This window comes from Ictalurus punctatus, chromosome 14, assembly GCF_001660625.3.
Source record: "Ictalurus punctatus breed USDA103 chromosome 14, Coco_2.0, whole genome shotgun sequence".
In the NCBI taxonomy this organism is placed as follows: domain Eukaryota; kingdom Metazoa; phylum Chordata; class Actinopteri; order Siluriformes; family Ictaluridae; genus Ictalurus; species Ictalurus punctatus.
In genome coordinates this window covers 23024844-23084922 of record NC_030429.2, presented here as the reverse complement: position 1 = coordinate 23084922, position 60079 = coordinate 23024844, and the positions used below count along the sequence as shown (strand labels likewise).

Sequence of the window (60079 nt, the reverse complement as noted above, 5' to 3'; positions counted from 1 at the left end):
AATTTTCAGTTATCACTGAAAGAAATGGAAAAGAATTGAACTTTGCAAGTTGTAAACACCTCTGGGTTGAGGCGACACACCTGCTCCGTTCTCCAGGGTGTATCAGGGTGTATCAGGGTGCCTGTCGATGTTGAAATAACGGACTATCCCCGCACCTGACTCTCCGACAACACAGATCCAGACAGTGTGCTTGAATGGTGGGAGTTCAACAGAGAGTGTTTTCCTGCACTCTCAAAACTTGTGCGTTTCATTTTGAGTACCCCTTCACCTCGTCCGCAGTTAGAGAGGGCATTTAGTGTGTGCGAGCGGATGTTGGGAGAGAGACGCACAAGCCTGAGACCGCAGTCGAACAGTAACATTCTCCTCCTCCATAGCAATCTGGAGTATTTTAGGCCAAGTTATTCATAATTTCATTCATTCATTAAGTGACTACGTTTAATGTCTTATAGTATTAGTTATATTATTTTTGCTAGATGTTAATTAGCTACATAAACATTTCCTATTTATTTTACTTTTTATTTTATTTGTTTTAGAGGCTATTAAATTAGTTTAATATTTATTTAGGCTATTTTTTTATAAGTAAATCAGTTAAATATTGTGCCTTGTTTGGTTACCAGAGTTTAACTATTAGGCTATTGTTAGGTGTGTGTGTGTGTGTGTTCTTACACATACTTTGAAATAGGCCTGTGTTTTTAGGCTTCGCTAGTTGTGATGTTTTAAAAGTTGATGGAGTTTTATAAAAGGCTAATAAAAATGGGTCCAATGTGTTCGTCATGTGTGGTGCTTTACTTGTGCTTTTTTACTTATGGTCAGTTTAATTAAACGCAATGTTTTATGTCTGTTATTCTGAGCGTTTAGCACGGGCCTAACGTTTGTGTAAATTTTTCACAATATCTAGGCTACAAGCTTTGACAGAATGTTTGCGGGTGCGGGCGGGAGTGGAACACCCCACATTGCGGGAACGGGCAGTAATGGTCAGAAATTCAGCAGGAGCGGGATTAAGAAGTTAGTCCCACGCAGGGCTCTATGAAACAGCAATATAAAATCAAACGTCAGGTTTTTATAAGTTAACTATACGTCATATGTAGGTAATAAAACATTTGGGCAGTGTTGTTACATCAAAATAATTAACGACAAAGATCTAGTGACGAAACACCCAAAAGTTGATTATTTTCCAATAACAGCATACCCTGAAGTGTTTTATTCCGCTTAAGCCACATCAATTTGTCTGTGATTAATATATTTTTTTATTTCTTAAGCAATGATGATTAATTTCATCCACTTATAGTTACATTCGATGTTGTGGAAGGTCTTTGAGACAAGTTAGTCCTGTTAACATTTCCTCGAGCTACAGCGGTGCTTGAAAGTTTGTTTATACGTTTACATATTTCTGCATAAATATGACCTAAAAGATCATCAGATTTTCACACAAGTCCTAAGAAACCAATTAAACAAGTGAGAAAAATATTATACTCGGTCATTTATTTTTTAAGGAAAATGATCCAAGATTATAGATCAGCTACACGTTTGCGGTAACTGTTGATCAGTCCTGCGATGTTGCTGGGTTTCCTTACATAAACTGCTTGCTTCAGGTCCGTCCACTGATGGTGGACTCATGAACATTAGCCAACTTGAGCAAGACCTATAGTTGCTTAGATGTTGCCCTGGGTTCCTCTGTGACCTCGTGGACTATTACACGTCTTGCTCTTGGAGTGATCTTTCTTCCTGACCTTGCGGAGGGTCACAATGGTCTTGAATTTCCTCAATTTCTACACAATCTGTCTGACTGTGGATTGGTGGAGTCCAAAATCTTTAGAGATGGTTTTGTAACCTTTTCCAACCTGATAAACAACAACTCCTGAGGTCCTCAGAAACCGCCTTTGTTCATGCCAATACACTTCAACAAACATGCTGTGGGAAGCTCAGACTTTGACAGATCCCTGTTCTTTAAATAAAACAGGGTGCACACTTACACCTGACGGTCATCCCATTGATTGAATCACTTGACTCTAATTTCACCTTCAAATTAACTGCTAATCCTAGAGGTTCACATACTTTTGCCACTCACAGATGTGGAATATTGGATCATTTTCCTCAATAAAAAATGACCAAGTATAAAATTTTTGTCTCATTTGTTAAATTGGGTTCTTGTGATCTACTTTTAGGACTTGTGTGAAATTCTAAATGATTAAAAGGTTATATTTATGCAGATATATGGAAAATTCTACAAAGTTTCAACCACCACCGTATAAACAGTCATACCTTCACCAGCCTCTTGAAATTTGTCGTTCTCTTAAAGTTGAAGTTAAAATGAGAAACCAGTAAAGTACAGTCCTCTGTCCTGAAGACTCCTGTTGTGTAACTGTCACAAAGTGCTGGAACTGGAGACTCCTTCTATAAATGTTCAATAAACATTTTACAGAAAGATTCACAATATCAGCTATTATACATTTTTATTTACAATGAATACATTGCATCATCGTTCTTAGAATACATGGCACGTCTGACATACATGTCCCTGTGAACGAGCCGTTTCTACAGAAACCATGAGGTATTAGAACAAGTGCATTAAATATAAACTTGTGATCTGGAATAAGCCAGGACTACTATGAGAGCAGCAACAGAAAATGAATCCACACCTGCTGAAAAATCAGCAGTAATTTAACAGCACTGTTGTATGTCAGAAACTAGCCACTAGGGGTAGCTCGAAATGCAGGTCCCAAACCTAGACAAAATGGGAGGGTTGCATCAGGAAGGGCATCCAGCATAAAACCTGTTCCAAATCAAATATGTGGACCAATGAGCACCACTAACAAGAGAAGCCGAAAGAACAACATTATGTCAGAAAACACCATCTCAAACCTTGAAGGCCAGGCATGGAAATAATTGAGACCACAGAGACAACTCTGGAAAAAAAGTTACTTTTATGTTTAAACTGAATAACTTCACCCTGACAACATTGCATTTATTTTGTCATATGGAAGATTTACATATTTATGACATTTATCAGACACCCTAATCCAGAGCAACTTACCTTTAGACAACTGAGAAGTTGAGGGTTAATGGCCTTGCTCGACAGCCCAGCAGCGGCAGCTTGGTGTGCTGGGATTTGAACTCGCGTCCTTCCAAACTGAAACGTCCAGTCTTAACCACTGAGCTACGACTGCCCTGCATATGTTCCAAGAGGACAGTGGGATAGTGTCCCTGGAGCTCAACACTAGCCTACAGATTTACTAATTAATTAATTTATTGGCCATATATGCCTAAGCCAAATAAAGCTAATTATTAAAAAAGTGCTAACAGGAACTTGGGTATGACTGTCAGACTGATGTTGTTAACAGTTCAGGGATAGAGACTTTGAAAACACTATGATAGAAATATGGAGGTGAAAGCAGATGAAGCAGCCTACTGGAGGTAAGAGTGAACGAAAAGTACTCAAAGGCAGAAGGTGTCACTTCCCCCTATTATTAACATGTAATTTTACATGTTAACTGTTATTAAGGTAATTTACAGTGATGTTATGAACATGGCAAGATTGTTTGACGGTAGATTGTGCTTTAAAAATGATCCTGAAAACAATCAAGGGTTTATTGTTTTGTATGTCCTCATCAAAGCAAAAGTAATTCCTAACGTCACATTTTGCTGAATCGTTTTTAGACACCACATTCCAGATTTATATCTGAGGAGACCTGGGGTGCAGTTCATCCCAAAGATGTTCAGGAGGGTTGAGGTCAGGGCTCTGTGCAGAAGTTCTTCCACTTCAACCTTAACACACAGTGTCTTCATGGAGCTCGTTTTGTGTACAGGGGCGTCGTCATGCTGGAACAGGTTTGAGTTCCAGTTAAGGGAAATTGTAAAGCTACAGCATACAGAGACATTCTATACAATTGTGTGCTTCAGACTTTGTGGCAATAGTTTGGGGAAGAACCACATATAGGTGTGATGGTCAGGTCTCCACATATTTTTGGCCATAGTGTGTACATTGATAAAGTGACAAAAATTATCGAAATTTTTTTTTTTTTTTTTTGACTGCATCGGAGATGTGTTGTGCAAATATATTAACGTCATGGTTTCTTTAAAGTGTTATATTGACCCGAAACAAGGCGGATACTTTGCACCCACACTCTGGACTTTGTATCTGCGCTGCAGGGTGAACCCGATGAGCGGAAAAATCAGGTGCGCACACATGCGAGACACAAGGAGAGAAGTTTGGAGCACCCTGAGGTCTCTGAAAATCCAGGGGCTTCTGAGGTATGATGTTGGGACCCACAAGGAAATGCTTTGCTCTGGAAAGAAAGGATGGAGAAGACAACAAAGGGTTATAAAAATAGCAAACTCTTTGGCATATTCATTACAAAGCACATACAGTAATCAAAGATAATTTAACACCACTACTGTACATGCACTACATGCACAATTATAAGAAGTATTCTTACCCTGATATAAAGTGGTATATAGATAGCACTCTGTGTCCCACTGATAGAGGACACTGTAGTTTTCTGGACGACCACATACGTAAACACAGTGGTCTACTTACCTCCATAACAGTAATTACCAACGACATTCGATACTATATTTCGTTTATTATGTATAAATGTTTTTATCTAAGCAATTTACTATGCACTGAGACTCACTATCAGAACAAAGAAAAAACAGTTTATGCATGTTAAGTAACAGGCACGCACACACACTAATATTGGCACCCTTGGGAAATATGAGCAAAGGCGGCTGTGAAAATTTTTTGTTTAATCTTTTGTTAAAAATAACTCACAAAATACTCTGCTCTCATGGATATCAAACAATTGTGCACAAAACACATATACATACACACACACACACATATATACATATATAATGTTAAATATGTGTTTGCAACAATTATTGGTACCCTTTTAGTCAATACTTTGTGCTACCTCCCTTTGCCAAGAAAACAGCGCTGAGTCTTCTCCTATAATGCCTGATGAGGTTGGAGAATACATGGCAAGGGATCTGAGACCGTTCCTCCATACAGAATCTCTCCAGATCCTTCACATTTTGAGGGCCATGCTGGTGGACTCTCCTCTTCAGTTCACCCCACAGGTTTTCTCTGGGTTTCAGGTCAGGGGACTGGGATGGCCATGGCAGGACCTTGATTTTGTGGTCAGTAAACCATTTCTGTGTTGATTTTGATGATGTTTTGGATCATTGTCCTGCTGGAAGATCCAACCACGGCCCATTTGAAGCTTTCTGGCAGAGGCAGTCATGTTTTCATTTAATATCTGTTGATATTTGATAGAGTCCATGATGCCATGTATCTTAACAAAATGTCCAGGTCCTCTGGTAGAAAAACAGCCCCAGAGCATTAAAGATCCACCTGAATATTTAACCGTGGGCATGAGGTACTTTTCCATATGGCTACCTCTCTGTGTGCACCAAAACCACCATATTTTCTTATAGCCACTTCCCATTTACCGAATGTTATGAATGACTAAGGGAATTTGGCCCATGTGTTACCTCATATTTATACCCAGGTGAAACAGGAAGCCATGGTTGAATAATATCCTGTTCCTATTCACTCAGGTGCATTAAAAAAAAAAAGGTAAAATATCAGTGGGAATATTCTTCAAATATTTTTCTCATTTGACTTCGTAGGGGTGGCAATAATTGTTGCACACCTATATTTAACAAAGATGTTCATTTTTGATAAACCTGTGTTGTGTTTGCAATTGTTTGATATCCATGAGAGCAGAGTATTTGAGAATCTTTTGAATAAAATATCATAAGGTTAAACAAAAACAATTTTTCACAGCCTTCTTTGCTCATATGTACCAAGCATGCCAATATTAGTGGAGGGGATTTTACACTTACACTTACACACACACACACACACACATTTTCTTTTGTCTATGTATTTATTATAAATCCCTCCACTGCTGTATGGAAATACAAGTCTGGAATTATTTTCTTCAAACCTCTGACCGTACACTAATAGCAAGGTTAAAAACCAGCAATGCCCAGCTTCTATAATGTACTGGTTCCCTGCTAAATTATCCAAATTGGTTAGATTTCACTATTATACATCCATTAGCACACCATTCCCATAATCAATCCGCAGAGATTTTAAGACAGAGCAAAAACATAAAACTGTCATTGCTCCCAGCACACCTAAACAAGCGTGATGGCTGAAGCGCTGTGTCTGCATACGAAGGAAAAATAAAAATAAAATAAAATTTTAAAACCCCCACAAAAGTAATTAAAAAATGTGAGTAATTTTGTGAAAATGCGATGAAATTTTGAAGACTTTTACAAATGCTGCAACACTGAAGCATTTCCAATTGTACTGCAAAATATTGCAAATAAGCACCATCTTATGTCCATCAATCTCCATTTTTCTTTGCCCTTCGATCTTCACCCATAGCCACAAAAGCTTTTCACTGGATGGTACAGATGTGAGAGAGCAAAAGAGAGAGAGATGTCTGTGGTACTGAAGGACCTCTTACTGAAAACATTGTACAGGTTCTCAAACTTTTTTGGTTAGACTCAGGGATCCCCATTACCCCCTTAGTAAATATATATTTTACAAACAAACTTTAAAAACTAGGTACATGATGAGATGATTTTTTCTACATAATCCCCATTGGGTTCAATGCATGTGTTATGCAAGCGCTTAACAAGTGTTCAAATTCCTCTCTAAAAATCAATCAATCAATCACACTTACCTTAGTGCCTTAGACTTTCTTTAGTAAATGTGGACAATAATATTTTGGATATTCATGAGAACCAGACCATTTCTGATCTTTGCACACAGAGAGCCCATTTTTATTAAAATTTATTAAATTCCAGTTGTCATTATTTGCAGGCCTAAAAACTTAAGATAATGGTGATTAAGAAAAAATCTCTCTCTCAAAGACCCCACTTTGGGAACCATGTCTCTAAAGAAGTTGCTTTGATTAAGTAATTAAAGGAACCAAATGTGTAAATGTAAATTTCATGTACATACAAATACAGTACTGTGCAAAAGTCTTAAGCACCCTGTTCTTTTTAGTACAAACTTTGTTATAGACTTTTATTTAAAAAATAAAAATCTATACTGATGAATACAGCTGTATTGTAATAAGAAGAGTACGGAAGGGTGTAGTAAATATTTAAGCCTGAAATTGTGTAAATAATCTTTATGACTTTAAGGCTTTGGAAAACCGTTTTTTGTTTCATGACAAAAGTGCAGGGGGATGTTTTTTTTAAATGCCATGTCAGCTTCTATGGCTATTTTCATGGCGAGAAATGTCTACGGTACTCTATATAAGGTGTTTAAAATCTATTTTTCTTAAAAACTCAAATTGCATTAGGTTCGACTTTATAAAAAATTTCTTCCAGAGTAAATTAAAAAAAAAAAAAAAATGGTTCTCATGGGGTTTCAAGGATAATGGACTTTGGCGGAAGGTACATGTTAGCGAGTCTTCTCCTAATATTTAAAAACTTGTGTGTCATCCTGGAGTGAGCTATTTGACAGCGGGTGGAAATGATCTGGTCCCAGCGATTTGAAAACAGAGAAACGTTACTTTTGCAAACAATATGGCTGATTTCATGGAATTTGTTCATGGTGCATTGGTCCCATTCAGCCATTTATTGTTAATATGAGTTTATTATGGGTTTCAGGTCAGTGGGAGATATTAGATAGACACTTTTTGAAATCTGCTGATAATGCTTCTTTTGCAGCAGTGTCTGCTTCTTCTTTTGCCAGGATTCCACAGTGTCCTGGTACCCAGCAGAAGTAAATATTAAAATTATGGGCCTCAAGAATCTTTACAAGTGTTGGGTGATCATGTTTTAGGGATGATATTGCTTGAAGACATGATTTTGAATCTGTAAACAGTTTTTATGTTGCCTAGTCTTTATGAAGGCCAGTGCTAAGATGATAGCGGTTGCCTCTGCTGTAAAAATTTAGTTGTTCTTAGGGATGGATATTGCTTTTTCTGGTGATTGAATGCAGATGATACACGGATCCATCTGTATATATAGGGGTATCTGGTGGATGTATTTCTCTAATGTATAGGAGTTGATGTTGAAAGTCATTTGGGTGGGTTTCAGATTTTTATTCTCTTGTTAGGTCTGAAATTATTATTATTATTATTATTTTTTGAAGTGGTGGTGGGGGGGGGGGGGGGGGGGGGGTGTTTGTAAATGTGGTTTGATCCGTTGTCCAAAAGGTCGAATATGTCTTGGTTTTTGCTCACATAGGCTTTAAGAAGGGGTTGAGAAAACAGCATGGAAAGTGCAGGGGGGGGGATTTAATGAATAAATAAATATCGCACAAAACTACTAATCCGATTTATGTGTCTCTCTCTACAGAGCAGTCATAAGCGTCAGAGGATGATAGCCAATGGATCTAAATAAATGTAGCAGTAATGTAAGGTAAGGAATGTGAGTATTTGGGATGGCCAATTATCACTTCACAGAGAGAGAGAGAATAAGGTGGGATAAAGATAAAGAAACAGAGAGAGAAAGAAAGCAAGTGAGATAGAAAGACAGAAAGAAAATAAGGTGGGATGAAAAGAGAGAGAGAGAGAGAGAGAGAGAGAGAGAGAGAGAGAGAGAGAGAGAGAGAGAGAGAGAGAGAGAGAGAGAGAGGAGTGTGAAAGACCAGCTCACCCCCTGCTGGAGAAGAACACAGTTCTGGTGTGTTCCTCAAGCTAGCAACGGCTCTCTCTCTCGCTCGGATACCTGGATAAGTCAGATACAAAGGGACAAACACTTACCAAACACATACACACTGTGGAGATGACAGCAGCACACACACTTCACACTTACCACCACATAGTGCAGGGGTGTAGACCACATCGATAAGACAGAAACGCAAGGCGAGACTGATTCAAGCCGAGGTGAAAATAATCCAATACTTTTACGGATTGGATTATTTACAAGAGGTTTCTGTTCAGCAGATATAAGAAGGAACACTAGAGCGCAAATCTGCACGTCTGTAGCAGGCATATCAGCTGTAATCAAATTCATATTTCAGTCCACATCGCATCCTTACTAGCATCAGATGCTTCAGAGAGATCTCGCTATGTAAGATTATTCATGATGGCTCTAGATTGGCCGGTTCAGACTGGATATTACCAAAATAAATAAATAAAAATCCCTAACCGACAGGATCCTCCTCTTGCCCCGAACAGTCGATCAGCCAAGACAGGCTTGGTGTCAGACCTTTGCTTCTTTACTCTTGCACTTGAACTATAAGATTTAACAACTGTTAACAAATACAACTACACCAACAGAAATCTGAGCAGAGTGTCACTGAACGCTGTTGTGACAGCTATCTTGGATAATCAGAATAACTTTTTCTACTAGGCTTGGCCGATATGACAACATTGATATTGTGATAAACACACTTTTCTGTGATGCATCTTTTTATTACATTAAAAAAAAATGAGTTTTTTTCCCCCTCAATAATCACAAACTGAAAATTTTTTAAACCTCCTTTCAGTGTTAAATATTCTTTATTTTATTTTAAATAAAATGTTATTGTTAAAAACTTTAAGTGAATTTATTTTTCTAGACAACCCCCCCCAACACAGATCAACCAGATAAAATAAATTAATAAATAAATTACCATATTGCTACAACAAATAGCAAACCTATAAATCAATCATGATACATAATTGGGCATCGTAGAAATGTAATTCGACAATCATGTATGATACTTTCGTCATATCGCCCATCCCTAGGTACTACACACTAGTTTAGACTAATATTTCACAACACTCCTCCCGAAGTCTGACCGCTGAAATGAAGCGGAGAGCTGAAAGTTAAAGAGCTCAAGATGATTTGTTTAAAAATATAATTATGCAGCTTAGTGAAGATTTGGGAATATATTGATGGAAAAGACAACCTTTAAGCTCCAGTGCAATGCTATAGAAGCAAAGGACTATATTTGGGGTAAGGGGATGATGGCGTACATTTAGTACAAATCGTCAATTCAGTTCTGAATACACGAATATATCTATTCATGGGCTCTTGATATCAAAGCACTAACTCAGCTCTAATTCAAACTAAAGCTTCAAAAATGTCATAGTTATGATGTACAAACAGGCCGTCGGCCATTTACTCACCATGACAGAATTTTAGTTCATGGCATTCTGTGCCAAAAATAAACTGAACCAGATTCACTCAACTATGCATTTAGGCTACAGTGGATATAAAAGGTCTACAGACCCCTGTTAAAATAGCAGGGTTTTTGTGATTTAAACAATTTACCCAAGTTAAATATGATAACAACCAATGAAACTCAAGTGGAAAAACAAATGGATTTATTTTATTTATTTTTTTTAAATGTATGAATGTAAAATGTATTTACATTTTAAATGTAACCTGGCTGTATAAGTGCGTGCACTCTTATAATGGTGCATGTGACTATGCTCATAATTAACCAATCACATTCAAACTCATGTTCAAAAGTAATCATACTACAGCTATCATCAATGAAGTGATTCTGATTAACGGCAAATAAAAACCAGCAGTTTCTGTAGAACAGTACCAACATCTTCACAACAAAGCATGTACAGGGTCTCACTGTCGAAAGGTATCGATCAGGAGAAGGTAAAAAAAAAAAAAGGAATTGCCAAAACAGTAAACATACCATAGGACACCGTGAAGGCGGTGATTAACAAGTGGTGAAAATGGGGCACCGTGGCGAGATCATCAAAAACAGAACGTTCCTCCACAAGGACAAGAAGAAAACTTACCAGGGAGGCTGCCATGAGACCTACAGCAACATTAAAGGAGCTGCAGGAATATCTGGTAAGTACTGGTGGCTTGTAAGTGACACCAATCTCTTAAATTCTTCACATGTCTGGGCTATGAGGTAGGGTCGCGAGACAGAAGCTCTTTCTCAAGGAAAGACATCCAAGTCGTCTAAATCACCCCAAACCATATGGCAAAATGTGTCATGGTCTGATGAGATCAATATAGAACTTTTGGGCATAATTATAAAAAGATATGTTTGGCACAAAAACAAGACAGCTCATCACCTAAATACCACCAGACGCATGGAGAAGCATGGTGGTGGCAGAATCATGCTGTGAGGCTGCTTCTCTTCAGTAAGGACTGGGTGTCTAACATGGAGATAAGCATGAAGAGCTCTAAATTCCAATCAGTTTTGGCACAAATCACAAATCCAAGTCAACAAAGGAAAGGCTTCAGAAGGTGATCAACATTATGGATCGTCCCAGTCAGAGCCCAGATCTAAATAGTATTAAAAACCTGTTGAATGACCTGAAGAGCATTGTGCACAGGAGATTTCTTCACAGTTTGACAGATCGGGAGCATTGCAAGGAAGACTGGAATAAAATTCGCAAATCCAAAAAGACTGAGTGCTGTGTTATAAGTAAAAGGTGCTTTAACAAAGTAATAGTTAAAGGGTGTGCACTTATTCAACCAGGTCATTCAACCTAGGTTTTTTCTTTTTCCTAAAATGTTTGTTTACCTGAATTTTGCTGGTTTCATTAAAAGGTGGATAAAGATCCGACATGATTTATCTTGCTTTCATTTTTTACACCATAAAAACCGGCAACTTTAACAGGGGTGTGTAGACTTTTTATATCCACTGTGTGTGTAAATTGTTCCGACAGCATGATGCAAGTAATAGTTTACACAGGGTTCTTGCCATATCTACTTATTTATTTCGTTTTCCAATTTATTGATTCTATTAAAAGGTCTGTAGCCTTGCTATGAAAGGAGTCAAATGCATAAAATATGCATTAGGAGAGTTAAAGTTAACACTTCATGACCCTGTCGCTTATTCATCAAAAGTTGCATAGCAATGAGTAAACATTTTAGTGCAGATATCAACATATAAAATAATTCATGAACGTTTGACCTTTAAACAAGCGGTGATCTGAAGTGCAATTAAAGAATCAGCTTCGGCTGCATAGACACGTGTTACCACTCACTAGTTTTTTTTTTTATGTACCCATCAGATGCTTACGTCTTTTTAAACAGCCTACAGTATGCAAATGAGCGAAAAACTAATGAGTTGATAAGAATTCACATTTGAGTCTCTGATTCACGTTTAATCTACTCAAATCATTACTTCCTACACTTACTTATAATGGTGAGATTTATTTGCAACCATTGTTCAGGTTGTTAAAAAGTTGTGCTTAAACGTACACACACACACTACAGCTAGATGTGAGGAGTCTGTACAGATAGAGAAATAAAATTGTTTTGTGATCAGATTTGAACGCATGCACCTTTGATAAATAAGGATCATTGGCATCTTGCGCCCATATTACAACTAAATAGATGTACTTTTTCTAAAACGATTTAATTACCGCAATTTGTAGATGATCAGGTCTGTAAATTCTATACCAGACGTGTGCAAGAACCCTGTCGTAACACTGTCTGTGTTGCTGCGTGACAAAATTTTCACCTGCTCCTGAAAGAAGTTTTATTTACATTAAAAAAATGAGACATTAAGCTATGTAGCTCCTTAATCTTTATACAGCATCAGTGAGGAAAGAAAAGGCAATTCCTCCAATGATGTAAATGTTTAAAAGAAAAAAAAAAAAGCCAAAATATATGCATTTAAATTGTGATTTGAACTAAGAATGTGTTTTTGTTTGTCCATGTTCCTAAGCATTGATGAATGGTACAAATCCAAATAAAAATTTACAAAATCACAAACATTGAGTTTCAAGTTACTTGACCAATTGTTGCTCGGATGAGTTTTTATTGAAACGGAACAAACAAAAAATAAAAGTTATAAATACAAACATCAGAGAACAAACTGTCAGGGCTCTTAAGGTGAGCCAAACCAAAGTCCTAACGAGCAAATTTCAAAAAAGAAAAAAAAAGTCTGAAGTTATGTCAGGTTTAAAAAAAAAAAAAAAAAAAAAAAAAAAAAAAAAAAAAAAAAGGCAAAACACAATTTAACTACTTTCTAGAAATGCTAAACATACACTTTTAACGGTACTTCCAGCTACAAAATTTTGTTGTTCCTTCCCGTGGATTCTTTTCTCCACTTCCAAAAACAGAAAAGAAAATGAAGCTCTAGTCATAGCCATTATGTACAAGCAAGACCCTATGCCACTATCATAAACCACAGAACGAGAGAGAGTAAAAGAGAACGGGGGTAATAAGAGAGTGTACAGTATAGATGTCTTTCGAATGGGGGGGGGGGGTTTGGGGTGAATGAATGTTTGGACAGGAGCTTTCTGTAAGACCATTTCATGATTTTAAACGTACAGACTTTTTTGTCTTTTTTTTTTATTTATGAATTTTTTTTATTTTTATTTTTTTAAAGAAGTCAAAGTTCTCGTTTCTTTTAAAATGTTCATTGCTGGCTTTTAAAACAAAGAACAAATGGAAGGGATAAAAGTTGAGCATGATTTAAGACAAAAATGTCCCAGTCATTCGTGTGTGAGAGTGTGAGAAAGAGAGAGCAAACCAATCAGGGGAAGGAGGAGGAACGGATACATTCTTGTCTTCAGCCAAAACGTACTTTCAGCCAATCAGGATTTGTGAAGCCAATTCTGGGGCGTATCCTTATTGTGTCACTGACATACTCTACGGAGGGAGAAGGAGAATAGAAGTCAAACACTGCCAGCCAATCAACGTCTGAGTGTTTTTTTTTTTTTTCCACAGGAGGACGGTGGGAACGTGTTCGAGTTGCGTTTAATTTACTTTTGGTGATTTTTTTTTCCTTTCTCTTATTGTTGCCAAATACCTTTTTATGGGGGATGATGTGTGTGTCGTCTACTTCCACTGCTGCCCGTAGGAATCTTGGGAGAACTCCAGGGTGTCGTTGCTGTAGTAGTTACTGGAGTAGTCGCCCCCTTGCTGTAACGGCTGCTGAGCGATTGGCTGCGACCCCCAGTTCTGCTGATTGGTCGTCTGGCGTCGTTTTGAATCCGGTTGGTTAAACACGTCTGCCTTTCTCTTTCCACCCACGTTGCCACCACGATTCCCACGGGCACCCCTGGTGCCACGTCCACCCCTGGGTGATTGGAAAGGGCCGCCTCGTCCTCCTCCACGTCCTCCTCGTCCTGCCCCCATGGGGGCGCCTCCCCTCGGCACATAGCCGCCTCTGCCACGAGCCGGGGGAACCCCGCGTGCTCTGGGAGGAGGCGGAGCGCCACGGCTCCCTCGGTTGCCACGTCCCCTTATCGGGTACACTTCTTCATACCCATAGTACGGATCATCATAACCACCACGGTAGTCATGGTAATCGTAACCGTAGTAGTCATCGTAGTATTCTTCATAGCCGTAGTAATCGGGTGGGTAAGAATAGCCACCGCGACCACCTCGTCCACGGACGCGGCCCGGGGGTGGCATGCGAGGTGGGGGGTAGTAGTAATAATCATCATACCTGCACAGATGACAAGGATTCTGAAAAGTGTACCTTGGTGCATTTTGAGCATCTTTCGACCTGATCTATGCGGATTAACAGTGAAGAGGAACGTCAATGCAAACTTCATAACCAACTGAAAACCTGTTTAACTCCAATGCAAACTCTTATGCAGAGTGGATAAAACTCATAACAGCTGTTTTGATCAGACTTTCTCTCATATCATACCACAGCTATTAGACTTAAGGTCATTACATGCGAGTTTTGAGTAAACATGTTTTCTGGTCTTTTCTCTCTTCTGAGTGTGTGCAAAGTCTCACCCTGTGTTTCTGCTGGTCTGTCGGGCAGCTTGCCGCTCTTTCCTCTTCTTATCTGGAGGCTTAGCCAGGACAATCTCAATCTCCTCTCCCCCAAGCTCCTTCCCATTCATCTCTTCCATGGCCTGACACACACACAAACGCACAGAATTCAACATCGCATTTATTCAGCACATCAAGTGCTCTTGCCCTTAAAATTAATTTCCTGTTACGTCATTTGTCATGTAGAAAAACATGTGCAGGTACAATAAAGCAGACAATCCCCCCTGCCCCTCAAGTGAATGATCACACATTCTGCCTAATTTTATTATTACCTTAACAGCAGCGTCCCTCTCCTCAAAGTGAACGAAAGCATAGTCTTTCAGTTTCTTAACACGTTCCAGTTTCCCAAACTGTGAGAAGGTCTTCTCTAACAGCTCCTCTGTGACAGAAGTGGCTAGCTTACGGACAAACAGCACCTTCACCTGAAAGAGTTATTGAGAAAACATTTTGAGAGAACCGCCTTTAAATAAATCCTGATGTGAATTCATTCACAGAGTCTTTCATCTACACAACGTTAAAAACAACCCCACCTTGGCCATGACCTCAGGGTCAGGCTCAGCGACCGGATCGGCCCACTCCACAGTCACGGGATTGCCCCACACCTTAATTTTACCGCTCATGAGGCGGCGGCGGGCCTGCGCTGCTGACTTGTGGTCCTCATACTCTAGAAAGCAGAAACCTCGGTTCTTCTTCTTGTCGTCGGCTTGCGTGTACAGAATCACTTCCTGTAGACCCTCTGGAACACGCACGCCAGCACACACACACACGACATTCAAACCAAATATAAGCCTTTGCACTCAATACAGAGACAAACAAGAACTTTACAGGACTCCACCATATAAACAGCTGAGAATTACAAATGCTATCATACCCTTCTACTAGTTACTTGGGTTTTAAAATATACCCAATGTAGATTAATTGTTTTACAAATAATTGCATGTTTGGAGGGTTCTGACCTGTCACTTTGCCAAAGTCCTCCAAAATACTCTCCCTGGTCTTGTTCTTTGGAATGGAGCCCACAAACAGTCGGTTGTTGGCGACCGATATGCAGACACCCAAATACTTCCCTGGCCTGATCTCATAATTATCACACTGTGTGAGAGAGAGAGAACACAAGTACGTGTTGATTGTATACAATCAGGCAAATTCAATTCAGGTTACTACAGTCAGGTTATCCCATTTCTGGGTGCAGTGTGGAAATGCATCAGTGTGGTGTTCCGCACACTCACCAGTTTGACAGCCTCCTGTGCTGCGTCTTTGCTGCAGAAGGTGATGAACGCATAGCCGCGGTTCTGTCCGGACAGAGGGTCCATCATTAACCTCAGGTCCCATATGGGCCCTGCCTTCTCAAACAGCGGAACCAGCTCGTCTTCATACAAGTCCCGAGGAATTTTCCCCACAAACACCTACACGTGCAGTAAAATGAAAGAATCAGTACCTTCACAGCATTCAAAGAACAAAAGACTTTCAAGCCCATTTGATTCGAACACTGAAGGAGTGTCTGAGTGAGGTGCTCTCCGACCCACCTCTGGGAGAACTGAAAAAATTTATCAACTCTGACGCAGTAAAAATTTTTCATATGGATATAAGACTTTTTCAAGTCTTATATGTGACACTCAACAAACCTCTAACCAGCTCAAGCACACCTGGTGCAACTAATGAAGCCCTTGATTAGTTATATCAGGTGTGCTTGAAACAACACCTGTTTTGCATATTTGTGCTGTTGTGAGGGATTCTAATCAGGAAGTTGAATAATTTTGAAACTGGAGAAATTAGAAGTTGCATTTTCAGTTGAATTTGGGGAAACCACTTGAAGCATTCGTTGTGGTGTACTAATATTAATACAAAATGCTCCCCTGCCTTAGAGGTCACACGTTTCAACGCTCTTGATTACACCTCTGTCTGATGAAGACTGAGGTTATGTTGGACATGAAAGGTAACATTGACTGGGTATTCTGCTAAAGATAGCGGTGTCGCGTAATGTGCATCCGATGTCAAGTGCTGTCGTCTGAGAAACGGCTTACAATTCCGGGTTCGTTAATAAAAACAAAATAATAAACGATCCATGTTCCATTTAAGACGATACTACCGTTCTAAAATCCATACATTAGATGGCAGAGCACATAGTGTAAGTGTGTAGTACATCATTTGGGACAACTTTGGTTATCTAGTGGTATCTACACACATTGGACAAAAGGTGTGTTTTCGGGATGCTGTATTTCTAATCAATGAATGAAAAAGTTTTACAAGCGCATTACACACTATGATGGCTGGAGTTACACCATCACTTTCTGCATTGCCTTCTTGTTAATGCTACTTTGCTGATTATGGATTAAAACCTGTTTATTACTCGGAACAACCCTGAATCCTCTTGCCTTACTGGCTTGGTCTCTTTACACACACCCTCACCCAACTTTTATTTATTTATTACATTTTGGGTCATATAATCACATTCAGTGTGAAACAATACCAAACGTATCCGTTTTGCCCTGATTCAGACCACTCTCACAAAAAGACTAACCGACACGAAACTATCCTTATGCATTGTTAAACCAGTTTTTTTCTGTTTGCCATGCGAAAAAAACTTGCTGAAAAATATTACCTCGGTGCCAATACCAGGCTGCGTGCCGGAGAAAACTGCCTCTGGGGGCGGGCCGCCATATTTCCTCTGGCCTGTAGTGACATCCAGGGTATATCCGGTCCTCTCCAGCAAAGTCTGTGGGCAGGGCAGTGATGTCATCAGCGTGAGACAAAATAAAATCCAGTTCCTGAACACGCAAGTCTCCATTGCTCACTCTCCAAAAGAAGAAGAAAAAAAAAAAAAAAAAACAGTTCACCTTTATCTTGGACTCGTCAGGGCCTTTTGTGGATTCCTGTATTTTGCTGCCTTGCTTTTCCCTCTGTCTGTAGGTCTTCATGACACCACACAGGAAAGCGCTCTTATTCTGCAAGGCATCACAGAAAGAGTTAAGACACTCAGTATGTTTACATGGACAGCGGTAATCTAATTATTGACCTTATACTGAGCAAGACAATATTCTGATTAAGGTGTTTACATGAGTCGCTTTTAGAATACTCCTTTCATGTTCCTGTTTTACATGTTATAGAACGTAGATCGATTAACATCACACATCATTACGTCTCCACGCCACGCCGTCCCCTCCAGAATTTCACGTATCGACATACAGTTGGTCTTCGTTATGGTACCGTATACAGTTTTGGGTGTTTCATTTTACGAAAGCTTCAAGTGCAGTTAATTACTTATCATGCAATACGTGCAATTAGAGGACTGCTTGAAGCGTGGGCTGCGTCCCAAACCGCACACTTACCTACTATATAGTAGCTGAGATGCATGTATTTCGCCTACTATATAGCAGGTAAGTACACGGTTTCGGACGCAGCCATGCTCTCGTTTGCCTCAAACGGTTGAGCACTGCCGTGTGTGTACATGTCCTGTCACAAAATGCGGTGAAAACTCCCACACGACGTTAATAGTGTAATTAAGGTGAGTACATGTCTGTAATACACGTTGATAATGCGACTAAAACAGGAATACTCCACACAACTTAATTCCATTTGGGTTTGCTTGGAGTATGACTTTTGTCTGATTAAGGTAATTAAAAATTGCTGTTTACATGCTAGTTTCTTAATCAGAGCATTGTCTTAATCAGGTTAACATTGGATTATTGTTGTCTGTGTAAATGTATTGACAAACAAAAATGTTTCACTTTACACTGAACAAAAGGATCTTATAAAAGGTTTTGGGTTCAAAGAGAATAACCGAAGGACTCACCTGAACATGAGACAAGTCACTCTCTTTAAACTGCTGCAGTACAGACAGAGCTCCCTCTTCGTTAAACTCACGCAGAGCATCGATCGCCCTCTCATCAAGATCAGCATAGGCCACCAAACCTGCAGTATACACACACACAAAATCCTTTTGCTATGTACACACACCATACTGCCACAAAACACCAGAACCTCAAACGAGCAAAAATTAACCTGTTTTAGGTTCCTTATGAAAGTAAACTTGCTCAAAAAGTTCTTCTGAAAGTGTTTACGAAAGTATTTACACTTGCTGAGCCCTTCTCTTCGTGTAAAGCAGGTAAACGGGCTGTAACATAGACTGTGTATTTGCAGTAGAGTTATTTATAACCAGCTCACCAGTCTGGAAGATGTTGTCCAAACTCTCAGCTACTTTCTGGGGAAGTCCAGCATCAATGAGAGTCTGGTAGTTCTCTGTGTGCGTCGTCGAAACGTCCATAGGCTCCTCTTCTTCTTTTGCAGGAGCAGAGCTGCCATTCACTTCAGCAGCCATTCCTCTGAGAGAAAGAAAGAAATACAGAGAGAAAGAGAACATCAGCTCAAGTATGGATGTTGCAGTAAGTCAGAGTATGGACAGAGGGTTACCTTAAAAACATTTTTTAAAAGCAATGTCTGTTACTCAGTCGACTTTCTTTACACCACTGGTTCTGATCTCTTTTGCACCCGGCTGAACCCCCTCTGGAATCGAGCAAAATCACACATCATCAGCCTTGGTTTCTCTGTACAGGTGATGTAACTACACTGAAAACCCTTTAGCTGTGTAATAAACTGCTGTTGTATACGCATTTCACTTTGTATTCACTCTGAGCATGACCCTAACCCTTTACACACCACGGCACTCCTGATCAGAACAAAAAGGCTATATATAGTGGCTAAGGAGCCATGCACACTAGTTACGTTTTTCCTCGCAGCGTCTCGGTCTTTCAGCTTACGACAACAATGCGATACATACCAACAGAGATTTTAACGAATAACCAATCTCAAAACTACTTGAAAGAAAGGAGGGCATTTAAGGGATTTGAGCTTCATTTGAGGCCAACCAACCCCCAAAAAATAATGGCTAACGTTCAGTACTACAGAAACGGCACTGGCGGTGGGGTCCGTGGTCCAGAGTTCCATGGTGTACATCCAGGATGTGTATCCAAGAATCAAAAAAGTCCACGGGGTTGAGTTGGACCGATCAAAGCAGATCTGAACCAGACGCCTAGGCGAAGTGTAGACAGCTCGTTGTATTTCAAGCAGGATGTGTACTGTTCGGTGCTGTAGAGCGTCTCATGCGTTCGGGGTTAGAGGAGGAGTGGGATCAGGATCAAGTCCGGGTCCAACCCCTGGACTTGTGGTTCTGCAGTGTGGGGAACTTGTTGATTATGCCATGTTGTACGCTTAATGGTTAGTCACGTGAATGAAAGGGGGTCCAATCATTGAAAAAAAATATATGTATATGCACACACTAGGAAGTGCTGTTGTTGCCATGACACTGTTTAATGGAAAAGTTTAGGAATAAAAACCTCCATTACATACAATTACCAGGTATACACTACTGTTAAGATTTTTTTTCCCCTTTACATCTGCTAAAAATATAAGATGGTCCTTAGAAATTATTATTATTTAACTTTGAAAGGTAACACAAAGGGTTGTGTACCCCTGCATCAGGCTACACGATCGAGCAAGCGCGCGCGCCACAGCGTTCCCGCCCCCTTTCCAGACAACAAACAATATGAAACCAAGTCCGCCCGGGTCTAACATAAAAATAAAAACAACTAGGTTTCATTTAAATTTAACTTTTAAAAAATGCACGGCGAATTGTTTAGATAGCTCAATCATCATCGTGTCAGCGACATCTTAAAACCGGGTTTAATAAATTAAATAAAATAAACAAAACCCCGATCACGCAGAAACGCTAACACTTTACCTAGCACACGCGTGTTCGCTGATAGCTAAAAGCACGCGCGTATAGTCAATAGCTAGTTTAGCTACACAGCTTGTGTTTTCTCTGAGAAAGACGAAAATCCATTTTCTACAGTCATAAATAATTCCACTAAGACGTGCTAACACTAAGACACACACACACAAGCGTTCCGCCCCCTTAACAAAACTAGCGCCACACCATGCTAGCGAGCTAGCTAGCTAGCTCAAACAACCCGAAAACCACCATTAAGCTAATTCCAAGGTGTTCCATTATCGACACAGTGGGCTAAACAGATACAGTTGATAAAATGTTATCAGTAACAACGAACAAACAAACACATTTAAAACAAAAGAGACGGTTGGAGCAGCTAGCAAACCGGCTAAACCGTATTAGCTACAGTGTATTAGCCGCGGCCTAGCCGTGGAATCCTTTCAGATTCAAATCGACCAACCGCCAAATTAACAATTTAAATAAAAACACTGTTTTGAAGAAGCTTACCAATATGAATAGTATTATTATTATTATTGTTATTATTTTCTCCCACGGAACGACTGCTGTACAGTTGAACGCCTCAACAGACGCGCCGGAAAATAAAAGCCACAGGAAACGTGAATGAGCGCGTGTGTAACTGGAGATCCACGAGACACACACACATACACACGCACGCGCGCGCGCGCATATACACACACAAAAGCCCTGGTCGCTCAAACAACGCCACTTCCTCGCGCGGCACGGCGAAGCCACCAGCCAATCCTGTGTCTCGATTCCAATTCCACCACGCCCACATTCCACCCCCACTTCCACTCGACCACTTTTTTTGGTATTTGTTTAAATAACGCTGTTTAACATGGAACATATTTCAGCGAGGGACTTTTTTTCGGGTGATATTAAAACGGTACCATGAAACGCGATTGCTTTTTTTTTTCTAACAGCGAGGAGAAGTGAGTAAAGTAGGGCCCTCTTATTTTATTTATTTATTTGATTTATTTTATTTTGTAGCTTTGGATTGGACTCGAACCCCGAATGGCGTCAGACTGCACACGCACTTTGCGCAGGCGGAGCGCGCGCCTCTATTCGCGAACAGAAGAAGCCGGCCTCGGGCGCAGAGCGAACTGGTTTCTAGAATCCGAATACGAGTGAAGAGCGCGCGCCAGTAGTAACCGACAGGATGCAGCGTTCCAGTGTTCCAGAAATAGAATTAGAACGAAATGCGCGGTGCACGCGCTGGTCTGTTGATTAATGATTAACGATCGTCACGTGACACTGGCATTGTAATATAGCTGTGCTAGCTGTAACATAATTGCTTCATCTAGTACATTCATTTGTCATGCAAAGTATGTGCAAATGACAATAGGTGAGACATCAATCCATCCATCCATCCATCGATCGGTCACCATGTTGTAGGATTTATTATTTTGTTACATTTATTTTGTATTTCGGTTTTTGTGGATTTATTTATTTTTTAAAAAGATTGAACAAGGTTTTAACTTGCCTCTAGCAAAAATAAAAACATCTTAATGGATTATGGTCTTAATTCTATAATAATTACACAGGTTGTAGCGTCATCTGGTCTAAAATGAGCTTTCAGAATTATTTTAATTCACGTTTCTATGGTAACAGAGGCATTTAAATGCAATAACCCTGAAGCTGGATGCACGAGACCTCGTGGCGCAACGGTAGCGCGTCTGACTCCAGATCAGAAGGTTGCGTGTTCAAATCACGTCGGGGTCACTCTGTTTATTTCTCTCCTTTCGGAATAAAAATCTGGTTTAGAGGTGCGATCAAAACAACTGCAACGATACATCTGTAAACATCCGCATGTTCTGAGAGTTTCTACATGACCAACACAGTTACTGAATTGACCAAACTGAGCTTTCTCCTGGGAGAATAAACCCATGAGCCACTCGAGGGCGTCCTTTACAGTCTAAGGTTATTCATATAGTTTAGTAAACGCTGTGTATGAAAAAGGAAAATATCTGCTCATTTTTTTCCTATGCTATTTCAAAAACACGATGACTGCATGATATATAGGTGTAAGGTAATATGCCAAATTCACAGGGCTGTTTCTTGTTCATTATAATGAACTTGGCATGTGACTACTGGATGCAGGCAAATTGTTCTGCTCAATTCCAATGCCATTATCTTCTCATGATCAAGTCTGTCAATTCCATACAGGCTTAAAACAGATAACGTGTTAATTTTCAACACACCTGCGTGCCTATATTAAGGACAACATCGTGTGTGTGAGGGAAATTATTCATTTTTACTTTATAATAGTTTTGTTCTTGTTCTGTTCATGTTCATCCAAGGAGAACGCCTAAGAACGCCATGTCATGTCACTGAGATCAGAAACACAAACATGTTCTTCTGTTCAGGGTTCGTCTAAACATTTTCTAAGACATTAAAACAAAGCCTGTTTGAGGTACCTCAAACCGCTTCTTATCGGTACACAGATGTGTGTCATGCTCTGCGTTTCTATATATAGTAGTGGTTCAGCACAAGCGCTTCAGAGCGCTCTCATTATTCTATCCTGCTTTATTCTATCCTGTATTAACCATCTTTCTGTAATAAACCTTTTTACCTTCAGAGGACAAGTATGCGGGTGTTGTCTAATTTCCACGAAAATTTGGCGTATCCTGGCTGGGCTGCACGAGTCCTTTCAGCTTTTCTGGAAAACAAGCAAACGCCCGTGGAAAAGTTTCACCCTGAACTCTGTATTGACACGCAGGCGGTTTGCCCTTTATTGTGCAGAGTGAAAGACCGACGCAGCCTTACCACTGACTGGTAGGAATCATCAAGAATTTAGAATTAGAATTTTCTAAAGTCATGGTGTATTGCTGTCTGTATGGAAAGGAAGTCAATGATATAAGAAATGCGTGTATTACATTGAGCGATTTCTTGTAAGAAGTTCCAGGAACTTTGCCTCTGTGACAGCAAGAGATATTGGCGTTTCTTAGATCACAGCCTCAAAACTAAGCTATATACTGACGGGTATATATATATATATATATATAGAGAGAGAGAGAGAGAGAAAGAGAGAGAGAGAAAGAGTCCGGTTCGAGCAATGAATAAGTAAAGAGAGTACTTATTAAGAAGCGCAAGAGGCGCAGTATTTTTATGGCGGATTATTATCAATGGCATGCCCCATTGACTCATTCCATCATATCAGCGGTACATGATACATTTGGCAAATTTAACGCTCAAGTAAATTTTACTGAGATAAAAAAAAAATTATAATAATAACAAAAGAAATTCTTAAAAAAAAAAAAAAAAAAACAGAAGGGAAGAGAAAACTCTAAGTCCTACCAAATTGCTGTATGTGGACTCGCCCTCTTTTACATTCTTAAGGTTTGCTCTAGTGAACCTATAACTTATATGATTAAATGAATGTCTGGAGATTTGGAACACATTTTGAACCTTTTCTGTCTGTGCACGAGAATGCATATTCACTTGATTTTCATAGCATGTTAAATTGATTAAAACTTTGAAAGTTACAGAAGCTGTAAAAAAAAAAAAAGGAAAAAAAAAGAAAAATATGCGAAAAACATGTAGCAAAACACATCCTGTGACACATGCTATGGTATGTACAGGGTGCTCATACGTTGATCCTAATATCACGTTTATGTGTGTGAATTATGGGGAAGAATTTTTAAATCAATATGATGTATGGGTTAAAGAATGTGCTTTCCCTGAAAAAGATAGTTTTAGTCACAGACAGTTAGAACAACTGAAACTTAATTTAGAGACAAAGGAGAGAGAGAGAGAGAGAGAGAGAGAGAGAGAGAGAGAGAGACCCCTAAAACAAAGAGCGAAGTGCAGTTTTTGGCTGACGGGAAGGCATTCGCTGAATGGCAGAGCGAGGCACATAAAAGAGAGAAAAAATGTCAGGCAGGGCCCTCATCTGTTTCTCAGTGTGCTAAATTGCAATTGAAACATGACGGAGGCCTGATTAGAAGTGCACCACCAGTCGTGATCATGGATAGTCTGTCTACCAATAGGTGCAATAATTATTCTTGTCTTGCTCATTTTGCCTTGTATTGCTTCTCTCGTTCGGAGCAGTCTCTCATGCTCGTTGAAATCACTAATGACCAAACGCTGATGTTGACAAAGACTGATTATGATCCCTATGATGACCAACCTGACTTGTATCCTAAACCTGACTGGGTATCAGATTCTCCCACCAACACTGACGACCCATTGACATCCATTTCACACCTATTGTAAATATTCCTTTGACCATGACGACTCTCATTTCACATTAAAATGAGCTTGCTTGACGACAGGATACTTTATATCCGCAAAAACAGCCTTAGTGCCTTCATTACGTCTGTTTAATGATGAATTCAGTTGAACCGTGAAAGGATTCTGAAGTTCTGATGTAGAACTTGTGGAGCTTGGCTGTGAGGATTTGTGCTTATTAAGCTACAATAGTGAGGTCAGGTACTGATGTTAGGTGAGGAGGCCTGAGATGCAGTCAGTGTTCCAGTTTATCCCAAAGGTGTTCAGTGGCATTGAGGACAAGGCTCTGTGCAGGATACTTGAGTTCTTACACCGCAACCTTGGCACACCGTGTCTTCATGGAGCTCACTTTGTGCAAATGGGCATCGTCATATTGAAACAAGTTTGGGCCTCTTATTTCCAGTGAAGGGAAATTGTAACACTAGAGCATAAAAAGACATTCTATACAATTGTGTGTTCCCAACTTTGTGGTAACGGTTTGGTGAAGAAACACATATGGGAGTGGTGGTTAGGTGTCCATATACTTTTGGCCATAGTGTATTTCTCTTGCACCTTGACCCATGGACTGTGTGCAACATCAGTGGGTTGAGTTGAACGTTGCTGAAATGGTTTTCAGTAGTCAACTGAAATACCTGAGATTTTATGGAGACTTTAGCTAATTTCTGTGAACATTAACTGCTCCAGCCTACATTAGTACGTAGAGAGAGAGAGAGAGAGAGAGAGAGAGAGAGAGAGACTGGAGTGTAAAACACAATGATTCTAGAGAAACGGGGCATTTGGGGAGAAAACTGCATAAAATTTCCTACAAATCTGTCAAATAAGCATGTGACCTCGCACCCAACGGTCACTTGGAACACCTGCAGATTCATGCAATTATCCAATCAGCCAGTTGTGTGGCAGCAGCACAATGCATACAATCATGCAGACACAGTTCAAGAGCTTCAGTTAATGTTCACATCAAACATCAGAATGGTGAAAATGTGATCTCTGTGACCTTCATATTCTCCTGGGATTTTCACACACAACAGTCTCTAGAGTTTACACAGAATGGTGTGGAAAAACAACATACACCAAGTGTTTTCGAGCTGACCAGGAGGCTCTGGTAACTCAAATAATCATGGCTAGAACAAGTTGAACCTTGACATAACCTGATGTGGTCACTCCTGTCAGCCAAGAACAGGACTATCTTATGCGACAGTGGGCACAGACCATTAAAGATGGGAAGAGATTTAAATATATTAAAAACACACACACACAAAATCTAAATCAGTACTGTTATATAAATTCACAGATAAAAAAAAAAAAATGATTTGGTAATAACCTCATGTATGAATGTATGTCATTTATTTCTTAACTTACATATTTGAACTGAGTCCTCTATTCTTTTACGTTTTATTTCTTCACTAAATGACGAATTTCAGCTTCTGAGGAGTCTCAGTACAAGAGTAAACGTAGGAAATTATCAAACATGTTTATCCATGCAGAAAAAAAAAAAAAAAGTGTCAGAAAAATAACTGATTGAACTGAGCTTTGTCTATTTAGTACTGCCATTCAGCAAATGCTGCTGAGATTATAAATAAGCAAATTTAATTAAATTGCTATGCTTGACATATCAATTGGACCAATTGTATCCATTGACAAGTTTTGACTAAAACTCATATATATTTGGCTTATTTATTAAGTGATCAAACAGTCCTATCCAGAAGTATTGGAACCACCTGGCCAATTCTATTGTTTTCACTATACATTGAAAAAAGGTCTTCAATTTGTCACTCCAAAGATGAACATGAGACGACATAAGAATTTCATATTTACATCTAAAAGGTGTTAAACAACTTTTTTCAAGTGGTCAAAAATATTTCTTGTTGCCCAGGTGTGTCCTGTTAAATTGATTGTTTAAAGTATGAACAGCTCTGAATGTCTACTCTTGCTTTGAGCCCTAGGTCTCGCTTGTGAAGACTGCATTTGTTGTTAAAGAGAATAAACCAACATGAAGACCAGAGCCATCTATGGGAGAAAAACAAGCTGAGAAAAGAGGGAAAAATCAAATCAGAGCCATTGCACAAGTATTAGGCATAGCCAAGATAACAATTTGGAATGTCCTAAAAAAGAAGGAAAAAGAAAGAAACCACTGGTGTACTGACAATCAGACAGGGAAAAGGCCAGCCAAGGAAAACATTAGTTGATGACAAACATTGAGAGAGCTGTAAAGAAAAATCCAAAAACAACAGTTAGTGACATCAACAACCTTCACAGGGGAGAGGTAAAGATATCACAACCCCCCATTTGAAGAAGACTTCGAGAGCAGAAATTTAGAGCCCATATCACAAATTGCAAAACACTCATCAGCAGTAAGAATAAGAAAGCCAGATTGGAATTCGAAAAGAAATACAGTGATGAGCCACAAAAGTTCTGAAACCAAGATTGACCTCTACCAAAATGATGGAAAGGCCGAAGTGTGGAGAAATGATCTACTCATGATCCAAAACATAGAAGTTCACCAGTCAAGCATGGTGGAGGTAGTGTCATGGCTTGGGATTGCATGACTGCTTCTGGAACAGGCTCACTAATCTTTATTGATAAAGTAACTCATGATGGTTGCAGCAGAATGAATTCAATAGTTTACCAGAACATTGTCTTCCAATTTACAGAGAAATGCATCCAAATTAATCAGGAGAAACTTTACCATGCAGCAAGACAATGATCTAAAACAATAAATTTATATTCCCCTATTTATTTGGTTATGTATGTGTGAGATATCTATCAATCTAGATATATTCTTTTATACATATATTTTTTTTGCTTTTCCAGCATATTCTGCATATTTGTCACCTTTCCAACAGCAGCTATATAATGTACAGATCCATTTTTTCCACTGAGGACAACCGAGGGACTCGTAGACAAAATACTAACAATTTACACCAAACATCCTGTTCAAAAGGTTTAAATCCTCCTGGCTCTTAATGTATCGTGCTGCCTTCTTGAGCTTCATTCTTAAAATATTAATTTAAAAAAAACACAATGCCAACTCAACAAAGGACTTCATCAGGGGGAAAGTGGAAGGTTATAGACTGGCCAAATCAATCACCAGACCTTAACCCAGTTGAACAGCATTTCACCTCCTGAAGAGGAGACTGAAGGGTCTTGAAAAAGATAGTCATAAGTTGTAAAAGCACTATTATTAGAAATATCTCTCATGCCAGGACCTGACCTCTTAGGCTTTTCCCGATAGCACAAGCGTAACAGGACCAGTATCAAGTAACAAGTCTTTAACCAGTTGGAAAATATCCTATTATCTTTATTTGTGACTGCACTAAGAGATTACAGAGTGTAAAGAGGTGCTTCTTGGAGCAGGCGTCAGGCCACTTTGAGTAGAAACACACAAACATGTCACCGGGACCAGCTCAGTCATCATGTTTGAGTTTTCTGATTTTGCCCTTGTGACGGTCAATCTCACGCTGCAGGCGCTCAATCTCTTTCTTATGGTGCTCGATCTCATCCTGGTGGTGCTGCCTCAAAGCGGCCAACTGCTCCTTCTCCTTTTGCCTACACACACACACACACACACACACACACACACACACACACACACACAGTCAAGTAACTCAACAATCCAAAGTTCTCAAGATATTTACAGGAAGAGATTCAATTCAATTTTGTTTGTATAGTGGTTTTTACAATGGTCATTGCCTCAAAGCAGCTTTACAGAAACAAACAGTGGATATAGATTTTAAATGTGTGAAGCAACTCCATCCTGTATACTGACGTATTTTCTTTTGAAACGATAGGGGAAGTAGTGCGTTAAAGGGCTTGACTGATTTCCACAACAGCCAAGAGTGTTGGATATATGCCACACATCCTGCCAAATCTACAAAAATTCAGCAGTGGCTGAACAAAAATTTTTTTATTTATTTTTTATTTCACAATTCCCTGCAGCAATGAACGCAACAGGTTTCCTAAAGGACAGAGGGAAGAGTTTTATGTTTAACACAAAGAAGGAATATATAACTGTATTGAGAACTGAGCTTTTAAGGACAGCTCGCTCGCTCTCCTTCACTCCCTCCCTCCCTGATATGTTGTGCCTTCTAGAGAAGAATCTGATTGGACGAGTACTGAATGAATCATCAAAAATTTCCTGCATTTTTCTGGATAGTGTGTTATATATATATAAATATATTCATTCATAAAGCTTTAAAGCACCAATTTTGATTTCATGGAGACTTTAAACTTTCAAACTTGTATTTTTTTTTTATTCTTCCAACTATATAGGACGCATGTAAAAAGAAAGAAAGAAAGAAAGAAAGAAAGAAAGAAAGAAAGAAGAGAAAACTGACTAACCAAAATCACCAAGAGGCACTTGAGCTTATCACAATGTAACATACCTGAAGTAACGCTCCTCTTCAGCTGCCTCTTTCTTCCCAAAGGATCCACCGGCTTCTCTGATAGAGCCTCCACCTCCTCCACCTTTCCCTGCACCTTTCCCCAATTCACCCAGCTGCTCAAACAGACAGGGAGAGATTATATAATGATGACACAATTAATATTAATTCATATTAAACTCAGTGGCTTACAACTCTGCTCCTGTGCATTTTCCAACAGTGGCCCAGACATGAAAAATGCATCAACAAATCAAAAATGCAAAAGTCAATTAAAAACATCATTAGTGGGAAACAGACAGGATGGGTCCTTAATGAACATCACACTTTCATTGCTGATTGGCTCCAGTGTGCATCAGTCTGAGACAGTAGCGATGGAGAGGATGTTTGCAATCAGCCTAAAGTTTTTGGCTTTAAAATATATATATATATATATATATATATAAAATAATGTCATTCACATATCATTAAAGCTCCCTAGTTCAGTAGTCAGGGCATTTCTCAGAGAGTCAGCCATTTTAAGAGTTGTCGATCTCAAAATCCTTCCAGTGCAATGGAACTTTCGCTCCTTAAATAAGTCCCACAAGGCACCAGGGAGCATCCAAGCTCACTATGCTCACCCTTACAGGAAGTGACCATGTTTTCTGAAGCCTCTGGGGGAAAAAAAAACAAAAAAAAAACAAAAAACAAAAGGACAAACTCCCAGCCAACTTCATCTACAAATGTAAGTGGCTTGTTATCATTGTTGTAGCTCTCATATGATTACTTACATTTAACGATTTTTAACTTTATTTAACATTCTATATATGGTTTGTTCAAGTCTAACCACTTTTAAATGTTCAATGATATATATTATTTATTTTTAAAACTCCACTAGCTAGCCTACAATCCTGCTTGCTGTATTATGACAGAAATACATGTGATTAAACTGTTGAATTTATATGACACAAAACAAATATTTGTACACTTTTCATTTTCGGTGATGTTTTACAAGGCGAGTACGAGGTCATGTTGCAGGAAATGGAGTTCTCAGTGTCCCAAGGTGTATTAAGCCAGGATCCTTACTAGTGCCAGAACTCTCCTACACCACATACTGGTTCACCACCTATGGAGCTAAGGAGCTGATTAAAACACAGTCTTTCTAGTTTGTTGTGTTACATACTCACAGGTCACCATAGTTTCCCCTGGATTAACACACACACACAATGACATGGGCCTGTTAAGTAGCAGGGGATTTTTGCATCAGGTGTTATTGTGCTTCACTTAAGGCAGTGTTCAGTTACATAACAGAGATTATGACTTTGATTTTGAATTTGTAGGTCAACAAAACATTTCCTGGTATTCACTGAAGAATTTTCAACCACATGATATCCATCAGCAATGCATAGTTCGAATTCGGACATCACTACAAAATGGCCGACACCCTACATAGTGCACTACATAGGAGATAGGGAGCGGATTCAGACACAGCAAGAGAACATATAATGTCTTGTTTTTTTTTTTCTTTTCTTCTGTCTGTTATTGTATATCAGTGATCTAAATCGCCCACGTACATAATCTATTGTCGTTACTTAATGTTAATAACCAACTGTAAAACAAATGCCTTTCAACTGTTGTTTCTTGCAAAAATATTAATAATATTAAATAAATGAAAGAAAGAAAAAGAAGGGGGGGGGGGGGGGCAAGTACACAGACGCAGATACCTGGTCCGAGCCCATGCGGATCTGAGTGGTGAAGTAACTCCGTAAACTGCTCCTCAACAACCTCGCCATGATTCCAAACACCAAACTAACTGCCAGGAGTGGATTCAATGCCCTTTTGTCTCTGAGCTAAACACGGAAGTGCTCGAACGCCTCTATGAACTTTGGCAGGCGGTGACGTCATAGTGCGTGAGGTATGTTAACTGCCACCTGGTGGTCGTGTGAGGCATTGCAATTGAATTCGCCTGCCTGTCAAAATAAAAAAAATTATAAATATTACAAATATATTAAATTTATGAAAATAAATGTAATATTTATAAATTATCATGATTATTATTCAATTTTATATTTATTTGTTTGTTTGTTTAATTTATCACGTTTGCCTCGCACCTCCGGGGCTGGGGGTTCAAAGCCCGTCTCCGCCCTGTGTGTATGGAGTTTCAATGTTCTCCACATGCTTTGGGGTTTTCCTTCGAGTACTCTGGGTCCTCCGCCCCCAAATCCAAAGACATGCGTTGTAGGCCGATTGGCATTTTCAAAACTGTCTGTAGTGTGTGAATGGATGTGTGAGTGTGTGTGCGATTGTGCCCTGTGATGGGTCCAGGGTATTCCCTGCCTTGTGTCTTGAGTACCCTGTGATAGGCTCCTGGCTCCCCTGTGACCATGTGTAGGTTAAGTTGACCAAAAGTGGATGGATTTATTTGTTTTTTTGTTGAGATATTTCTACATTCGACGGAATCATGTAAACCTGGTTTACACTGTACGATATTCGGCCCCATTTTGCCTTTCATCGTGAAAGATGATGCACTGTATGTTCGACGTACTGTTTAAACGTGCACATTGGCACCAAACCAAAACCAATTCCGGTGAGCACAACTCATAGGCAATAAAGTGTAGATTATTGGTCCCAAGGCAAGATCAGAGATCTTAGAGAGTATAACGTGACGCACTGGGCGCACGACGGCTTAGTGGTTAGCATGTTTGCCTTGCACCTAGGGGGTTCGGGGTTTGTATCCCATGTCCAGCCTGTGTGTGCGCGGAATTTGCTTCGGGTACTCCGGTTTTCTCCTAAACTTATATCATAAAAGGGCAAAAAGGGACATGATGAGTTACAGCTTCCAGGTGTGTTGCTAGCTAATTAACATGCAAATGCTCTGTTTATAGAGTTTATTTGCTATCATGACAACGTGGAACCTATTTTTATGCTTTCCAGTTGAAGAACTTTAAATGAGTATTTACGTTAGATCAACCAACATAGATACAAAATATAGCCAAAAGTTTGTGGACACCTGACCATCACACCCATATGTGCTTGCTGAACATCTCATTCCAGATTCAATACCCACTTTGCTGTTATAATAACGTCTATATTTCCGGGAAGGCTTTCCTCTAGTTTGGTGTGGATTTGTGATCAGTCAGGCACTGATGTTGGGTGAGGAGGCTTACAGTCCATCTACTTAAATATTTGCAATATGCATAATGTGTAGCCTGTATGTACAGTAATGATAGTTTCCACAGATTGTAATAATCTGCTGTTACAAAGCACTAAGCTTAAGTTTCAGTGAACTAAGGCAAAACTTCACGAGGCTTAAAGCTTTCCAGACAAAATGATTGGAAATGTATTGAAGATGGTTCATTTTTCAAGCCCTAAGAAGCATATATTGGTCAAAAGAAGTTAAGTAAGTGTAGCATGTATAACTTTTACATGACAGCTCTGTGTGTTTAAAATTTGGACCAATAAAGTAAAGGCCAATAAAAAATTAATGGCTGATGCAAGCAATGTCAAATAGATAAATTTTTGATAAAAGTATTACATTATTATCTTAGACTAGACATTAAATTAAAATTTAGACTTATTACATCATTATTCGCATGATGTCACGACTTCACTTGAATTCCCGCATGCAATTTCAAACACACTTTCAAAGGATTTTAATTATTTAACTAATCACATCTTTGGAACACACACTCATACCTGGTGTAGTGCTGGAAACGTAATCTTGTGATATTCTCAGTGTTTAGACAATGAACTGTGCATTGCCCTTGCACATTCAAAACAAAGTTTGTATCCAATCACAAACCAAGCTGCCGGTCAGTGATGTAGCCAGGAATTCATTTCAGGGGGGGAAAGAAAATATATAAATAAAATCACCATGTGATCTGTATTATTCAGTTGAGAAGCTTGACACGCTCATGTACTTTTGGTGGAGGAAATTGGAAAAATGCATATTACCTGCATTGTGGCAGGAAATATATGGAATCATAAATATGACGACTCTGTTGACCTTTTATGAATGTCATTACAGCACACAAAACGTGTTATGTTAAAAACGTCGATGCCTTTATGATGTTCACAAATCGCATATATAATGAGCTGTGAAATACAGTATGTGTTATGTTAATTGTCCACAAGTAACCATTTGGAACTGGAAAATATTTCAGGGGGGTTGAAAACTGAAATCCATCCCCCTAGCTACACCTCTGCTGCCACCTTACAACCATAGGCATGTGAGTTTATATCTCAGAGTGGCTAATTGGTTATGTGTGTCTCCCTTCCTTCCAGCCTGAAGATGGAGAAAACTCAGGCAAAGTATAACGCATAAAGCAATTTGTCCCGCATTCCTACTGTGAAAAAAGCCGACTTTAGACGACTGATTGAAATGATTCATACTGACTCACAGTGATTCATACCTTCTCTACAGGGACCTGCGTATTTCCGCCATGACATTCAGAGCTCTCTTTTCGGGAGTCATAATGATGAGGAAGGGGGACCTGGACCCTTTCTTACACCCTGAACTTCCTGCACTCTCAGTCTGGCACTAACTTCGATTACGTGAATATTAACTATCATTATGACTAACAGTGGGAGACCCTGAAGGCAAATTATCTTTCTCATGCTTCCTTTTGTTTATGGGAAAATCGACAAGCCCACAGAGATTTTAACTCGTCCTGAAAGACAGATTATAACAGCTTGAAAGACATAAAAAAACAAAGTTTGGTTATTGTTCTGTTCACAAAAGTATGACACACTCTCCGATGTGCATTCAAATCACGAACATGCTTTCACACACACACACACATTTTGTTACTTATGCATCACAATAAAGACAGTAAATAGTGAGTACACAAAACAAAAAGAAATGTTTTTACTTGGAAGCTTGGAGAGTTTCCGAAGCTGGATGAACTGACAAAGGAAAACCTAGTGGCTCTTTCATTTTTCAAAAATATAATACGTATTTATTTATATAGTTTGCTGATGGTTTACCTCTACTTGTCGCCTTAGAAGGAAGCATCACTGCAAATCAATACAAAGTTCTCCTGACTGACATACTGTACATCTTATGATACAACATTTCTCTCTTGATGAGCGTGGTTCTGTTCAGGCTGACCCCACCCCCATTACAGGGAAGGAGGAGTCACTGAATGGTTTAACGAGAATGAAATGGTTGGAAATCATATTGTATTCTGATTACTGTGACTGTAACATTCACCATCATCATCTTTATCATCATCATTGGCCAACTATCATTATGACAGTATGAGTGAACAAAGTCAAGTGGAATATTTTAATAAACAGTCTCCTAAAGCTAGAAAATGACAGATAGAGAGACAGAAAAAAGTATGAGCATGTAAACAAGTAAAAATTCTAAGTTATCTTTAAACTAAAGCTTACCATGACAATTCTTTCATTTGTTCATCTTCTCAGACGCACTCAATAATCTTGCAAGAATACACCCTGGATGGGATGCTAGTCATGACCGAGCTCCATGCACACAGTCACACCTAGGGGCAATTTAGAGTTTGCAATATGCCTAGTGGCATGTTTTTGGGAAGTAGGAGGTACTCGGAGATGCTGGAGGAAACCCACATGGACAAAGAGATAATGAGAAACTGCACAGTAACCTAGTTACTGATCCTGAACTCCCAGGAACTCGAGCTCAGGATCGGACAGGGGAGCCTGGAGCTGTGTCTACTAGGAAAATTATGTTCCCCTTTTTTCATGACTAGAGTGTATCCCTTCTGAAAACTAGCAGTAGCTATTTCTTTAACATTTCTGTGACTGAATTCTGATTTTAAGTCGCTTTTAATAAAAGCCCCTGCCACATAAAAATTAATTATGGATTGAACCATGAAGTGTTTAGTGGATTGTGAATCAGTCAGCTTCCTGGCAACTCTGAATCACCTAAGGTCAGTCATGTCAAATATATCCCTTTAAAAAAATTTTTTTTTATTTTAATTTTAATTTTAATATTATTTTTATTTTGATGTTTGTGTTCACTGCTGTGGTGTGGTCTGACCAGATGGGGGCAGTATGTTTTCATTAATCCACAAAACATTATGCTCAGTTTGGTGCAGAGATTTCACGAGTGCACACAGGTCTCGAACAAACATGATAAAACAAACATGATATCTGCTACCTGGGACTGATTTTTGGCTAATTTGGGGAATAGAAATCAGCATCCGATGTTTTGTTGTACAGCTTTTGAACTCTACGTTCATTGTGCAGTTCTATAAACCATGTCAGCTATGTACAGGGTTGCCAGGCTTTATTTATAGCCCAAGGATTAGTCAAAAACAGCACAAAAATGATCTCAAACTAGCCCAAAAGTTCAGGTGTAGGGAAAGGGAGACACATTTTCTTATTTTCCTCAGTCTTTGTATGGGAAACAAGCTCACCATGGTGTGCACGTATTTCTTTCCACTATCTCCACTTTGCCTTTTTATCATCACCTGGTACAGAAATTATCCACTCCATAATCCATCCATCCATCCATTTTCTGTACTGCTTACCCTACACAGGGTTCCGGGAAGCCTGGAGCCTATACCAGGGGTCCTGGGGCATAAGGCGGGCGACACCATGGACTGGGTTCCAACACATCGCAGGGCACATTCACACTTACACACTATGGACAATTTAGGGAAACCAACAAGCCTACTGCGCATGTCTTTGGACTGGGGAAGAAACCTGAGGAACTCGGAGGAAACCCCTGAAGCATGGGAAAAACAAACATATATGCATGCAGGGTGGAGGCAGGAATTGAATCCCCAACCCTGGAGGTGTGAGGCAAACATGCTAATCACTAATCCACCGTGCCCCCTCACTCCATAATCCTCTTTTCCTTTTCTCAAACTTTGGAGTATGTTTTGTTTTGAAGCAGAAATTACCAATTTGTTTGCAATAGTGGAAATTGATTCAACTTCATTCAGATTTCTTGCTTTTAAACAGGACGAATTGCAGACTTCTTCTAAACTTTCCCCAAACCCCCACTCACAGACTTGTTTTTTCCTACCCACATCCTTAATCCAAAACTAGCCCAATTTGGTGTAAAAAAATGCAATGTTAGTTTGTTCATTTTAGCATCCTCTCAGTGACAAGCTCAAACAAACACCTGACTTGATGTCCAGTCCTGGGAGCTGATAACTTTCGTACACCTGAGTTCACCTTACCGAGTGGACCACAGATCAGTGTTGTAGCTTGCACCGAGGTTCGAAAAACACTTTCACACTTTCAGTAACCTACCCAACTTTTAGTGCGTGCAGGCTTCGGTCAGGAAAAAAGCACCAGTGTGAAAACTGTCTTATGTAACCAGCATAAATGTTAATTCAACACTGTTCATTTATGAGAATGCATTTAAAAAATCATTGAAGTTTGTCATTCTGGCACAATAGGTATAATGAGCGGAACAATGCCCCGCAGAGCCCTGATGAAACGGGAATTGGGAAAGCAATGATTCAAAGCAGCTCAGAAAATACCCACACCAGTCAGGATAAAACATGGAGGAAAAAAAGAGGTTTGTTTTCAGGAGTGGCCCATATCAACCCTACAACGGAAATACATATTAATTATAATCATGAAAACATAATGTTTGATGGGGTTCCTGTGGGGTTGAAATGTGCACCTTTGATAGATGGTAGCTTTGACATTAAACAAGCAACAAACAAATAATAGGTTACAGCAGAGCTAAAAATGAGGAGTAAATGACGTAAGATGAGTGCTATTACCATTTCTGCTTTTTGGGATGTCTGTTAGTCATCAAGTGGAAAAATGGTTTAAAAAAAAAAAAAAAAAAAAAAAAGGTCACAAAAAGGCATAGTAGGCATGTGTTGCATAATGTATGATTTACTGTATTGCACATGTAATGTGTGTGCTGAATGGCTAAAGTTAAGAAACACAACCTCCAGTTCTGCATAACTCTAAAGTGCTTCCACGCTCTTATATGGGCTTCCGGTCCGCTGTGTCCTCCTTTTCTCCCTCCACTGCCCTTAGTGTTCTACTTCTGCTGTTGCCACTGGAAATGGTATCCTGGCAACTGCTGGCAGCGGTCCAATGAAAAGGTGAGGCTATTGAGTGCGTCTGAGAGCCGGCGCTTTCTTTACAGGATGCACACAAGTCACACCTGCTGAATGTAAAAAATGGCAAATTGTGCATCTCCATTTTCAGTTTAGGTCTGTGCAAGAGGTCACAGTAGTGCAAAGTATGCAGCTTTAAGACCGAAAACTGCTAAATGCATGCATAATGCATCCTCATGACCTGCCTGTAAAGATGACTTTCATGCTCAGTCGTCATCAGAGATCATGTAAACCATAAAACAGGATGGCATGTAAGGATATAGGAAAATAACTGATGATGGGATAGTGTCATGCAGCCCAACTGTATTACTGTTCCCATCCTGAAGTTGATTAATTTCCTATAATACTGTACCACCTAGCCTGGAAATTTCCCCTCCAGGTCCCTAGAGGGCACTCTTCCCTGAATTTTGAACCACATCCTCAGTTACTTCAGTCATTTCCTGTATGCTACTATAGACACACATGGGCTGCATCCGAATATCCCTACTACCCTACTACACAGTAGGTCGAAAAGCAGTACGCCAAAGGAGTAGTATGTCTGAATTGTCAGTATGCATAAAACAGTAGACGAGAAATACCAGGATGACCTACAGCTTCTCCCAAGATTCTGCAGTATGGAAACACTGGACAATGACGATACTGCAGTATCCCATAATGCACCAGGACTGACACATGATGATGCAAACATGGCGGATGTAGTACGTCCAGATTGTATTCATGCTTACTGATCGGTACATACTATATCAATGGCCGAGCGGTAACTACAGAATTGAATGCGGTAGGTATTGTCACAGTACCCCATTTCGGAAGCAGTCATGGACTCATACACACATTGGGAAGCCTTGAAATTTGCATCGTCAATCTTTAGGTTATTATCATAACCCAGTTTTCTGGTAACATGAATTGAGGTATCTCACTATGGGAACGCCTCACCACATCTGATATCGCTGCAGCGATCAGGGAGTCCTGCCTCCCTGAATATAAGCTGCCGCTGCCTGCCGCCTCGTCATTCTTTGCATATCTCTTCTCTGTGCAAACTGCAAGGAGGGAAGTGTTGTGAGATACCTCACTCCATGTTATCAAAGATAACGATAGTAACCTAAAGTTCTCTTTCTAACATTCATTCAATATCTCACTATTGGATATAGACCACTCCCGTATTGCAGATATGCTGTTGAAGCAGACTTTACAAAGAAATCCAACACACGTGAGTGCTTAGTGCAACTCATTTCTGCCCACTCCCAGGATCAAATGAGCTAAAGAGGGCTCTGTAACGTCCAGTCTGTAAAATCACAAAAATGTGTGCAGGGAAAACAAGCTAGCCACAGGACATATTTCCTGGATGGAAATGCCCTTAAAATAGTGCCCAAGTTGTAGCCACACCCCTGGTGGAGTGAGCTTGTGGGTGGGTTCATAAGGAGGCTTTGAGAGCACTTCCAGGACTACAGACATATCCCAAGGCAGGACCAATGGTTTAGATATTGGGTGTAACCGCCATGCTCCTCTTATAAATTGGCAGACGGGAGGGTGCTGGCCTGTGGAACCCGAGCTAAGTCCGATATGACAATCCGAGATAGCAGTCAAATAAACCTTAAGTGTAGAAAATGCTCTGCCCTATCCAGGAGGTCTTGCAGAAAACATAACACATCCAGAACTGAATATCAGTATGGAACAATGTTCCTATCTGCACACCATCTTGCGAACACTCCCCATTTGTGATATATATAAATATATATATAAAGAGCGCTTCGAGGCAGCCCTTGTGTTCTGAATTGTCTCGATCACTTTCAGGGGTAAACCGGCTGCAGTTAGAGTCAACCTCTCATGGGGCAGGCCTAAAGTGCTAGTTTCTGAAGAGAGGGGTGGAATATTTCCACCCGAGCCTGTGAGAGGAGATCCCTGAACACCGGTAATGGCCAGGGATGGTCGTAGAACAGCTGGATTAACTCCACTACCCATAACCTCCCTGGCCATTACAGGGCGATCAGAATCGTTGTTTGGCCATATTCCCATTCTCTGCAGCATCATCCTAATTAGGCTCAGTGGGATGGGGGTGGTTGGCATACAGTAATACATCCGGCCATATGTGGGCCAGCACATCCACACCCAACAGTGCATCGTCGCTCGCCAGGGAAAAGGAAGTTGCGCATTTTCACACAATGTGAAGAGATCTCTGGCAGCCTGCCCAAATCTCTGCTACACCAGAAGAACCACCTGAGGGTGAATTTTCCATTCCCAGTAAAGAGGATTACCTCTGGACAGCAAGTCCCCTCCCCTATTCAGTATTCTTGGATCATGCGTCGTGCGCAATGACAGGAGGTTCGTGCTGCTCCAAATGGTGAGCTCCTTCGCTAACCTGTGCAGCTGGAGTGAGCATACTCCTCCCCCTGACGATTTATATACGCTATCACTGTTGTATTATCCGTCCGGACCAATACATGATGATTTTTCAGAAAGTGCATAAAATGTTTTAGAACCAGAAACACTGTTAGTAGCGCCACCCAATTGATGTGCTTCTTCCTCAGCGTAGGAGTCCAAACCCCTCTCACTGCTCTGCCCTTGAACACTGCTCTCCAGCCTGTGAGAGATGCCACTTTCATCACCACTTTCCTCACTAAAATAGGACCTAGTGGGCATCCTGTTCTGAGAAAAGATGGGGCCCTCCAATGACGGAGAGCACACATGCATTCTGGCAAGACTAGCACTCTGCGGCTGAGACGGCTCTTGGGGTGAATGCCCTGCCGACCAATGGTGAAATTCCCTCATTCTCAGTAATCCTAAGGGAACTGCTGCCACTGTTGAGGCCAGTAAGCTGAGAAACCAAAGACCCATCTAGACTGAGACTGATTTCCCTTGTTGAAAGTAGGCAGTGCAACTGCAAAAATGTTTCTATGCACTCCTCTAATAGAAAAGCACAAAAAACTACTGAGACACAGGTAAACTACTTCCTGCGACGGAATCAGACAGCTCTTCATTTGGTTTATGTTGAAACCCAGTTTCACCAAATGTGTTACCAGTGTGTTTGGATTTCTCTGTGCTTGCCACTGACATGGTGCGCAGATGAGCAGATCATCCAGATAGGATAAGAATCTGTTCCTCTCATTCCTTAACTGGGTTAGAGCCCCCTCCACACATTTGCTGAATACCCTCGGAGCTAGAGAAAGGCCGAAGGGATTTTTCATGTTCTTGTAGGCCATGCCCTGATATGTGAATCTGAGATATTTCCTGTGATATTTCCTTTCATGCATGTGTATGTATGCATCTTGGAGATCTACTGACTTAAACCAGTCTCCTTGACAAATAGAGTGAGACAGTGTTCTCAATGTGAGCATTCTGAACCTGTATTTCCTAAGGTGTTTGTTGAGGACTCGTAAATCCAGAATGGGATGGAAACCTCCCCCTCTTTTGGGAATCACAAAATACAGAGGAGAAAAGCCCTGATGGCTATCTTCTACCGGGATTACTCTTATCACTCTTTTCATTAGCAAGGAGGATATTTCTTCCTCCAAAATCCAAGCTGATTCCTCTGGGGCTGCTGACATTACCACTCCATTGAAAACAGGGGGCTTTACAGCGAACTGAGGCCTGTTTCCCCTGTTTATGGTGACTAAACCCAAGGATGGACTGCACATACGTACCAATTCTCCATCTGAGCTGCGAGCAGGCCCATTCCATCGTCGATCCTGGGGAGAATGAAGCTCTGGCCAAGGAGTCATATTCTTCTCCATTGGAGTTTGTTTTATTTTTCTGTGTATTTTTCTCTTTTCACAACAGTCTGCACCCTTGGCCCTCTGCCTATATGCATCAGAGAACACTTTATTTTATTGGAGTGTTTGTGCACTTTTGTTTGTTCCCCCTCAGAACAAACCTCGAAGATGGAGGGGGAGAAGACTGTTTTGGGGGCACCTGTGGAACATGGGCCACTCTCCTGTGCACACTGGACACTGAACCCTCCGCATGAACTATATTCATACTTTTCCCCCTTCTCCTTTTCCCCACGGCAAAGAGAGGGGTATCTATCTGAAGGGCTGAGACAGAGAAACCCAGAATGCTGTCTCTGAATCCTTCCTGTAGCCCAGGCGATTTCTCAGATCTTTTTGCTTCCCTGAGGGTTTGTCGGCCGGTGCTTCGCAACTGCGGCCACGAAAGACCTCATGAAAGGCCTCAAGAAACCGGGCTTTCCCGACTGCTGTGTCGGAGGAGGGTGAGAAGACAGATATTCAGATTGTTCTCCTTTCCCAGAGGGCCTGAAATTCAGCCGGCTTGGATGATAACGCCAAGTTTTCTGGGGAGAGAAGCTTTGAATGCCTCTACCTCCTTCTTCTGCAGGTTGCACTGCTGACACATTGCTGTTACTGTTGCACTAAACATGGCCTTTGGATCAATGAGTGCATCCAAAAACTCTACATTCTCCTTCTCGGAGAGTCCTGGTAATCTCAATCACAGTGACCTCACACCCACAACTCCCAAGCCGGTTTAAATCCGAGATAACTCATATCTCCTTCCAGAGAGCCCAGTTGGGAGATCCGGAGTCTAGCTGATGACCTATTTCCTCCAACAGCTCAGCCTGATAAGCTGTGAGGAAAGATGTTGCATTCAACGCTTACACTGCCAAAGCTGCTGATTTATAAATCTTCTGGAAAACAAAGGCAGCGACGCGCTCTGTCTTTCCCGGCAGTGAGGATCTGGATGAAGAGAAAGCTGCTGTATGGCTCGGGTGCAGGTGGTGTGTCACTGAGGTTTCAACAGGGGGAGGAACCACCATCCCTAAATCCTCCATTCCCTGAATGTCCAGCCTCAGGAAACCCTTGACGGCCACCTGGTGAGAAAATGGCTTGTCTCAGAAACTCTCCATCTCAGCCACACCAGTCAGGATGGATGGAATAAGCGGTGTCACTTGTGGGAGACGTGACGGGAGCCTTTTCCCATCATATAAATCTCTCTCAGCCCCTTTTCCAGCCGGCTTGGACGGCCAGTTGATGAACAAGCTCACCACGGCCCAGCGACAGATCTGGAGCAGGTCCATGTCCATCTGCACTGGGGAGGGCGAGCACTCCTCCTGCGTACTCAGCGGGTGTGACTGATTTGGGGGAAGGATAGCGTCCTCATCGCCTTCCTCCTCAGCCTGAAGGATGGTCGACAGGACGTCATCATCCTCATCATCTTCCTCTCTCTCATCAAACAGAGGGGGAATAATAGGTGACACACTGTCCATCATCTCTCCCCATGTGTTTGGGGCTTGAGGACACTCCATGGGCTCCTCTCTGGGTTGAGAAGTCAGACATGGGTCCTTCTTTCCCGTGATTGCCACTTGGAGTCTTCGTTCCTGGGTTCTCCTTTTGTACCACGTTGGGGCATGCAAAGCACCACCAAAGCCTGACTCTCAACAGACCCAAAGAAGGAATATATTGCGTTCGGACGTTACTGTGAGGCTCCGTCTGCAAACTGTTGAGCAATAATTCACAATGAGACTGCTGAGCACAGCTTCTGAAATAAGGAAGGCTGGACACCCTGATTGCTGTAGTGATTGGTCTGCCATATCGGCAGATGTAGTGTCATTGGTACTTTCGCTATCGGTCACGCCTGAGACGTTTCCATAGTGAGATACCGAATGAATGTTAGAAAGAGAACTTGTAATTTCTGAGCTGCTGTTACCTTAGATAGTTATTCTGTGAAAGCCCTACCGTCGCTCATCTTGTCTCAGACTTTTGGATTTAATGCTAACTCTCATTACTGGTGTTTTGACCGTATCCTAGTGAAGCCTTGAGAAGCTTTGAGTGGGATAACTAATGTGTTAAGATGCATTTTCCTTCTCTAAGTTTTTCCATTGACAAGCTTAGAGGCTTTTCCCTGATTTTGCCTGGAAATATATTGAAGACTTTCAGTCAAATAGAACATTATTATCAATATGATACAGTAAAATAATGTTTAAGTAGTGGTACAGCTCAGCAAAAAAAGTTCTGGCATTCGACCTATCCATCTAACAACCCATGATGTATGGTGGAGTTTCAAACCTTCCGACACACAAAACGGAGTGGTTATGTGATTGGACAGAAAGTCACGCCTCATTTGTCATTGATCTTGTGATTCTCTGAAAATGATACAAGACTCGATATGGAGTGTTAATGGAATTTTGTCTACCTACTCTAAACATGTTGGTAACAAATGTTGGTATCAAATGTAACACCTCTATCATGCCCTGTTTCTTGACTATGATTTGGATTGTGTTTTGGAATTGTGTACCTTCTCAAGATTTTCTGGTGCTGACCTTGACTGTTTTGATCCTGCCATCAATAATTAACTTCCATTAATAAACTTCCTGTAAATAGACCCTTAAGCCTTATTCGAACAATTTCTTATTTTACACATGCTACTCTGTCATTTTTTTTTTCAGTCCAGATAATCCATGTCAGTGTCTTTTTCCATCCTCGTCTGAGAAATTTACAATCCAAATTACTGTTTTTCACCAATCTCAGCAGTCATCTGAATATTTTAGTCCCGTCTGGACCGTTTCTATGCAGATGTTACCTTGCAATGGAAAAAAATATGTCTGACTGCTGCTACTTGCTGTGTTTAGTATTAGTGACCCTCTCCCAGATACTAAACACTTCCTGAAGTTAAAAATGAATGGAAAGTTTGAAAAGAAGTAATTCTTTCTTCTAGAATACAATGCATGAATAATTGAGACTAGGTAATTGAGAGAACCAGCATAATTATTTCAAGTTCAACTAATTATTTAAGCAAAGGTGCTAACATTGACTGCTATAAAAATCTTGTTGATCAATGGCAATAAACAAGCAATCTTTTGAAGTTGAGCTTTATGTGACACTGGCATTTGTGTAGAACATTATGTTTGGGAGTCACAGTTACGAGCTATTTTGCTTTATAGTGAGTGCTAGTAAGTACTGCACTATGTAAAAGCCATTATTAAAATAATTAATCCTTGCTTTATTGTTGTATTGCTCATGTTTTTTCATCATTGCAAATATGACATGAACAATTTAAACCTTTGTATAATCTATAGCATAACGTAGCATAAAAACTCTCAAATTATCAGTAATAGAATTTACTGTATATGAGATTTTGAGTATGAATCCCTTCTTTTTGTAACTACAGTCAAAACTGTTTTTGACCAAATATCATTTTCATTTACCTAATGTAACTTACAATTGAGAAAGGATACAACTGATACAGTGGCCCAATGATAGCCCAATAGAAGCAGCTTGTCATGTTGGCTAGCTGGGTAGCTAGCTCAAATTGATTTGTACATTCCCGTTAAAGCTGCAGCCAATGAAATTGGCTTCCCTTTTTAATTTTTATCTTCACCAGACAGCCCCAGTGGGGTTATACTAAATATATATGCACTGTTGGAATGTCACTCGTCCAATCATATTTGTGGAACAGAACTAACTGTTGTATAATGGAGCATATCTTATTATCCTTTATCGTCATCAGACAAGTACAATGAGATTTGTATGGTTTGTATGTATGATATAATACAGTATATTTCATCCCTAAGCCTATGGGTGGAAGCCTATGGGTGGGAAATAGTGTTTATGGATCCACACTCATCCTGTACAATTTTTATCCTTATTTGTCATTAGATTTTACATAGCTTTGTTTTGCATCTTAACCAACCCCATTACTAATGCCTCAACAGAGCAATGGATGGGTGCTGCATCCGTTTCCCTGTTTCCATAGTAACACCTTTTTTTTTTTCAAGAAGAGGAGCTGGATGCTGTGTGTTCCCTGGGTGATAATATATGCACAGATGGGTGACAAATTAAAGCAAAACATAGTCTTTGTAAGGTGTCATGAGCTGCCAGAACATCTTCAATGCATCTTGGCAGTGATTCTACAAGGCTCTAGAAGTATACTGGTGCAATGAACACCGTCCATTCACTGTCTAACACTGCAGTCCAAAATCTCCCATAGGTGTTCATTTGGATTGTGATCAGGTGATTGTGAAGGCTATAGCATTTGATTGACATTATTTTCAACCTTATCAAACCTTTCTGAGAGCCCTTGTTTCCCGTGGATGGGGCAGAGTGATCCTGGAAGAGGCCACACCCATCTAGATAGAAATGATTCATCATAGGATAACAGTGATCAGTCAGAAGAACTTTGCAGAGATGCAGACAGCCAAACCAGAGTGGAGCCAAACCATCAGCTAAATAAAGAAATAAGTGTATATTATGGTGGACTAGCTACACTAAATTGTGTCTGTGTGTTTTGGATAGACTCCAGATCCATCACAACCCTGACCAGTACAACCCACTTACTGAAAATGAATGCACTTTGACTATAAGTTTGTAAAAAGTCCATTAGTAGCCGGAACTGCTGCACACTCTCTTTCATAAGAACTCTTTGTCCAGATATGCTCTGCTGTTTCTCCTGTAGGACATCCTAGTGGTTTGTGGGGCTGTTTGGACACTTCTCTGTCTAACCTTTCAGTTCAAATGCTCTTACAGCAGCATTATCAAATAAAGGTCAGGATAATGGACAGGCCGTTCCATTCTGCTTTGAGTTATGTTTGGGCTCAATGGAAAGCAAACGTTGCTTGGAAAACGTCCAAAAAAATTAATGCTGTAATGTGGCAGTATTCAACTAAAATTTGCAAGGTCCAGACACACAATACCTTGCTTACAAAAGTACTAAGCAACAGTTATCTTTTAATATTTAACTATTAATGATTAGTTTATCAAGTCAAGTCAAGTGGGTTTTTATTGTCACTCCTCTATATAGCTTGTATACATTGGAACAAAATGACGTTTATGGATATAAATTTGACAATTTGAGGGTGTTATGTTTTGTTTCATAGCAACACTTCACATTACCATTTTTGACTAACACCATGGACCATAAAATAGATAAGAAAAGTGCTTTGAATTTGCCCCACAGTGAAAATATCCATATACTGTACTTCTTTAAACATTGTTTTCATTGTCAACTTTTTTTTAAGGAAGCCATATTGTTGGTTTGATAATCAGACCAGAGAGGGTCAAAACAATTCAAAATCTACGAAAGTCTGGGAAAACATTTGACCTAATGTCTCTAGCTATGTTGTTAGTGTCTGGTCTGAAAATTTACATAAATTTACATAAATACATTTGATTGGATAAACCACAAAGGAGGACCTTTGGTCATCTTTAGAAAACTGAAATATGGCCAGTTTTTTTTTTCTTCTTCATAGGTGTATCGGCTCTGCTACAATATTTTTTCCAAGTGCATGATTCAGTCTGCTGAAATACATTGCTTAGTCCACATTAAGTACAGTTGAATGGACCGGGGACTGTTGCAGTGTTGGAAAACACTGATAAACCCAATATTTGGTTAGCCAGCATACTAACTAGCATTGTTAATACAATTTAGCTTAGTAAAACGATCTCCCAAGATTATAAACTCAGATCACACCTGATATTTTCCCCCACAGATTATGATGTAGTGTTTGATTTGCTTTTTTATTCTTTTTTCAGTTGAAACTGCAGAAGTCATGTTTTTCCTCTTCACATAGAATATGAAGCTCTCTGTGGTAGGTCATAAGAATATATATAGTTTTGTTAAATCTGGTTCACATCCAAATCGTGACCATACCTGGTACGGCCATGTGTATCCCACATTCAAACAAAAATATCACACACACACACCCACACACACACACACACACACACACACACAAACACACACACACACAAACACACACGTGCATGTACAGACAAACGCATGCATACGAACCTGCTTATAAAAGTCGAGCATCCCTCTAGGCTTTATAATACTCTGTACTTAGAACAACGTGTGCGATCTTACAACATGGCTGATGTTTGTCCTAACGCGCCGAAAAAAGCTCACCCTTTTTTGGGAAGAATAGAAAAAATGTTAGAACATGAAAAGATTCAATATTGGGTAATGTCAAACGAATGTACAGCCGGGTTTTTTTTTTTCGATGCAGAAAAAGGAACCGTTTTGCTTTTCAAGTTCTCGGTCCCGGGAACACACGATCTTTTCCTTTCACGTAGAATATGAAGCACTCTGAGTTAGGCCTAGGTCAAAAGGTCAACAACGTAAAACACCCGTTCTGATGCATTCCCGAGCACAAACACACCCCCACACACACACACACACACACACTCGAATGCATACGAACCTGTTTATAAAGTCGAGCACTTCGAAAGTTTTAACAGCGGAAAAGGTTCGACCGAATTTCCAGAGTCAGTTCTTCACTACTTCGAAAGTTTGAACATCGGCAAAGTTCAACAGAATTTCCAGACCCCATGGATTTCTCGGCAGGTAAAAATTTGTATTTTATTCAATTAATAGTTAAATATAAATTGAAATACAATGTTTATGTAATTATCCAGTAGGCAATGATATTGATATAAACTCAGAACTAATCTTTCTGAGTACAAAAATCATCATACTTATCTGGTCATTATGTAATCTGGTACGATACTTTATCTAAATTGTAAATATTCATTACATTTATATTACAGTGCAAGACCGAGTTAAGCTCATCTGTTTCTAGTGTATAGGTAATTAAAATTTGTCTCTTAGATCTATGTAGTGATCTAAATGAGAATGTTAAGTTATTAAAAGTATGTTTTACTGTTTTATAGACAGCTTGGTGATTATTTCTGATGATGAGATTCCCGAAACAACCACTCAGGACCTTTTGAATCTGAGTTCCACACGTAAGTCAAAACATAAAATTGTGAATGTTTCATGCTGTAAAAGTCCTTCATACGTGAATATAACATTGTTTGTATCATATTCAGAATTTGAGGGAAACGTGTCTAACAGTGATTACGACGGAGATATTTCAGGTGAGTTGTAGTATATTTACCTTCTATTTACACAGCACAAAAAATAAATAAATAAATAAATAAATAAATAAATAAATAAAATAAATAAAAGATCTTTAACATGTTCTGTGACTTATAGATACGAGTGCTACAATAGAAGACCAAGAGGAAATCATCTCGGAAACCGACATTCAACAAGACATCGAACTACAACAGATCTGCGCAGTGTGGCGTGAATTCTTCGAAGCAAAGACTGATTTATTGGAAAACTTTGGACAGATTGATTATACACTTGAATCTGGTCGAGGTACAGATTTTATCCCATTACTGTACAGCACGCTTGAAAATGTGAATAGATGTCTCTCAGTGAGCATAAAGTTGATTAGAAAATTGTATGATAGATATGGCGCAGAAACGACTGAAATGCAGTTCGGATATGGAGATTAAAAAAAAGAGAACCGAAAATTCTCCATTATCGCATGATTTCTTTTATGACGGAAACCAGAGATTTTCAAATGATTCGCACACACCCCTGAACCCATATTTAACTGAAGCGATCAACAGGCTGAACGAAAGTTTAATACCGTCACACCAAGTCGTTAGTGAGAGACCTAATCAGAGTCCAAATCACGTCGTATCAAACACAACGGTAACGCCGATTGATATATTTTCTGAATTAAATCAATGTCTGTTAGAGTTACATAATAACCTAAATGAACACGGTCATTCAGTACAAATAAACCCTGATCTAATCGATGCAGTCAATCAGTTGAATGAAAATTTAAGATCGTCAGAACAGAGCAATACTCAAAATGAAAACCCCAGACGAATTTCCAGTCAAACTGTATCAAGTACGCCGGTCACGTCGCACGACATATTTTTCGAATTAAATCAATGTCTGTTAGAGTTACAAAATAACCTAATCGAACAAAGAGAATCTTTGCAGATAAATCCATGTTTAATAGACGTGGTGAATCAAATCAATGAAAATATGTCATTACCTACCGTTCAGAATATCGTCTCGACTCCAGAAAACGCTCAGGAACCTAGTCCGTTATCTTCTCATGATATGATACACGAACTTAATCAAAGTCTTATGAGGATAAATGACGGTCTTGTTAACTTAATCGAAAACCCTGACAATATTGCACAAAATTCAGAAAACGATAATGAACGCAACCGCCCAATGGAAAACATACACTCACCTAATACCCAAGATTCTCAAATGGAAAACACACATTCGCCCGATACCCAAGATTCTCAGATGGAAAACTCGCCCGATATCCAAGTAGAGCAAGAGGGTGATGGATTAGATCCTAATATTAGAATAATTAATAGGGAAAGATTCAACAACACTGAGATTAGGAGAAGAGTGAATTTTTCTTCTATCGCGAACGTTGACAGCTTTGCAGATTTTTATAATTATGTTTTAGAGATTTTAAACAGCGCGATTGAAATCGCTAACAATTTAATTTCTGCCAAGGATGTAGTCACCGTTGAAATTAGAGGTGATACGATCAATGTTTCGTCACGCGTTCAATTAGACAATGGTGTCATCGATTTAGGTTCTTTTCTGACCATGCTCGAAAATGCAATTCAGAGTAAACGTGAAATTTTTACCGATAATACCCTTGAAATAGTCGTCCAAATCGTTCGACCACCTCGGGGCGGTGGAATTAGAAGGAAAATAGGCCATATATTCAAATCAGAAACCTTGCAGAAGAAAATGCAGCATCTATACATTTTTCACAACAGAGACAACATGTGCTTCGCCTTGTGTGTTAGCCAACTTTTGAATCGTGAAAAAAATGATTTTGAAACCGAACAAATCGCTAGAAAATTACAACACGATGTGGGATTATCCGTAAACACCGCGGTCAGCTTCGCTGACGTACCGAGATTTGAGAGACATTTGAATTGCAAAATCGTAATCGTACACTGTTCTGCTAGCAAAGCCGGATACTCTTTCTTTCAAACTAGCAAGACTCCCCACGAAAAAACCATTTACTTGTTTTTACATGACAACCACTATTACGGGGTTAAAAGTATCAACGGACTTTTAGGAACGAGTCATGTTTGTCATTTCTGCCATTCGGGGTTTGACGTTTTATGGAAGCATAAATGTGCTTATAGCTGCAACGTTTGTCACGACCCCGATTGTTACAAACACCCTAAGAATGTTACTAAATGTCCAGAGTGTCAGAGACTGTGTAGCTCCCAATACTGTTTTGAGAGGCATAAAGCAAAGATTCAATCGCACAAAGGCGAATATTCTATGTGTGAAACGGGATTCTACTGCGGTAAATGTAAACGTGTGATAAGGGATAAACCTTCTAATCGAGAGAATCACGTATGTGCCCATTCGAAATGCATACTCTGTGGCCAAAAACTCGATGAGGATATCGAGCATAGATGTTTTATACAGAGGGCCAGGAAAGAAAGCGAAAATACGGATTATGTGTTTTACGATTTCGAGACTAGGCAGGAAACAGGAACACATGTAGCTAATTTCATATGCTGTATTGATTTTAAGGGTGAGGAGTGGGTGGCTGAAGGGGATGATTGCGTCAGTGCCTTCTTTAAAAAGTTTCGGTGTAATGCATACCACGGATACAAGTTTATAGCCCATAACGCTAGAGGGTTCGATTCATACCTTCTGTTAAACCATTTAGTGAAAGAAGGAATCACACCCGAAATCATAGCACAAGGCGGTAAAATTTTGTGTTTCATCGATACCGCGTTTCGTCAGTCCTACATTGATAGTCTATCGTTCTTACCCATGAAATTGAGTAGCATCCCAAAAGCCATGGGTTTTTCGGAAAGCAAGAAAGGCTATTTTCCCCATTTCTGGAACACCGTAGAACATCAGGATTACGTAGGACTGTATCCTGACCCTAAGTTTTACGGTGTAGATGGCATGATGCCTAAGGATAGAGCAGAATTCTTTAAGTGGTACAGAACGGTTTCTGACAAAGTGTTTGATTTCAAGAAAGAGATGGCGGAATACTGTGTGAACGATGTAGAAATTTTGAGAAAGGGTTGTATAGCTTTCAGACAAGAAATTCTGGATAGTACAAAGGTCGATCCTTTTAAATGCATAACGATCGCATCTGTGTGCATGAAAATCTTTAGAACCAACTTCCTGCGTAAAGACACTTTAGCTATTCCGCCTCTTGATAATTACATCACCACTCAGAAATCTTTCTCAACACCTTCCATACAATGGCTCGAATATGTTTCAAAAACGCAAAACCTACCCATTCGCCACGCGTTGAACGAAGGTGAAGTCAGGTTCGGTAACTATTACGTAGATGGTTACTGTGAGGAAGGGGAAAACCGTAAGGTTTTTGAGTTTCTTGGGTGTTTTTATCACGGCTGTGAAAAGTGTTTTCCCTCAATGACCCCGCATCCTCTTACCAAATCAAACGCAACCTTCGGAGATATCCGTCAAAAATCGATGGAGAGAATTAAGAATTTGCAAGACACTCTCAATTTGCAAGTCACTCTGATGTGGGAACACGAGTGGAATGAAATGAAGAAAAACGACAATCTCGTGCAAAATTTTCTAAAAGACTTTGACTTTCCTGAGCGTTTAAACCCTCGAGATGCTCTTTACGGCGGTCGAACAAACGCGTTAAACTTGCATTATGTAGCTCAACCCGGTGAGAGAATCGATTATTTCGACTTTACATCGCTTTACCCATTCGTAAATAAGACAAAGACATACCCGATCGATCACCCTATCATCATTTATCGTGACTTTCAACCTCTGAAAAATTACTTCGGTATCATTAAAGCAAAGGTATTACCACCTAGGGGTCTGTGGGCACCTGTTCTACCATTTCGTGTAAAAAGCAAACTCCTCTTTCCTCTATGTAGAACGTGTGCCGAACATCAGTTAAAACATTGCGATCATACGGCTCAGGAGAGAGCTCTTATCGGAACATGGGCATCTATCGAAATTGAGAAAGCCGTCGAAAAAGGTTACAAAATTCTAAAAGTGTTTGAAGTGTGGCACTTTCCTAAAAGGTCTGATAAGCTTTTTACGAGATATATTAAAATGTTCCTCAAGACCAAACAGGAAAGTTCAGGTTATCCGTCCTGGGTCGTTGATGAATCATCTAAACGTGAGTACATTCGCAAATATGAGGAGAACGAAGGGATTACGTTGGATCCGAAATTTATCACTGTTAATCCTGCCAAAAGATCCGTGGCTAAACTCGCACTAAACTCGTTGTGGGGTAAGATGTGTCAAAGACCAGACAGATCTAACACGACCTTAATTCGAGATCCTGCCGAGTTTTTACAGTTCATGTTCTCCGATATTTATAATGTGAGTCAGTTCTCTTTTTTGAATGAGGAGGTGGCGATGGTACAGTGGCGTTACGCAGACGAGAGATTGATTAAACCGCTAAACGCTAATGTATTCATCGGCATTTTCACTACAGCGTACGCTAGGCTTGAGCTGTACAATTTGATGGATCGATTGGATCAGCGTTGTTTGTACACAGACACAGATAGCGTCATTTTTAAAAGTAAGGAAGGTGACTGGATGCCACCCTTAAGCGATTACTTGGGTGGACTTACCAGCGAACTAGATGATGGCGATCAAATCGTGGAATTTGTAAGCGCAGGTCCTAAAACCTACGGTTACAAAACCATGAAAGGAAAAACAACCATGAAAGCTAAAGGCATTACTTTAAATTATATCAATTCTGAAATTGTCAATTTGAAATCACTAACAGAACTGGTGGACGAGCGAGTGAAAAATCCGGATCATACAGGTCATCTCGTAACCACGCATAACCAAATCGTGAGAGATAAAAAGGGGTTTCATTTGAGAAACAAATCACAGTTGAAAAGGTTCAGGGTTGTGTACGATAAGCGTGTTTTATTATCTGATTTTACAACTCTCCCTTACGGCTATTAAGACTATTCTTGTATATAGGTGTGTATAGTTTCTGTTGATGTGTTTTGTAAAGGAAAATATGAACGTGACTGCTTTTGACGCTAGGATGCAACTTCCCTTTTCATGTATCGTATGTGGACCGAGTAATAGTGGAAAATCTTTTTTTATCAAAATGCTGTTGGAAAACTGTAAAGAGGCAATGTCGGTTGTTCCGGAAAACATTGTCTGGTGTTATACGTGTTGGCAGCCTCTGTACGATGAATTATTGACCAGAATAAAAATAATTTTTCTTCAAGGAATACCTGATTCTTTGTGTGATGACGAACTATTTCCTCCAAATAAAAAAAACTTGTTGGTAATCGATGACTTGATGGAAACCGCCAGTAAAAATGACGAAGTAGAAAAGGCTTTTACAAAATACACACACCACAGAAATCTGAGCGTCATCTACCTCGTTCAAAACTTGTTTTTTCAAGGAAAGACCAGTAGAACAATCAACCTGAACACCAACTACATGGTTCTTTTTAAAAACCCTAGAGATAAATTACAGATCAGCATACTGGCTCGTCAAATGTATCCGGGTAACAGCAAGTATTTTTTAGAATGCTTTTTCGATGCCGTCTCTAGACCTTACGGGTATTTATTTGTTGACCTGAAAGCACAAACGCCAGAAGAACTTCGTCTCCGTTCAGGGTTGTTTCCGGGGGAGAAACCGGTTGTGTATGTTCCGAAGAAGAAGAAAAAACTTTAAAGTATCGACAACAAATGTCTGAGCGATTGAAAAAAACCCTACCGTTGCTGAATTCATTACACAGGTCTCCATCCCGAAGGAGAAAGGATATATTACGCGATGCGCCCACAGATCTCATCCTGAGCATATGTGAACTAGCTTTAAACGTGCTCAGGGGAAACATACCACTGACGACAAAACAGTATCGGGTTTTAAAAAAACAAAAAAAATGGATCAAACTATTTGCTGATAAAAGAGCGTCCGTTGAAAGAAAAAGGAAAGTTATTAATCAATCCGGAGGATTTCTTCTACCTTTGCTCAGTGTAGCCATTCCTTTTATAAGCAGCTTAATCGCGTCCCGCAACAATTAACATGGAGACTGCTGAGAAAATGTATTTAGTCCCTCAACATCAGATCGATAAACTTAGAAACATCACCGCGGAGAAGGAATCCATAAGAAAGACTGTTGAAAACAACTTGGACGATGCAATACGTGGTATTTTATCAAGGACTGATCTGAATGATTACGATAAGGCGAAACTCTACGCGTCTGTGCTGCAAAATTTTTTAAACTTGGTTAAAGTAGGAGAGCAGGAAACCGCCCAATTGACCCTGTCTCTACCTAAAATATCGGAAAGCAAAACGGAAGCAGCTGTGACCGAACCCCCCAAAGACGAGATCGTGCAAGAGGTCCTCGCTAACATTTCTGTTAGAAACAAAAGAAACGCTTCGTACGTTATGGAAAAACTTTTAAAAGCCGGGGCTGCGTGGAACGATAGCGGTGAATTTATTTTTAAAGGAAACACTATCAAAGGATCTCACATGGTGGATTTGCTAAAAAATCTCACGGCCCCTCATCGAGTATCCGACGAACGGAGGCCTTTAGGTTGGAAAGAGTTCTTACAGACAGTAGCCAACCTAAATATACCCTTTTCAGCAATACCTAATGGCGGTGTTCGACGCAAAATATCTGACATAAAAAGATCTAAAGATATCTCTCATCTTGTTTCCCCACCTAAAAGCAAAGACCACGATTCTGAGCCAGTTTTCAAATCCCCCGTTTTTAACCGTACTGACTGGTTTGATTTTTGAAAAGGACGAGGGACAAAGCATGTTATGTTATGTTATGTTACCCTTTATTTCAATAAAATAACTATTGTTTAACATTTTTCTTGTGAAGCATCGTCATTTAACATTCCACTACATATGCAAATGAAACATATCTAGAGAGTTAACACATTGTACACATGTAATTGAATGCTTTTTATTTACTCTAGGGTACATTTTTTTAACGAATGACACAACAGTGTTATCATTTCTAATTAAATCTTTGCTATACATAGACATAATACGGTTAAATGAATAACCTTTAGCTTTGTGACACAGAAAAAACACACAGTGTTGCCCGCAGCAAACAGACGTAAAGTTTTGAACTTGTACAGGGTTATATTTTATTTTGCAACAGTTCTTTGTCAAAAAATAATGAATCGATCGAGGAAAGAGTTCGTAGTCTGGAGGGTTTCCGTACGAGTCAAAAAATTCTCCTGTGTTTTCGTCATTAAGGCATAACGCTAGCCAGTGCTCACCCGGCATGTGTCTCGGATGTGTGTTTACGATGAATAAAGCTGGAAACTTTCTCAGAGTACTTGTAGGTAGCTCGTCACAGGCCATCACGCCATGAAATATTTTATCTATTTCAGGACAACTTCTCATAACCTCCGTTAGTTCTCTGGTATCCATGAGTTACTGGTAATCGATGAGCACGTTTCTTCGATTGTTTATTTCTAGAATGCTGTCAAAACTGGCATACACTATTAGATTCACCGTGATCGGAAGTGGTTGACGAAATCTGAGTTCCAATCGCATATTGCCCGATTTTATTAATGACAAATGTTGCCCACAATCGTCATCGGGATTCATGTTGAAAGCGAATAAAGTATATCCGTTCAGGTACTCTTCTCTGTTTATCGACAGTGCCTGATCTTTCAGCTGCTTTCCTGATGCTAAAATTAGAGAATGGAATTCACGGACCACGTTACCGGACTGAAAAACAGGCTGAAACGGCTTTGCGGGATATTGCGTACCATCTACGTACAGCGCGATAAACTCTGCATCGTAATGTTTAAAATTAAAAGGGTTTTTATTGTACGACCCGCTGAAGGCGTCATTGTCAACCATCCCGAAGATAATGGTTTTAGGTAAGGGACCGAGGAAGAGGTTCTCTTGTGAACAAATGCGGCTCCCTGCAGCTAGACTGAAGGTCTTCAAACAGACTCTTTCGATCGGATACTTGGCTGTGGCGGTGAGAAGTGCTTGTCCGTGACCGATTTTTACAGACGGTGAGACGGTTACTTTCTTCACAAAAAGAGAAGCGTTGAGTATTTTCAGATTGAAATTTGCATTTCCTTCCTTCATCAAACAGAATTCAGCTTTGCTGCGAACCATTTTAATCCTCAAATCGATCCCGTTCAGTAAAAGTTTATCCTGAAAAAATATATCCGAGTGAATGTGTCCAATCAGGTCGAAGGTGTTGCTTTCAGCACTGAAACTGGCCCTTTTTTTGAGGCCTTCGTTTCGTCCGTCCGGGTCTGTGGCGTCCATATGCCCCGCTGTGTCTTTGTAGAATAGCCCGGTGCAAAATTGTGTTTCCAGTGTATCTTTTCCATAGTTGATAAGACTTTCAAAGGTGGCTCGGTATGGGTATGTACTGCTAGATTGAGAAATAAGACGATCCCCGAGCATGACATCCACTTGTGAAAAAAGTGAGGCTACGGGGTAGTTAACGACCCCAACCTTTGCATCGTTAGCTATATTGGAACCGTCGGGGTTCACGATTTTACAGGTCAGATGCAAAAAAGTGTTGTTCAAGTCGAGGTAATCCTCCCCGTTTCCAGCCACGTAGAACTCCAGGGGCCCGTTGTCCGTAAGAGCGGAAAGTGGTGGTATTTCGACATAAGTGTACTTTTCGATACTCGTTTGGGTAAAAGGTAATGTGAAAATATCCAATTCTGTCTTGGTACACTCTGAGGATAGACTGTGTAAGAACGCCATGATGTTAGAAAATGTTCAGCCGATTTCTCTTGTGAGAGATGTAAGGGTGCCTGTTGCCTCTCTGCTCGGTCTTTTTCACACTGTTCTTGATTTTAGTAACCTTACGTCTTTTATTAGGAACCACATGTCGACGCCCTGGGAGCCTTTTAGATTTTTTACGCGCTGTCAACGCAAGCCCCGATCCGTCTTGATTCTGAGCTTGTGTCTTGCTCATAATGTTGTTGAATACGTCACTTACGAACCCTTTAGCAGCTGTTTTTAAATGAGGCTTTGCAATAGCAAAACCCCTTTTGAGGAACGGAACCGCCATTCTAAAAAGACCCTTGAACAGTCCTCCTAGCCCCGACCCATACATGGTGGGGGCGCCTTGAAACCCAGGAAGACCATTTCCAGCCTGGTGGACATAATAATCCACGTAGGTCTGCGGATGAACGTAGCCCCTATCCATCATTTTACACACGGAACGAATGTTTAGCGGGTCTAAAGTGTAGTTTAGCAATAAATTTCCCGTAACTAAAAGGTATAGGCTTGTTCTGATCCGTTTTGACTTCGATTACTATATCGGTAATGTGGTTCTTGGTGAGAGGTACGTAATGCAACTTATCATAAGTAATTGTGACGACTTTGTTGTTTTCACCCGTTATATGTACGCATCTCAGTAACGGAGCAAAACTGTCACCAACTCGTTGATACTCGATAACGTCTGTATATACATACATCGTATAAAAGCCCGCGTGAATATCAGAGGGGTTAGGCGCTTCTGGTTCTCGGGCCGTTATCGGAACACCGGGGTTCATACCGAGCATATATGCTAATTTTCCATTAGCTTTGAACGCAAAATGTTTTTGGGATACGATGCGTATTTTATTTTTCATAGGGTTATAGAATAGCTCTATTCCGAGCTCCATTTTCTTTAAGTTGTTGTTGATTTCACTAACCACTTCATCGATATTTTTATAATATCCTGGAGTGATATTAAAGTTACTGTTTAGTGTTCTCTTTCCATCCCTCTGAATAATATGACACATACTGTCTTCCTCCGTTAACGAGTACCAACTCTGGATATATTGAACCTCTGCGAGCGATACTTCCCATATTCCGTTCAAATCGATTGGTTTGGCGAATTTAGTAGTGTAATGCGAGATCTTATTATTAGGGTAAATATCCAAAGACGCGTTGCTTGGAAGGGTCACAAAGAAACCACACTCTTCCATGGTTTAATGAGTATAGTTTTCAGTTTTGTTCACGGTGATCCTTTTGTTATGTTAACTACGTCTTCGACCGGAACCCACGAATTAAATTTATCGGGCCAACCCACCCATTTCACCAGGCAGATTTTTTTCTGGTTTCGGGTCTTTTCAGACAAGATTTTCTCAATTTTAAACGTCTTGTCCTTACCGATAATGATCTTTTGTAGCTCGGGTTCATAAAATGTTCCGTCAATTTTTTCACCATCATAGTCTCGTAATTTATACACTGGGGGATCTCTCGGTATCTGTTCGGAGATTGTAAAATATTCATCCGTAAAGTTTTGCTCGTATCCTTTCTCAAACTGTCTTTTTAAACGAGAAATTCTAACGATATCACCAACTTTAAACTTGAAATTTAGTTTCTTTAATTTAGGTGTGAACAATCCGTAGAGGGTTTTAAATACTCTGAAGGAATTGGATTCGTTGACCTCGGCAGGTTTCATTTTGATGCTGGAATGGTAATTGTGATTGTACGCTTGAATCAAATCCTGAACTATGTCGATGTATTTTCTCGTGTTAAAAGCGGTAAAATATCTCCACATCCTGGTCTTTAGCGTTCTGTTGAACCTTTCACACACCGATGCTTTTTGCCCCGTACCCGTAGCAAAGTGAATAATGTCATGTTTTTTCATTAATGTTTGAAAATTTTTGTTAAAAAACTCCTTCCCTTGATCAGTTTGTAGTTTTCTGGGGACCCTACCTTCATTTAGAATGGAATCAAAAGCTTTAGTTACTTCGATTCCGGTCTTGTTTCGTAACACACGTACCCAGGCATATTTGGATAAAATATCTATACACGTGATCATAAATTTCGCATTGTCGTTACTCTCTGACAAGTTGCTCATATCGACTAAATCAGCTTGCCATTGTTCATCGATGTTCTTCACAAAAACCTTGTTTCTTTTAAACTTTGTAGATACTGGTTTATGTAGACTGTATGCATCCTGCTCTGCTAACCAGTTTTTTATTTCAGTATCATTAGCTCTTTTCTCAACAATAGCTCTTTGCAAACTCTCAACACCACCGTACGAACCAGGTTCTGACGGTGTATAATATATATTCTTCATCAATCGTTCAGTCATTTTCGAGTGTCAAGACAAGAATGATCAAACACCAGTGTAGAATAAGCATTTATCTCAGAACACGTGAGTAAGGTATTACATATTCAATCAAAGTAACATTTTCCATTTCTAAACACACGCAGGTTTAGATACATGTTTAGTTTACATTCAATTGATTCAGCAATACATATAAAAAAAAAAACTTGTTACACACCTATGTGTTAAGGACACACGCTATTTACGAATGTCTTCAGCATTTTTGTTTTAATCGGCTTCAGCCTTTTCTCGCAGTTAGAATAGACGTGGCTTGTTTTGAGGTTTCCCATGTATGCGATGGTTCAGCAGGTTCCAGAGATGAGTGAAAGTTCCAGTAATCTACGACGTCTTCGCACACTTGCTCGTTGAAAACGTCTTTGGTTTTCTCCTTGACCTCGTTCAGCACGGTTTTGATGTGAGGCTCGTCTCGCCATTCACACACGGTGGCTTCAGCGATGCCTTGAATTTTTTCCAGGGAAGGAGTGTGTTTGATTCCACACAGTTTCAGACCTCTTGCCAATGTGTATTTGAACCATGGTTTAAACAGTTTTTTCAGCAATCGGTAGGTGTTTAGGTGTAGATAGTACTCTTCAGGATCGAACAAACACGCGTGTTGGAGTTGACTCGGGTGATCGATCGCGCAGCCGTGACAGTTGTCCTTCAGATCTTGTTGGATAACTCTGTCCAGCAGTTCCCCCGTAACAGCACGTATGATGGTTAGAACAGTGTTGGTTATACACCCGTCGGCTTCATCGTTGGTTGTCAGATAGGTCAGATTTCTTTTTCCTAGGCTTTCACCGTCTTCAAAACCCGAACTGGTCACATCATCATCATCATCATCATCATCATCAGCAGTAGCATACAGGGTTGCATCAGAGGTGTAGAAAACGGGGTTGATTTCACAAGACATATTGCTGGTTGACGCTCAGAATACTTTGGATCGATATGTAATCAGACTCATTTATATAGCGTGTGGGAGGAGTCTTGGGGAGGTGGAGTTTCTGATCAAGAATAGTATATTGACGATCTCAGAATAAGACTTCTTCTAGCCTTTTTTTTATTTGCATCATTTCTTTGTCTCTTCCAGTTTTTTGGAATAATTCATCGATTTGCCGGAAGTAGCGTTGCAGATCGTGCCAGCTGGTTCGGTCATACCTCACT

General features: G+C 40.0%; 3 protein-coding genes and 1 non-coding gene across 9 annotated transcripts; 2 read left to right on the top strand and 2 right to left on the bottom strand.

Annotated features, from left to right (window-relative positions):
- Positions 1–2907: 2907 nt before the first annotated feature.
- On the bottom strand, positions 2908–23088 carry LOC108275175 (heterogeneous nuclear ribonucleoprotein R). Of its 6 annotated transcripts, XR_008397820.1 has the most exons (14): positions 19093–19114; positions 18847–19004; positions 18476–18594; positions 17520–17627; positions 17285–17398; positions 15912–16088; positions 15639–15774; positions 15213–15418; positions 14955–15104; positions 14644–14765; positions 13703–14344; positions 8629–8700; positions 4112–4286; positions 2908–3819 (listed from the first exon to the last, which is right to left on the bottom strand). XR_008397820.1 is itself a non-coding variant. In XM_017485802.3 (12 exons), the coding sequence occupies exons 2-11, from the start codon at positions 18998–19000 to the stop codon at positions 13732–13734; spliced, it is 1899 nt and encodes a 632-aa protein (XP_017341291.1). In that variant the 5' UTR covers positions 19001–19004; positions 22998–23088; the 3' UTR covers positions 12411–13542; positions 13703–13731. The 6 variants fall into 6 exon arrangements, 4 of the variants coding, with proteins under 4 accessions (XP_017341291.1, XP_017341290.1, XP_047015783.1 ...); XR_006983599.2 differs by having other exon boundaries at positions 2908–4286; XM_017485802.3 differs by lacking the exons at positions 2908–3819; positions 4112–4286; positions 8629–8700; positions 19093–19114 and adding exons at positions 12411–13542; positions 22998–23088.
- On the top strand, positions 22076–22147 carry trnaw-cca (transfer RNA tryptophan (anticodon CCA)). Its single transcript has one exon. It is a non-coding gene; the product is annotated as a tRNA-Trp (tRNA).
- Positions 23089–27932: 4844 nt separating the features above from the next.
- On the bottom strand, positions 27933–30895 carry atp5if1a (ATP synthase inhibitory factor subunit 1a). Its single transcript, XM_017485804.3, has 3 exons — positions 30735–30895; positions 29038–29150; positions 27933–28201 (listed from the first exon to the last, which is right to left on the bottom strand). The coding sequence occupies exons 1-3, from the start codon at positions 30801–30803 to the stop codon at positions 28060–28062; spliced, it is 324 nt and encodes a 107-aa protein (XP_017341293.1). The 5' UTR covers positions 30804–30895; the 3' UTR covers positions 27933–28059.
- Positions 30896–46604: 15709 nt separating this feature from the next.
- Positions 46605–53085, top strand: LOC128634966 (uncharacterized). Its single transcript, XM_053685942.1, has 4 exons — positions 46605–47611; positions 47696–47770; positions 47855–47902; positions 48021–53085. The coding sequence occupies exon 4, from the start codon at positions 48276–48278 to the stop codon at positions 52809–52811; it is 4536 nt and encodes a 1511-aa protein (XP_053541917.1). The 5' UTR covers positions 46605–47611; positions 47696–47770; positions 47855–47902; positions 48021–48275; the 3' UTR covers positions 52812–53085.
- Positions 53086–60079: the final 6994 nt, after the last annotated feature.

Bases quoted from the DNA above. Each gene is read 5' to 3' on its own strand.
- LOC108275175 (XM_053685679.1), bottom strand. The intron at 15,775-15,911 runs GTGAGTGTGCGG...TCTCTCACACAG, and splicing joins CACAGGAGGCTGTCAAACTG to TGTGATAATTATGAGATCAG. The intron at 14,766-14,954 runs GTAATAATAAAA...TGTGTGTGTCAG, and splicing joins AGAGGGACGCTGCTGTTAAG to GCCATGGAAGAGATGAATGG.
- atp5if1a (XM_017485804.3), bottom strand. From the start codon at position 30,803: ATGGCGAGGTTGTTGAGGAGCAGTTTACGGAGTTACTTCACCACTCAG. The intron at 29,151-30,734 runs GTATCTGCGTCT...CTGTTTGAGCAG, and splicing joins TCCGCATGGGCTCGGACCAG to CTGGGTGAATTGGGGAAAGG. The intron at 28,202-29,037 runs GTATGTTACATT...GTGTGTGTGTAG, and splicing joins GAAGAGGAGCGTTACTTCAG to GCAAAAGGAGAAGGAGCAGT.
- LOC128634966 (XM_053685942.1), top strand. From the start codon at position 48,276: ATGATAGATATGGCGCAGAAACGACTGAAATGCAGTTCGGATATGGAG.